The following is a 72,089-nucleotide window of genomic DNA, read 5'->3' as shown; positions in this document are numbered from 1 at the left end:
TACACGAGGGCTTTCTCTATTTGTGGAGAAGGAGGACTACTCTCTGGTGGCGGTGCATGGGCTTCTCATTGCAGATACTTCTCTTGTTGTGGAGCACAGGCTCTAGGCTCGTGGGCTTCAGTAGTTGCAGCACACAAGTTCAGTTGTTGGGACACACAGGCTTAGTTGTCCTGCGGCTCATAGAATCTTCCTGGACTAGAGTTTGAATGCCTGCACGTTGCATTGGCAGGTGGATTCTTTTTGTTTTAATCATTAATTTAATTGAAGAAAAATTACTTTACAATATTGTGATGGTTTTTTTGCCATGTATCAACAAGAATCAGCCACAGGTATACATGAGTCCCCCCATCCTGAACCTCCCTTCCACCTCCCTCTTCAATCTGGGTTGTCCCAGAGCACTGGTTTTGGGTGCCCTGCTTCATGCATGGAACTTGCACTGGTCATCTATTTTACTTACGGTAATGTACATGTTTCACTGCTATTCTCTAAAATCATCCTACCCTCACCTTCTCCCACCTACTTTAAAAGTCTATTCTTTATGTCTCTGTCTCTTTTACTGCCCTACTTGTAGGACTGTTGCTATTGTCATTCTCTATTCCATATATATGCATTAATATATACCATTTGTCTTTCTCTTTCTGACTTCACTCTGTCTAACAGGCTCCAGGTCCATCCACCTCATTAGAACTGATTCAAATGTATTCTTCTTTATAGCTGAGTAATATTCCATTGGGATTATTGGGATTATCCCAATACTCCATTGCGATCACAATAAACTGTGGAAAATTCTGAAAGAGATGGGAATACCAGACCACTTGACCTGCCTCTTGAGAAACCTATATGCAGGTCAGGAAGCAACAGTTAGAACTGGACCTGTAACAACAGACTGGTTCCAAATAGGAAAAGGAGTACGTCAAGGCTGTATATTGTCACACTGCTTATTTAATATATATGAAGGGTACATCATGTGAAATCCCAGGCTGGATGAAGCACAAGCTGGAATCAAGATTGTTGGGAGAAATTTCAATAACCTCAGATACGCTGATGACACAACCCTTATGGCAGAAAGCAAGAACTAAAAAGCTTCTTGATCAAAGTGAAAGAGGAGAGTGAAAAAGTTGGCTTAAAGCTCAACATTCAGAAAACTAAGATCATGGCATCTGGTCCCATCACTTCATGGGAAATAGATGGGGATACAGGAGAAACAGTGTCAGACTATGTTTTTAGGCTCCAAAATCACTGCAGATGGTGATTGCAGCCATGAAATTAAAAGACGTTTACTCCTTGGAAGGAAAGTTATGACCAACTAGACAGCATATAAAAAGCAGAGAAATTACTTTGCCAACAAAGGTCCATCTAGTCAAGGCTATGGTTTTTCCAGTGGTCAAGTATGGATGTGAGAGTTGGACTGTGAAGAAAGCTCATCACCGAAGAATTGATGCTTTTGAACTGTGGTGTTGGAGAAGACTCTTGAGAGTCCCTTAGACTACAAGGAGATCCAACCAGTCCATCCTAAAGGAAATCAGTCCTGGGTGTTCACTGGAAGGACTGATGCTAAAGCTGAAACTCCAATACTTTGGCCACCTCATGCGAGGAGTTGACTCACTGGAAAAGACTCTGATGCTGGGAGGGATTGGGGGCAGGAGGAGAAGGGGATGGCAGAGGATGAGATGGCTTGATGGCATCACCAACTCAATGGACACGAGTTTGAGTGAACTCCGGGAGTTGCTGATGGACAGGGAGGCCTGGCGTGCTGTGATTCATGGGGTCGCAAAGAGTCAGACACGACTGAGCGACTGAACTGAACTGAATATTCCGTTGTGTATAGGTACCATGACTTGCTTATCCATTCATCTTCTGAAGGACATCTACATTGCTTTCATGCCCTAGCTATTGTAAACAGTGCTGCGATGAATATTGGAGTACATGTGTCTCTTTCAATTCTGATTTCCTTGGTGTATGCCCAGCAGTGGGATTGCTGGGTTGTATGGCAGTTCTATTTCCAGTTTTTTAAGTAATCTCCACACTTTTTTCCATTGTGGCTGTACTAGTTTGCAATCCCACCAACAGTGTAAGAGGGTTCCCTTTTCTCCACACCCTCTCCAGCATTTATTGCTTGTCGACTCTTGGATAGCAGCCATTATGGCTGGCGTGAAATGGTACCTCACTGTGGTTTTGATTTGCATTTATCTGATTATGAGTGATGTTGAGCATCTTTTCATGTGTTTGTTAGCCATCTGTATGTCTTCTTTGGAGAAATGTCGGTTTAGTTCTTTAGCCCAAAGAACTAATGTGTTTGGGGTGGCCTTTCCATCTTCTGGCAGTTTGTGGAGTTCTCTTTATTGTGGAGTTTCCTCGCTGTGGATGGGTTTGGACGGGTGGCTTTTCAAGGTTCCCTGGTTATGGAAGCATGTGTCGGTGTTCTGGTGGGTGGAGCTGGATTTCTTCTCTCTGGAGTGCAAGGAAGTGTCCAGTAATGAGTTATGAGATGTCAATGGGTTTGGAGTGACTTTGGGCAGCTTGTATATTGAAGCTCAGGGCTATTTTCTTGTGTTGCTGGAGAATTTGTGTGGTATGTCTTGCTCTAGAACTTGTTGACCCTTGGGTGGTGCTTGGTTTCAGTGTAAGTATGGAGGTGTTTGATGAGCTCCTATCGATTAATGTTCCCTGGAGTCAGGAGTTCTCTGGTGTTCTCAGGATTTGGACTTAAGCCTCTGCCTCTGGTTTTAAGCCTTATTCTTGCAGTAGCCTCAAGACTTCTCCATCTGTCACTTCCAAGGTGGTTCCCTCTGTTTCAGCTTCTTCTATTTGCTGGTCTCTTCAGTGTCTAATTTCCACCCTGATACAAGGGGGTGGTGGTGGACACTTTTTAAGGCTCCCTTGTTCAGTTGTGGTGTGGGGAGGGACAAACGCTGCAAACAAATATCACTGGCGTCTGTGGGGAGTGCTCACAGTGTCTCAACCACATTGGGTTTGCCCCTGCTCATGGGCTTATAGTGTGTGTGCTTTCCCTGTCTATACTGCTTAGGTTCTAGGTTGCTCTGCCGGGAACTGTCTGAGGCGGGCCCTAGGTTACATGCACTTCCTAGGTCTAAGTCGCTCGGGTTCAGGTACTCAGGTACTCCACAAAGGTGCAGACTTGGTTGGGCCTGTGTTTTGTGCCCTTCCCCAGTCCAAGCAGCTCAGGTGACCAGGTGTTTGGTGAGTGCAGTCGCTGCAACTTATCGCCTCGCCGGTCTCTGCCGCTCAGTTTTCTGGGTGTACAACTGGCACACTTTCTCAGGCGGATGTTGACAGGCCAGAATCCCAAGAAATCTTGGTTAGCAAGGAAGCCTGCTTGCAGTTTGGTATTGGATGCCTCTTTGGGGCCACGATTGCCTCCTTCCGGCTCTGGCAGCCCTCCCCTGCCTGTCTCAGCGGGGGATGGTGGATGGGCTGTCCGCAGCCGGCTAGCCCTGCTCAGTCCCCAGCTCTGTGAGGGGGTCCGGCGGTGTCCCAGGTCAGGGCTTTTCACCTTTTCGCGGGGTAGTTATCCCACCGTCTGCTTTGCTATCTCAAGTTAGCTCCCTCAGATTGCCCTCGGGGCATTCAGGCCCAGTCCTTACTTTAAGCAATGCAGCCTGCGCCTCCCTGCCCAGCCCCACTTGTTAGTGGGGGATGCGGGCATCTGTGTTGCATCTCCGCTGGGAGTTGCCATTGGGCACGTAGTCTGTGGGTTTTAATTATTTATTTTCCTCCCAGTTATGTTGCCCTCTGAGGTTCCAAGGCTCACCACAGACTCGCCAGTGAGAATGTTTCCTGGTGTTTGGAAACTTCTCTCTTTTTTAAGCTTCCCTTCCCGGGATGGATCTCCTTCCCTACCTCTTTTGCCTCTCTTTTTATCTTTTATTTTATTTCCTACCTCCTTTCGAAGACAATGGGCTGCTTTTCTGGGTGCCTGATGTCCTCTGCTGGCATTCAGAAGTTTTGTGGAATTTACTCAGCGTTCAAATGTTCTTTTGAGGAATTTGTGGGGGAGAAAGTGGTTTCCCTGTCCTATTCCTCTGCCATCTTAGGACCACCTCCGGGTGTACAGCTCTCTGAGCACTGACACCCAGAGAGAATCCAGTGACCACCACCATGGACCCTGGCCATGTCTATCACCCTAAAAACGCCCAGGTGCTGCCCCTTTCTGGTTTCCCCTTCTATACCCCAATCCCTGTCTAAAGGATCTGTCCTTCTTTACTATACTTTTTCCTATGTAATTTTAAAATTACTACGTATTCTGAATATAAGACTTTTCTCAGAACTGTGATTCACAAACATCTTCCCCCTAAAAACAAATAGCTTCCCTTTTCATTACAGGAGACATGAGTGATGAAATCTACTTTTCCTCCCCACACTGAGAGCCCAGTGTTGTGTACCCAGCAAGTGCCCATGAGATTCTTCAGAAGTGAAAATGAATTCTGCTCTCTGTCTTTCTGCGCTCTCAGCTAGTCCCCAGAGCTATATTTCTGCAGAAATCCAAGAGTCTTCTGCAGACAGAGGCGCTTGAGAACAGGTGAATTTATTGGAGTCTGAACTTGTGATCTCATCAGAGAGCTTCAGAGCTCAACCTGTCTTGCGAGACTTGTTTCCCAGCTCCAAGGGAGAAGGTAAATCAGGCCAGGCTTTTCTTCTTGAAACTCAGAGGCCTGAATTTACTCACTGTGGGTATGTTTAGCAGGGGTGACATGGCATTTCAAGGCTGTTCATCCTTTACCAGATATCAGACCACATTCAATATATTTCATTCTGTCACCTTATTTAATCCACCTTCACAGAGCCATCATTTTGGAAGATTTCAACCCTAATTGATGAGGTTAGAAAGCAGAAGACAGGGAAGTAAGGGGGATTGCTCACAGTCATATAAGTTGTCAGAGGAAATGTGACCCACAAATCTTAGCATCATGCATTCAGAGACCATACTGTTTATTTCTTCAGTAAGGTTGCCATATGTACGTGCATGCTAACTCACTTCAGTCATGTCCAACTCTTTGTGACCATATGACTGTAGCCCACCAGGCTCCTCTGTCCATGGTACTCTCCAGGCAAGAATACTTGAGTGGGTGGCCATGCCCTCCTCCAGGGGATCTTCCTGATCCAGGAATCGAAACCATGCCTCCTGCAGCTCCAGCATTGCAGGAGGATTCTTTACTGCTGAGCCACTGGGGAAACCCCAAGTTGACATATGATATTATATTAGTTTCAAGGGCACAGCAAATTGATTCCATATTTTTAAGCATTATGAAATGACTTACTATGATAAGTTTGGTTACCATCTGTCACCATAGAGATTTATTACAAGATTATTGACTATTTTCCCTGTATGTATATTGCATTCCCATGATTTATTTTATAACTGGAAGTTTGTTTCTCCTAATCCCTTCCCCGTTTTACACATTTCCTTGCTCCTTCCTCCTCTGTTAAACACCAGTTTGTTCTGTGTCTCTGACTCTATTTCTGTTTTGTTTCCCGTGTTCTCTTAGTTTATTTCTGAGATTCCACATATAAATAAAACTGTGTGGCATTTGTCTTTCTCTGTGTGCCTAGCTTCACTTGTCATAATACCCTCTAGATCCATCCATGTTGTCGCCAATGACAAGATTACATTTTTTTAATTGCTGAGAATATTCATGTGTGTGTGTGTGTATCATTTCTTCCTTTTGATTCATCTATCGGTGGGCACTTAGGTTTCTTCCATATGTTGATTATTGTAAATAATGCTGCAGTGAACAGAGGAGCACATATATCTTTTGTGACTAGTGTTTCCTCTTCAGAAAAATACCAAGAAGTGTAATTACATGTTAGTCAGCAAAACAAGCAAAAACAAGTCCAGGAGCTGACTGTGGTTCAGATCATGAACTCCATATTGCCAAATTCAGACTTAAATTGAAGAAAGTAGGGAAAACCCCTTGACCATTCAGGTATGACCTAAATCCAATCCCTGACGATTATACAGTAAAAGTGACAAATAGATTCAAGGGGTTAGATCTGATAGACAGAGTGCCTGAAGAATTATGGTGAAGGTTCGTCACATTGTACAGGAGGCAGTGATCAAGACCATCCCCAAGAAAAAGAAATGCATAAAATCCAAAATGGTTGTCTGACAAAGCCTTACAAATACCCAAGTAAAAAAGAGAAGCTAAAGGCAAAGGAGAAAAGGAAAGATATACTCATTGAATGCAGAGTTCCAAAGAATAGCAAGGAGAGAGAGATAAGAAAACCTTCCTCAGTGATCAATGCAAAAAAAAAAAAAATAGAGGAAAACAATAGAGTGGGAAAGACTAGAGACCTCTTCAAGAAAATTAGAGATACCACAGGAATATTTCATGCAAAGATGAGCAGAATAAAGGACAGAAATGGTATGGACCTAACAGATGCAAGAGATATTAAGAGAGGTGGCAAGAATACACAGAAGAACTATACAAAAAAGATCTTCATGACCCAGATAACCATGATGGTGTGATCACTCACCTAGAGCCAGACATCCTGGAATGCAAAGTCAAGTGGACCTTAGGAAGCATCACTACAAACAAAGCTAGTGGAGGTGATGGAATTCCAGTTGAGCTATTTCAAATCCTAAAAGATGATGCTGTGAAAGTGCTACACTCAATATGTCAGCAAATCTGGAAAACTCAACAGTGGCCACAGGACTGGAAAAGGTCAGCTTTCTTTCCAATCCCTAAGAAAAGCAATACCAAAGAAAGTTCAAACTACTACACAATTGCACTTGTCTCACACGCTAGCAAAGTAATGTTCAAAATTCTCCAAGTCAGGCTTCAACAGTACATGAACTGTGAACTTCCAGATATTCAAGCTGGTTTTAGAAAAGGTAGAGGAACCAAAGATCAAATTGGCAACTCTGCTGGATCATTGAAAAAGCAAGAGTTCCAGAGGAACATCTACTTTTACTTTATTGATTATGCCAAAGCCTTTGACTGTGTGGATCACAACAAACTGTGGAAAATTCTTAAAGGGATTGGTGTACCAGACCACCTGACCTGCTTCCTGAGAAATCTGTATGCAGGTCAAGAATCAACAGTTAGAACTGGACATGGAACAACAGACTGGTTCCAAATAGGAAAAGGAGTACATCAAGGCTTTATATTGTCACACTGCTTATTTAATATATATGAAGGGTACATCATGTGAAATTCCAGGCTGGATGAAGCACAAGCTGGAATCAAGATTGTTGGGAGAAATTTCAATAACCTCAGATACGCTGATGACACAACCCTTATGGCAGAAAGCAAAGAAGAACTAAAAAGCTTCTTGATCAAAGTGAAAGAGGAGAGTGAAAAATTTGGCTTAAAACTCAACATCCAGAAAACTAAGATTATGGCATCTGGTCCCATCACTTAATGCCAAATAGATAGGGAAACAATGGAAACAGTGAGAGACTTTATTTTGGGGGGTTTTAAAATCACTGCAGATGGTGACTGCAGCCATGAAATTAAAATTCGTTTGCTCCTTGGAAGAAAAGCTTTTACCCACCTAGATACATTTTAAAAAGCAGAGACATGACTTTACCAACAAATGTCCTTCTGGTCAAAGCTTTGTTTTTTCCAGTAGTCATGTATGGATGTGAGAGTTGGACTATAAAGCAAGCCGAGCACCGAAAAATTGATTCTTTTGAACAGTGCTGTTGGATTAGGCTCTTAAGAGTCCCTTGGACTGCAAGGAGGTGAAACCAGTCCATCCTAAAGGAAATCAGTCTTGAATATTCATTGGAAGGACTGATGTTGAAGCTGAAACTCCAATATTTTGGCCACCTGATGCGAAGAACTGACTCATTGGAAAAGATCCTGATGCTAAGAAAGATTGAAGGCAGGAGGAAAAGGGGATGACAGTGGATGAGATGGCTGGATGGTATCATCAACACAGTCACCATGAGTTTGAGTAGGCTCCGGGAGTTGGTGATGGACAGGGAAGCCTGGCGTGCTGCAGCCAATAGGATTGCAAAGAGTCAGACACACCTGAGTGACTGATCTGATCTGATCGTAGTTCCAGTTTTCAGTTTTCGAGGCAACTCTCATTGTTTCCATCACGGCTGCACCATTGTACATTCCCACCCACACCACATCCCGGTTTCCTTTTCTCTACATTATCACCAACATTTGTTACTTGCTGTCTTTTTGATAATAGCTACTTGAGAGGTATGAGAGAGTCCTCATTGTGGTCTTGATTTTCTAATGCCTGATGATGAGATGTTGAACATCTTTTCACATGTCTATTGCCCATCTGTATCTCTTCTTTGGAGAAATGTCTATTCAGTGCTTTGCCCCAGTTTTAAATCAGGTTTTGGGTCTTTTTCATAATACATTCTATGAGTCCTTTAGCTATTTTTGGCATCTACCTCTTTTCAGATATACATTACTTGCTCATATCTTCTCCCACTCAGCAGGTTGCCTTTTGGTCTTGTTGACAGTTTCCCGTGCTGTGTAAAAGCTTTTCAGTTTGTTGAACTCCCATTTGTTTCTTTTTGCTTTTGTTGCTCCTGCCTGAGAAGACAAGTAAAAAAACTATTGCTGAGACCGATGTCAAAGAGCATACTGGCTAAGTTTTCTTCTAGGAGTCTTATGGTTTAAGGTCTAAAATTTTCACCTTTAATCTTTTGTTGTTGATTATTTTTGAATGCTGTGTAAGAAAGGGGTTGAGTGTTCCCATAACCGTTTATCGAAGAGACAGCATTTTCCCTAATGTATGTTCTTGGCTTCTTTATCATAGAGTAATAGGCCATATGAGCACAGGTTTATACCTGACAGAGCATCCCCAGCCGTACCCTCTATAAATGCTGGAGTTAAGTGAGAAGACCCGGTGAGTTCAGTGTTCATCCACAGCTGGTTGCACATACCAAGTCTGGATAAGATAGGTCATTGATGCTACCCACAATGCACTGGAGCAGGGATAGGCATCCCCACCTGGCACAAGTTTCCCAGGGTGGGGATGCCATGAGCTCACTCCAGCAGCCAACCCAGGTCGATCCCGCCAACCACAGTCCCTCCTTTAGCGAATCATGAAGGTTTTCACTGTATCTGTTACATCCCTGCCATGCCATGCCAGGCTGGCTATTGAGACACGGAGGTGAGGAGGAATTGAATGGCCGGTCACTACCCTTAAGAATTTAGTCTTTAAGCAGAGAGGAGATCTGACACACTTAGATGTGGTGGCGAGTGCATCATTGATCACATCTGAGGGTGCATTGCTAGGAGACTAGAGGAGTGAGAAGGATCAGGGTAGGGTGAAGTGGACATGGTGGTGGGGGGGAACAGGATACTCTGGTTGCTTGCTGTGCCAGCCCCAACTGCAGAATTACCCACATCCTGCATGAGGGCACCCAGATTATGGATGGGCGGGTGTAAATGAGGGTATCAGCAGTGCCACCCCTTCCCCACCTCAAAGTCTATATCCCCAACCTGCCTATTGTATATTGGTGATCTGGGGGTCACTTCCGAGACAGTGTACTCTCCCCAGTTGCAGAGTAGGAGCCAGAATTCCTGTGATGTGCAGATGTCCAGCATGTCAAATTCTAGGCCAGAGTTTGAGCCATAGGAACCAACAGGCCAGAGAATACTGGATGGGAGTTGGCTGAAATGCAGTGGCCAAATATAAAATCTGAATGTACCTGTAGCAAGCAATGATATTGAACCATATGCTTAAAGACTTCCCACAAAAGGAAGTCATGGGCCTCTTGGTTTCATTAGTGAAATCTATCACATGTTTTAAGAAGAAATAACACCCATCCTTCACAGATTCTTCCTGAATAGACAGCAGGGGGGAGGGAACATTTCCTAACTCATCCTATAAGAACAATACTACCCCATTACCAAAGTCGGACTTGACATCAACAGAAAGTTACAGTCCCATATCTATCATGAATAGTGATGCATATACCCTCAACACAGTATTAGCAAGCCAAATCAAGAAACATTTGTGAAGGGTTATGCAAGATTTATCCCAGGGTTGCAATATTAGAAAAACACTCAACTTCAGTTATGAGAAATAGTGTATTAATATAATGAAGGACAGAAACCACCTGTCATCTTGACAGATAAAGAAAAAGCATTCAATTCAAGACACAATTCAAGACCCGTTAGTGATAAATAAGTAACTAACTAAATCAATAAACACAGTCAACTAACTTGGGATAGAGCGATCATCGTCATTGTGCTGAAGAACATCCCCGAGAAACATCCAGCTCGCGTCACATCACATCTAGCAGTGTTTGAGTGAATGCTTTCCTCTTGAGATCCAGACCCAGGATAGGAGGTCTGCTTCAACCACCTCTATTCCACACTGACTGAAGAGTCTAGCCTGTGCACTGTGCAAAACAAGAAATGAAATTGTGGAGAAATGAGAAATGAAACCTATGTTCACACAGATACCTGTCTTTAAATGTCTTTCACAGCAGCACTGTTTTTAATCTCCAAATAGTGGAACAGCCTAAAAGTCTGTCAGCTGGGAAGTGGTAAACAAAGTATTCTGTACCCATATAGTGGAATAGCATAGATGGATGAAAAGTGATGAAATCCTGCTTTCTGCTGCCACATGGGTGAGCCTCCAAAGCATTATGCTAACGAAAGAACCCAACACAAAAGGTCACTTCCTGTAGGAGTTCCTGAGTATGAAATGCCCAGAAAGGGCAAAACGACAGAGACAGAAATTAGATGAGAGGATGCCTGGAACTGCAGGTCCTATTGGGGATTGACTGCTGATGGGTACACAGAACATTTCTGTGGTGCTGGCAGTGTTCCCCAACTGCACTGTTGTGGTGGTTGCACCACTGTGTGAAGTTACTAAAAGTTACTGCACTGGATGCATCGAATGGGTGTGATTTGTGGTATGTAATTATACCTCAGTAAAGCAGTTTAGGAAGGTAACACAGATGTGCAAGTGAGACATGTGGGAAAAGAAATGCCATTGCTTTTGTAACAACAAGGATTTCCCCTGCTTCTTCCACTTTCTGTGTCTGGCCTCCTCCACATGCTCTAGATGCTCCCTCCAGAAACAGTCGGTGTGAACATCAGGACAGAATCCCCAGTGAGCACACATGTCTAGTGTGTCTCTGTGTTCATGCACAGTTGCCCATTGTGTGACCACAAGTCAATGGCTCTGGGCACACTCCCAGAACCCACCTTGCATCTGAAATTCTACTTAGCTGTTTTTCGGCACACTCCCAGAACCCACCTTGCATCTGAAATTCTACTTAGCTGTTTTTCCATTCTTCTCAAATCACATGGGCCCAGGTTCCATTATCCTGGTAACAGACAGACCTCAGCCCTTAGTTCCAACCTCTAGTCACAGAAATACCTGTAACCAGGTGTGAGGCCCCCTGCCTGAGCTCAGCAACCCAGGAGGGATCCTCAGCAGAGCAGTAACCAAGACAACGGAACTCCATCCATCCTTCTTCTGCCGCCAGGACTGAGGTGCATTCCCTCCCCTCCGTCTGCCTGAGTGTCTGGTAAGGAAGGGCAGTTGGAGGCATAACCACACCACTGAGTCATTGAAATTGTTCTAAATATGGCTGTGAATAAATTCGTCAAAATTACCTCTCAGAAGGGAAGACACGTAATTATGTGTTTTTTTTTTAATTTCATAAGTAGCAAACATGGCTCTTCAGTTCAGGATTCTACTTAAAACCAGGATGGGTGAAGCATCATGAGATTGTGCTTCTCAACCTAAACTGTGCATCAAATCTCCCCTGGAGAGGCTTTAGAAGAGCTGATGTTGGCAGGACACCCCCAGAGAGTCTGAAGTAGTAGGTCTGGAATGTGGCCCTGGCGTGAGCATTATCTGAAAAAATTCTCTTATGAAAGCCGAGATCGCAGTTATGGAAACAACCCATTCTTTCAGGAGGAAATTGAAAATTTGCAAATTCTCTCTATCAGGAAAGCAGGCTTTCATCATGATCCGCTATGCTTGATGGCTGTTTTAGGCTGAGGAAAGGGACAAGTTACCCAAATTAATACTTGTTTGAAAACTGACCTTGTGCTTGCTCTGCTGCATGTTATGAATCCAAAGTTTCACAGTTAAAACCCTCCTGTTAATGAAACTCAGTACGTTTTTGTTCTTGTCAGGATCCCTTATGCCTAGTTAGTTGAATACATTTCTAAAATACTGTGGAGATAACTTCATGCAACAGATCAGAATAGTGCTTCAAAGATTAAAGATGACTGAGAATTGTAGCTGTTGATGTAGATATAGAAGGATCGGCTGTCAGCTTATCTGCTGTCTGTGCTCAGTTGCAGTTCTAGACTTTTTCCTGTGTTATCAAATTAACTCCCATGTTCAGATGAAGACCAAATAGGAACAGGAAGTCTATTGGGAAAAACACAGTTAAGCAATCCCTTGTTTGGTGCACACCCATGAAGACCCACCTTCCTAAACGTTCTCCTTTAGGGATCTTTTTTGAATATTCTTTGGCACAGTCCCCAATGATGGGCTTACACTGCTGTGTCCTGACTCAACCTCTCAGGGGTGGTTCTCTCGAAGATCCAAAAGAGGGTGATGGCCTGTGCTCAGGACACCTTCAGAATGTGTCTCCAGGAACAGGGCCTCTCAGAGGAAGTGATTCCCATCTGTGGCTACAGGAAGATCTCAGGTGAGCCTTTTCCAGAGCAACTCTGGGGAAGTCATGGCACGGTGAAGATCACACCCAGAAGCATAACTGAGATTGTGGTTTAAGGAATTGGGTGGATGGCAGTGCACATCTGTGAGACAGAGAATGTTGGCCTGGGGCTACTAGCTGGTCTGCAGGGCTTGTGGGACATCTGACTGCAGATACCCCATACGTGTCAGCCTGTGGGGGATCTGGGGCCCAGTTGAGACATCTTAGGTGGATTTGGTGATAGGAAAAGCCATCAGCACACAGGGGATACCAATGAAAAGAAGCCAGATGGGTAAAAGCTCTGGGGGGTGATGTGGTCACCCAAGGGTCATATACAAAATGGAAAAGCATTGGGAGAGGTTGGAAACCAGAGGAAAAGGAAATGAAGATTTAGAAGGTGTCAAAGTAAATGGACAGACAAGGAGACGTAGAAGTAATGGACTGAGAGGTAGGGGGAAAGCCAGGGTGGGCTTCTGTCACAGACTCTGACCAAGGAAAGTGGTTTTGAAAATGGAATGTGTCTTTGGCCAGTACAACAGTGGGTATCATGGTTAGGCCCATGGAACTCTTGGGAGATGTTAGCAAGGGGATGTTCTGTGTAGGCACATGAAGGAAGAATCAAGAGGTAACCAGGTAAGGATGCTCCTGGAGTCTACACGTTCAAGAAGCATGCCTTGAAAGGAATCAAAGACGCAGGGTATTGGAAGTAGAGGACAGTGTTCTTGCAAGGTATGCTATTTTCTGTTCCCTGAACCAAAAAGACCAGGATGCAAGTTCCAAAAATCCCTAAGAATCATCAGGACTGTTGTCTAGAAGACAGAGTGGAGAACTGGAATGATCCCCACAGGTGAGTCTTCAAGTTGAGGAATGGGGAGTCTGGTGCTTTCAAAGCAGCTGTGGAGTTTCAGGAAGACTTCCTTCTTCTCCCTCTGAGCCCCATTCTGCTTCGGTGACCCATGGTCATGGAAAGAGCTGGGGTGGTGGTGGTGAGGGGTAAGGGATGCTAAAATCACAGTCTCAATGTATGCATCTCAGATTCCACGGGCACTTTGGTGGATTTGTTCTCCCTGGATGATCTGATCTTCATGAGTATTCACCCTTCATACTGGTTAATAAGGGGAAAACCCCCACTGAATTTACTTCTAACCCGGAAAGTGTGGTTGCATACAACCAACTCAATGTCCACAGATACAAATGCTCAGTCCGTTCTGGTGAAAATGCTCTCTACTTCTTTCAGCCACGGGGCAGGGCTATGTATCACTTACAAGGTTCGCAGTAATTGTGGGAGGGGGAATCTATAACATGGCACACCTTTGTTCCTCAGAGCGGCCTCAGTGGTCCCTGAGGGAAAGATGACTCTCCTCTCCTGGCTCCAGCTGGTGATGCTGACCTGTACAGTCCACAGGTGGGGCTGGTGAAACTTGCCTTTTTGTCTCCCTCCTCTTGCTGTGGACCCGGTGCTTCCTGGATGACTGAGCCTCAGTGACCCTGCTGGCATCTGAAGATCCCTCTGAATCTGGGTCTCATCGTCCAGCCCATCCCTGGGAAGGGACGTCCACTCCTCAGCCTCAGCTGCAAGGTCCCCTAGCCCATTGCCTGCTTAGGCTTTGTCTGGATTCAGTCCCTTTCCACATTTCTTCCTCAGGTGATGCAGATCCCTCCCTTGGATTTCACCTGCACCAGAGCAGGAACCAAGGTCAGCTCCAGAAAACTAAACTCCTAAACTGCAGCTACCTATCAGCCCAAAGACATTGTTGGGTCATTGTACAGTGTGTGCCTGTGAGTCCCAAGTGTGAACGCAGTAGAATCCTCCTGTCTCTGGGGTTCCTCTTCATTTCTTGTCTCACTTCCCTTGCTAAATTTTTGTTAGTTTAATATGTGTCATGGTGTGTTCAGCCTTAGCGTATCCCGTATGGGCCTCTCTGGCCTTCTTGGACTTAGGTGGCTATTTCCTTACATGACTACTGATATCTTTTCATGTGTATATTTGTGATCCATACATCTTTGGTAAAATATTTATTCCAATCTTTGGCCCACTTTGTAATTAGTTTGTTTATTTTTATTCTTTCTTTTATAAACATTCTTTTTAAATTATTTATTTGATTATTTTTGGCTGTTCTAGGTCTTCCTTTCTGCACACTGACTTTCTCTAGTTACAGCAAACAAGGGCTACTCTTCATTGCGGTGCATCGGCTTCTCACTGTGGTGGCTTTTTTTTTTTGCAGATCAGGGGCTCTAAGGTGTGTGGACTCAGTAGTTTAAGTGCACAGGTTTAGTTGTCCCCCTGCAAGTGGAATCTTCCCATTCCAGGGATTGAAATTGTGTCCTCTGCATTCACAGGTGGATTCTTAAACACTGGATCACCAGGGAAGTCCTATTTTCTTATATTCTTGAGATTTGAGAGTTTCTCTATATTCTGGTTATAAGTAATTTATCAAATATTTGTTTTAAAAATATATTCTCCCTGTATGTGACTTGTCCTTCTTCTTTTCACCATATCTTTCTAAGAGCAATCTTGAATTCTAATGTATCAATTTTTCTTGTATGCATTGTGCTTGTAAGAAATCTTTGCTTAACTATATTACTTTTGGGACTGCCATGACAAATTATCACAAATTTGGTGGGTTAAAACAACAGAGAAGGAAATGGCAACCCACTCCAGTGTTCTTGCCTGGAGAATCCCAGGGACGGGGGATCCTGGTGGGCTTCCGTCATGGGGTCACACAGAGTCGGACACGACTGAAGTGACTTAGCAGCAGTAGTAGCAGCAAAACAACAGAAATTTGTTCTGTACACTTGCTGAAGACAGAAGTCCCAAATCAAGATGTCGGCAAAGTTGGTTGCTTTTGGATGCTCTAAGGGAGAATCTGTTCCATGCCTCTCTCCTAGCTTCTGCTGGCAAGACCTGCTGTTACTTGGATTACGGGTGCATCACTTCCATCTTCACCTTTGTCTTCACATGGGGATTTCCCCTCCACTTGTCTCTGTGTGTCCTCTTCTCTTCTTCTAAGAGCACCATTCTTTGGATTTAAGGCCCACCTTAATCTAGGATGACCTCATCTTAACATAACTAATTACATCTGCAAAGACTGTTTTAAATAACAGTGTCAAGAGTGATCCTTGTCTTGTTGCTGATCTGAGATGAATTGCTTTTAGTTTTTCAATATTGAGAATAATGCTTTCTGTAGCTTTATTGTATATGACCTTTACTATGTAGAAATCAGTAGTCAGTATTTGGTTCAGTTGGTCAGTTGTGTCTGACTCTTTGCAGCATGTCAGACTTCCTGTCCATAACCAACTCCCGGCACTTACTCAAATTCATGTCCATTGAGTCGGTGATGCCATCCAACTATCTCATCCTCTGTCATCCCCTTCTCCTGCCTTCAATCTATCCAAGCATCAAGATCTTTTCCAATGAGTCAGCTCTTCGCATCAGGTGGCCAAAGTATTGGAACTTCAGCTACAGCATCAGTCCATACAATGTATATTCAGGACTGATTTCCTTTAGGATAGACAGGATTCATCTCCTTGCAGCCCAAGGACCATCTAAGGTCTTCTCCAATACCACAGTTCATAAGCATGAATTCTTCAGCGGTTAGCTTTCTTTATACTCCATCTCTCACATCTATACACGACTACTAGAAAAGCCATAGCTTTTACTAGATGGACCTTTGTCAGTAAAGTAATGTCTCTACTTTTTAATATGCTGTCTAGATTGGTCATAGCTTTTCTTCCAAGGAGCAAGCATCTTTTAATTTCATGACTGCAATCACCATCTACAGTGATTTTGGAGCCAAGAAAATAAAGTCTGTCACTATTTCCACTGTTTATCCATCTATTTGCCATGAAGTGGTGGGACCAAATGCCATCTTAGTTTTCTGAATGTTGAAATTTAAGTCAAAATTTTTACTCTCTTCTTTCACTTTCATCAAGAGGCTCCTTAGTTCTTCTTCACTTTATGCCATATGGGTGGTATCATCTGTGTATCAGAGGTTATTGAAATTTCTCGCGGCAACCTTGATTCCAGCTTTTGTTTCATCCAGCCCAGCATTTTGCATGAGGTACTCTGCATAAAAGTTAAATAAGAAGGGTGCAAATATACAGGCTTGACTTACACCTTTCCCAATTTGGAAGCAGTCTGTTGTTCCATGTCCAGTTCTAAATGTTGCTTCTTGACCTGCATACAGATTTCTCAGGAGGCAGGAAAGGTAGTCTGGTATTCCATCACTTCAAGAATTTTCCAAAGTTTGTTGTGATCCACACAGTCCAAGGCCTTAGAGTAGTCAATGATGCAGAAGTAGATGTTTTTCTGGAACTCTCTTGCTTTTTTGATGATCCAGTGGATGTTGGCATTTTGATCTCTGGTTCCTCTGTCTTTTCTAAATCCAGCGTGAACATCTGCAAATTCACGATTCACGTACTGTTGAAGCCTGGCTTGGAGAATTTTCAGCATTCCTTCACTAGCATGTGAGATGAGTGTAACAGTGTGGTAGTTTGAACATTCTTTGGCAAGGCCTTTCTTTGGGATTGGAATGAAAATTGACCTTTTCCAGTCCTGTGGCCACTGCTGAGTTTTCCAAATTTGCTGGCATAATGAGTGCAGCATTTTAACAACATCATCTTTTAGGATTTCAAATAGCTCAGCTGGAATTCCATCACCTCCACTAGCTTTGTTCATAGTGATGCTTCCTCAGGCCCACTTGACTTCACATTCCAGGATGTCTGGCTCTAGGTGAGTGATCACATCATCATAGTTATCTAGGTCATGATGATCTTTTTTGTATAACTCTTCTGTGTATTCTTGCCACTTCTTGATATCTGGTCCTTCTGTTAGGTCCATACCATTTCTGTCCTTTATTGTGCTGATCTTTGCGTGAAATGTTCCCTTGGTATCTGTAGTTTTCTTGAAGAGATCTCTAGTCTTTCCCATTGCTTTGTTTCCTCTGTTTATTTTCATTGATATCTGAGGAAGGCTCTCTTATCTCTCCTTGCTATTCTGTGGAACTCTGCATTCAAACGGGTACATCTTTCCTTTTCTCCTTTGCCTTTAGCTTCTCTTCTTATGTTGAGATAGTTTCCCTCTATGCCCACTTTCTGGAGAGTTTTTATCATAAATGGGTGTTGAATTGTGTCAAAAACTTTTCTGTGTTTATTGAGGTGATCATATGGTTTTTATTCTTCTAATTTGTTAATATGGTGTATATTGATTGATTTTAGTATGTTGAAGAATCCTTGTATCCCTGGGATAAACCCCACCTAATCATGATGTATGATCCGTTTAATGTGTTGCCAGATTTTGTTTGCTCGTATATTGCTGATGATTTTTGGGTCCATGTTCCTCAGTGAGATTCATCTGTAATTCTCTTTTGAGTATGGTATCTTTGTCTGGTTTTGGTATCAGTGTGATGCCTCATGGAGAGTTCCTCCCTCTGCAATTTTTTGGAAGAATTTGCAAATGATAGCTGTTAGCTCTTCTCTAGATGTTAAATTCAACTTTGAAGCCATTTGGTTCTGAACATTTGTTTGTTAGAAGCTTTTAAATTATGGTTCTGGCTCAGATGGTAAAGAATCTGCCTGCAATGCAGGAGACCTGGGTTCGATCCGTAAATCGGGAAGATCACATGGAGACGGAAATGGTTACCCACTGCAGTATTCTTGCCTGGAGAATTCCAAGACTGAAGAGTTATCTCTTCCCATCAGGTGGCCAAGGCAGCTACGGTCCATAGGATCACAAAGAGTAGGACACAACTGTGTGTCTAACACTTTCACTTTCATTACTTGTGAAATTGGTCTGTTTATATTTTCAAATTCTTCTTGGTTCGGTCTTAGAAATTGTACCTTTCTAGGAATATGTCCATTTCTTCCAGGTTGCCCACTTTATTGGTATATACTTGCTTGTAGTATTCTTTAATGATCCCTTGTATTTCTGCAGTGTTGATTGAAATTTCCCCTTTTTCATTTCTAATTTTATTAATTTGAGTCCTCTTTCTTTTTTTTCTTGTACAGTCTTGCTAAGATTTATCCAATTTTTTTATCTTCTCAAATAACCAGCTTTTAATTTTATTGATCTTTGATATTGTTTACTTCATTTCTGTTTCACTTATTTCTGATCTGATTTTTATTATTTCTTTCTTTCTACCGACATTGGGTTTTCTTTGTTCTTCTTTCTCTAGGTGCTTTAGGTGTAAGGTTAGATTGTTTATTTGAGACTTTTCTTGTTTCTTGAAGTGAGATCGAATTGCTATAAACTTCCCTCTTAAAACTGCTTTTACTGCCTCCCATAGGTTTGAGGTCAGTGTGTTTTCATTGTCATTTCTATGTATTTAAAATTTTTCTATTTAATTTCTTCAGTGATCTGTTGGTTTTTTAGCAGTGCAATGTTTATCCTCAATGTGCTTGCATCTTTTTACAGTTTTTTTCCCTGTAATTAATTTCAAATCTCCTAATGTTGTGGTTGGAAAGGATGCCTGATAAAATTTCAATTTTCTTAAAATGTCTGAGGCATGATTTGTGTCCCAAGATATGGTCTGTCCTGGAGGATGTTCCATGTGCTCTTGAAAAGAAAGTGTACTCTGCTGCTTTCAGGTGAAATGTCTCTTAATCGATTCAGTCCATCTGGTCTATTGTGTCACTTAAAGATTGAGTTACTTTACTAATTTTCTGTGTGGATGATCTCTCCTTTGGTGTAAATGGAGCTTTAAAGTCATCCAGTATTATTTTATTGGAAACCTATCATGGTTGTTAGCATTTGCCTTATGTATTCAGGTCCTTCTGTTCTGGATGCATAAATATTTGTAATTGTTATATATCTTTCTTGGATTGATTCCTTGATCATAATGTACTGTCCTTCTTTCTCTCTTGTTGCTATTCCTCAGTCGCTCAGTCCCATCCAACATTTTGTGGCCCCATGGACTGCAGCATGCCAGGCTTCCTTGTCCTTCACTATCTCTCAGAGCTTGCTCAAGCTCCTGTCCATTGAATCAATGATGCATTCCAACCATCTCATCTTCTGTCATCCCCTTCTCCTCCTGCCTTCAATCTTTCCAAGCATCAGGTTGTTTTCCAATGAGTCATCTCTTTGCATCAGGTGGCCAAAGTATTGGAGTTTCAGCTTCAGCAACAGTCCTTCCAATGAATATTCAAGGTTGATTTCCTTTAGGATTGACTGGTTTGATCTCCTTGCAGTCCAAGGGACTCTCAACAGTATCCTCCAACACCACAGTTTGAAAGCATCAATTCGTTGGTGCTAAGCCTTCTTTATGGCCCAACTCTCACATTCATAAATGACTACTGGAGAAACCATTGTTTGCACTACACAGATGAGCTTTTCCTTGTCTGTAAAGTTTTAGATTTCTCCATCGAAGCTGAATGAGATCCTTGCCGGGGAGAGAAGTCTTGCTTGTAGGGTTTTCCCTTTCATCATTGTAAATATATCCTGCCACTCCCTTCTGGCCTGCAGAGTTTCTGCTGAAAAATCAGCTGATAGCTTTATGGAATTCCCTGGTATGTTATTTTTGCTTTTCCCTTGCTGCTTTCAATATTCTTTCTTTGTATTTGATTTTTCCTCATTTGATTAATATGGGTCTTAGTATGTTTCTCCTAGGGTTTACCCTTTATGGGACTCTGCACTTCTTGAACTTAGGTGGCTATTTCCTTTCCCATGTTGGGGAATTTTTTGATTGTAATCTTTGTGAACATTTTGTCAATCCCTTTTTTTTTCTCTTCTTCTTCTAGGGCTCCTGTAATTTGATTGTTAGTGTGGTTATTTTTGTCCCAGAATTATCTAAGACTGTCTTTAATTCTTTTCAGTCTTTTCTTTTACTCTATTCAGCAGGTATTTACACCATTCTGTCTTCCAACTCACTTATTCATTCTCTTGCCTCAGTTAGTTTGCTGTTGATTTTTTCTGGTGTATTCCTTCATTTCAGTTATTGTGTTTTCATCTCTGTTTGTTTGTTCTTTAGTTCTTCTAGATCTCTGTTAAGCGTTTCTTATATTTTCTCGATCCATGCCTCCATTCTATTTCCAATATTTTGAATCATCTTTGCTGTCCTTACTCTAAAGTGTTTTTCCTGTAGGTTGCCTATTTCCTCATTTATTTGGTCTCATAGTTATTTTAACATGATCCTTTGTCTGTAACATATTTTTTGTCATGTCATTTCTTTTGATGGATGGGACTGTGTTCCTATCATACGAGTTTTTTGGCCTGAGGCATCCAGGACTGGAGTTTGCAGACAGTTTGGTAGAGTCAGATCTAGGTGTTGAGATAGGGCCCTCCAGGAGACCTCACTTCAATTAATATTCTTTGGGGCCTGATTTTCTCTGTTAGTCCAGTAGTTTGGAATTCACGCTCCCACCTAGAAGCTCAGGCCTGATCTCTTGCCCATGAATCAAGATCCTGCAAGCCTCATGGCACAGCAAAAAATAAAGAAAAACAAGAAAGAGGAGCAGGACAATAACAAAAAAATAAAATAAATTTAGAAAACTAACAGATATACTTGAAAAAATAAGCATACAAATGAAATAATCACTGGAGGTAGAACAAAACCACAATAGCAAACTAGGGGAAAAAAAAGCCTTTGTGCTGTGGGGGTGGGACTTAGGTGGATGAAACTTAGCCAGGGCAGGATCAGGCAGGGGTGGGGCCTGGGGACCTCACAGTGCCTCCAGTGTCAGAGTGCAGAAGACCAGGCCCTGGGCCTCAGCAGGCTCCCAGAGGTGGAGTGGGGATGGGTCAAGGGGTACACCAGGTGCATTCCCCTGAACTCTGAAGGGTCCTTTCCATCCCAAACTGGTTCCGTGGAAGTAAGAGTGTCTCTTCAGGTCTGGGAAAACCTGTGTTGCGCTAGCTGTCCCTCAGGGAAACCGATTGCAGCCAGACTCCCGGTCCAGTCCCTGGTCAGGGAACTAAGTTCCTGCGAGCTGCGTGCACAGCCAAAAATGTCTTTCTAGGGGTGGTTCTAGAGTTTACAATATGCATTTTATAATTCTTACAATATGCCTTCAATTAATACTATACCCAGTTCATATTTAAGAACCTTAAAACTGTGTTTCCCTTTCCTTCCTGCTATCCTTTGTGCTAATATTTTCTTGTATTTTATTTTTGCATATGTAAAAAACACCACAGTACACTTAATATATTGATTAGACAATTATCATTTAAACAGATTAAATATTTTTAAAATGTATATTTATAAAAAATTTTACTATTTCCACTATTACTCAATTCTTTGTACAGACCCAGATTTTCTTCTAATATCATTTTCCTTCTCCCTTAAGAACTTCATTAAAAGACTTTGTACAGCAGATCTGTTAGCAATGAATATTCTTAGATTTTTAGTTTGATAATCATTGGTTTAAATATTTTTACTTCATCTTCACTTTTCAAACAGCATTTGCGCTGATTAGACAATTCTGGGTGGTGTAAATTCTAATGAGAATTTTGCCTTTCTTAATTTTGTTCCTGTGCATGATACGTGTCTTTTTGTTTCTCTTTCTGCCACTGCTGATGTCACATCAGAATCACTGCTGATGTTTGAGTCAATCTTTTCAGTAGTTGAGCTGGCCTTCAGTTGTTTTCTGGCTATAGACATTTTCGATGCAATACAATTTTTTACTGTATGCTAGACATGGAGAATTTTACCTTGTTGGGTTCTGGATTTTATGGTAATAATAATAGCAATAATAATAATTCCTTTCAGTAGTTTTGAGACTGATCTTGTGATGCATTTCACATGCTTATGAAAGGTTGTTGCTGAACCATGAAAAGACGCTGGGATTCTTGGCCTCTGAAGGAGAAGAATTCAAACCAGGGCCAGAGACGAGCCTTGATTGCTCAGAGCTTTTGTGTAATAAAGTTTTATTAAAGTATAAAGGAGATAGAGAAAGCTTCTGACATAGGCATCAGAAGGGGGCAGAAAGAGTACCCCCTTGCTAGTGTTAGCAATGGAGTTATATACTCTCTAATTAGTTATTACAGTGAATCAAAAGAATGTCTGTAGGTTGTAAAGACCTCATTAGACCTACTCCAATAATTTACAGTTTAAGATAATAGGCTTACCAGAAGGTTTTTTTCCAGAGACTGTCCTCAAGCAGGATACATTATTGTTATATAATCCTAAGGAATGTAGAGGGAAAAAAAGTTTGTCCTTTCTTCCTCCTTGAGAATTCCAGACCCCTCTCTTCTTGGGGACTTCTGGACTTCTTATCAATCTGCCTAGGAATTGACTGTCTCACTTAGAAGGAGATTTATCCTTTTCAAGTTTGCTTTCAATCATTGTTAGATTGAACAAAAGCAGTCACTAATCTAGGGCTAATTTGCCCCACTACTGAGGTAATATCTTGCTGAGTAATGTACAAATACCTGCATATTATGAGTGTTTTCTTCCCTCTGGCAGGTAAGAAGAACTATTTCCATCCCTCTGTGAGCTCTGGGATTGCTCCACCCACTCCTTTTCCGTGGTTCTTTTCTTGGCCTTAGGTACATTCTGAACACCTATGAGCTGATCAGAATGGAGCAGGGGACTCCCAGGGAACCCTGTGCAAATATCAATAGTGCTCGCTCCCGTTCTCTCTCTCTCTGCAGTCCTCCCTGCTCCATGAAGCTCCCCTTTTTCTTGTCCAGTGTTCCAGGAATTCTAGCTGTGTTGGCCCCCCTGAATGCTGTACTCTGTTTCCTCAGATCTGATAATGTGCTGGCCTCTGGCTGGGTTCCCTCTTCCTGCACTAATGCTTGGAAAGCTTCTTCAGGAAGTAAGCTAGGGAAAATTGTAGTTCTCACCTCATTTTCCCCCTTCTCTCAGGCATCAGCGTCCTGCATGTACTATGTATGAAAACTGTCACAAAATTTTAGTTACTTAAAGTGGGAGGATAAATGCAAACCTGTTAATTCCTCATGGGCAGAACCAATTCTTAAGTCAGTCTTGTTGTTTTTTTTAAATTAATTTATTTTTTAATTGGAAGATAATTGTCTTGTTTCATGTCAATGTATGGCAAAACCAACCAATATAATATTGTACAATAATTTGCCTCCAATAAAAAATAAATTATCAAAAAAAAAATAAAAAATAAAAAAATAAGAAACAGTTTATCTTTAATTGACCTCTTTACAATTTACATTTCTGTATATATTTTGTAATAGACATAATTTATTAGCACAATAGTAAACCTGTAACATAAATAAATAGTCTGTGCACCACAAGTAAAGATCTGCAACTCAACTTGGGGTGCACGGACTCTCTAGTTGTGCCACAGGCTCAGTGGTTGCAGCGAACCCGCATGCCCTGCACTGCAAGGTGAATTCTTAACCACAGGATGACCAGGGAAGACCCCTCAAGCCCATCTTAGTTAGTTATTGAATTTTGGGTTCAGAGGATCAGTTATCTTTCTCTATGACGTGTGTGTGTCCTGTGATGAAAATGTTGAGGGAAACTCCCAAGGAGTTTACATCAGTGCAAAGATGTAACAACTTTGATGCAGTCCTGAACATTGACACTATTTTTGATGTGGAGGAGGTTGTCATGAGAGTCTGGAGTCTGCACCAACCCCATCTTCTCTATTGTGTTCACACCAGAAGCAGATCAGCAGGGAACATTTACCATGGCCATGTGCTGCTCTTCCCTACCCTCACATGAGCTGGGTTCCCTTATGCACATTAACTGCCTGGCCCTGGGCCATGTAAGTTTGAGCACCCTGTTCCTGGACATCTTCCAGAGGCCCTCACATACAAATGCTCTGTGGTACAGGTATTGTTTTCATCATATGACCTTGATTTATATATTAATAGTTACTCAAATATTATCTGAGTACAGGGCTGGTGAAAGATTCCATTAGTATGTCAGTACATGGACTACACAGGTCATATCACTCCGCGTTCTCTGCTTCCAGGGCCTACAACTGGGATTAGTTATCGGAGCCTCCTTGTTCCATTCAAACACGTTTCTCTGTATTTAAACCACACACACACACACGGCTTCCCTGGTAGCTCAGCTGGTAAAGAATCTGCCTGCAATGTAGAAGACCCCAGTTCGATTCTTGGATTGGGAAGAACCCGAAGAAGTGATAGGTTATCCACTTCGGTATTCTTGAGTTTCCCTGGTGGCTCAGATGGTAAAGAATTCACCTGCAATGCAGGAGACCTGAATTTGATCCCAGGGTTGGGAAGATCCCCTGGAGGAGGGCATGGCAACCCACCCCAGCATTCTTGCCTGAATAATCCCCATGGACAGAGGAGCCTGGAGAGTTACAGTCCATGGGGTCGCAAAATGTCAGACACTACTGAGTGACTAAGCACAGCACAGCACACACACAGACACACACACACACACAGAGCAGGTCCCACGATGAGCATCTCCCTATTGATTCTCCTCCCCACAACTATTAACAGCATATCCTGAAGCAGTTCCATCTGATCAGTACACACTGGTCCCCTCATTGTGTTCCATGGCCAATGTGTGCTGCATGCTATACCATGAACCCCTCACCATTCGTTTACCATCCAAAGATCATTGACAATTAATGGGCATAAAGAGGTTTTGCACAATTATTTGCTACCACCATCCTTCTGCTGCTGCTGCTAAGTCACTTCAGCCGTGTCCAACTCTGTGTGACCCCATAGACGGGATTCTCCAGGCAAGAACACTGGAGTGGGTTGCCATTTCCTTCTCCAATGTGTGAAAGTGAAAAGTGAAAGTGAAGTAGCTCAGTCGTGTCCGACCCTTAGCGACCCCACGGACTGCAGCCTACCAGGCTCCTCCATCCATGGGATTTTCTAGGCAAGAGTACTGGAGTGGCTTGCCATTGCCTTCTCCGACCATCCTTCTACACACAGGTATATGAATGTGGGTGTGTTGATTATACATTTTTAAAGTGGAGCTGCTGAATCAAGACTCAGTCAGTCACCAATCACCCAATGAGCACCTACTCTGTGCCGGGCACTGGGGTGACTGCCAAAACTAGACAAAAAATGTCCTTCCCTCAGGGACAGGACAAGGATTTTGTCGGAGTTTTCACTTTGATACATGCTGGACAATGCTGTCCATCTGTGGTGCAAGAGAAGTCAAGCTTGCTTACTACCTCCTCACATCATTCTTGGGGCAGACAGAGGGGAATCCCCTCTCTCAGATGTCCAGGAGGCCGCTCCAGTCCCATTGTGCCCACACTCATCCCCTTCAGATTTGAATACACAGGCAGCAGTGATAGTTGTGGCGCTTGGGAGGCAAGGAATCCTAGACCACTCTGGGCAGCCCACGTGGAAAATGCAGGTTCAGACTCTCGCGGGTAAAAGAGACAGGGACCCCAGATCAGAGCAAGGCTCACACATTCAGGCACTGAGGCTGATGAGCAAGAGCTTGCAGTGGGGGACTGAGCACTGAAGGACCAGTGGAACCCAGTCTCCAGGAGTGTTTGCTGACCAGTCAACAGGCTGGAGACCCTTCCCCAGTCAGTGGCTGCTTTAGTGAGGTCACTCTAGGAGTCAGCTGGCATCTGTGGGCAGGGATCTCAGTTTCAGGTAATCATCCTTAGGCATTGCAGTGTCCTAACTGGTAGGCTGCAGTCCATGGGGTCACTAAGAGTCAGACACGACTGAGCGACTTCACTTTCACTTTTCTCTTTCATGCATTGGAGAAGGAAATGGCAACCCACTCCAGTGTTCTTGCCTGGAGAATCCCAGGGACGGGGGAGCCTGGTGGGCTGCCGTCTATGGGGTCGCACAGAGTCGGACACGACTGAAGCGAATTAGCAGCAGCAGCAAGCACTTCTAAGGCGCCATCTCCATTCTTCTTCACTGGGCCCCTTGAAGAAAACCCTGTCACATCTGTGGGACCTTGAGTCTAGCTCTTTCTCTCAGAGAACCTCTCCCTTTCCCACCAGCCCTGAGGGAAGTGCCCTGGACTCCTGGTCTGGGTCTGGATTTTCTCTGGATCCTGGAGATTTTCAGTTCCTCCCTCACCAGGACTTTATGACAGACACCTGTGTGTGGGCAGAAGAGAGGTGTCCTGAAGAATGCAGGGAGTAAATAGGGTCCTCAGGGGATCCTCTGAGGCAGTGGGGGTGGTGGGTGAGAGGGCACAATTGGAGTGAGGGTGTAAATGAGGCCCTGGGAGTTGGGCTGGGGGAGGGGTAAAGAAGTCCCTGAGGTGGGAGGGGAGGCCTCATGGGAGGGGAGGGGTGGGAATTTGGGGAGAGAGAGGAGTTGTGGCAGCTGTCACCAGGAGAGGGACTCTGGAAAATGACAGATGATTAGAGGGATGTAAGGGAGTGGTCATAGACATAGTGAGGGGAAAACCTCTCCTATCTCCAGAATTCAGTAGCCCAGAATGGATGCTGACATAGGGACGACCAGGTTCCCAGGGCTTCTTCTGTGGATCTGGGATTCACTCTGAAACTCCCGTGGGGCAGGATACAAAGTTACCATGACCAGAGGTGACCGGGGATGGGGGGAGGGTTAGGGCCTAAGTCAAGACCCAGACATGGGAAATCAGTTTCAGAACCCCTCAGCTTAAGGAACACCACATCCCTGGAATGAACCTGCCTTCCTCAGAATGACATGCTGGTGAATGCAGACTGCAGGGATTGCAAGACTGGCGGCCTCTCTCCCTTGGGGTTGACTTAACAGAGCCTCACAGTCTCTGCCCACACAGAAGCCCAGAGGGAAAGATTTGGGTCTCTGTGTCCCAGGGTGCAGCCTGTAGGCCCTGTGGGGAGGGTCATGAGGCCTCCGAGCTAAAGGGGAGCTGTTAACTTGAGTCAGTCAGTCAGTCAGTCGGTTCAGTTGCTCAGTCATGTCCAATTTTTTGTGACCCCATGAATTGCAGCACGCCAGGCCTCCCTGTCCATCACCAACTCCCAGAGTTCACTCAACCTCATGTCCATCAAGTCAGTGATGCCATCCAGCCATCTCATCCTCTGTCGTCCCCTTCAACTCCTGCCCCCAATCCAACCACCATCAGAGTCTTTTCAGGTGAGTCAACTCGTCTCATGAGGTGGCCAAAGTATTGGAGTTTCAGCTTCAGCATCAGTCCTTCCAATGAACACCCAGGACTGATCGCCTTTAGAATGGACTGGTTGGATCTCCTTGCAGTCCAAGGGACTCTCAAGAGTCTTCTCCAGCACCACAGTTCAAAAGCATCAATTCTTCGGCGATCAGCTTTCTTCATAGTCCAACTCTCACATCCATACACGACCACTGAAAAAACCATAGCCTTGACTAGATGGACCTTTGTCTCTGCTTTTAAATATGCTGTCTAGGTTGGTCATAACTTTCCTTCCAAGGAGTCAGCATCTTTTAATTTCATGGCTGCAATCACTCTCTGTAGTGATTTTGGAGCCCCACCCCCCAAAAAAGTCTGACACTGTTGCCACTGTTTCCCCATCTATTTTTGCCCTGCTTCATTCCGTGCTCCAAGACCAAATTTGCCTGTTTTTCCAGGTGTTTCTTGACTTCCTACTTTTGCATCCCAGTTCCCTATAATGAAAAGGACATCTTTTTTGGGTGTTAGTTCTAAAAGGTCTTGTAGGTCTTCATAGAGCTGTTCCAATTCTGCTTCTTCAGCGTTACTGGTTGGGGCATAGGCTTAGATTACTCTGATATTGAATGGTTTGCCTTGGAAACGAAGAGAAATCATTCTGTCATTTTAAAGATTGCATCCAAGTACTGCATTTTGGACTCTTTTGTTGACCATGATGACTACTCCATTTCTTCTAAGGGATTCCTGCCCACAGTAGTAGATATAATGGTCATCTGAGTTAAATTCACCCATTCCAGTCCATCTTAATTCACTGATTCCTAGAATGCCGATGTTCACTCATCATCTCCTGTTCGACCACTTCCAAGGATTGATGCTAAAGCTGAAACTGCAATACTTTGGCCACCTCATGCGACGAGTTGACTCACTGGAAAAGACTCTGATGCTGGGAAAGGTTGGGGGCAGGAGGAGAAGGGGACAACAGAGAATGAGATGACTGGATGGCATCACCGACTCTGTGGACATGAGTTTGAGTGAACTCTGGGAGTTGGTGATGGACAGGGAGGCCTGGCATGCTGTGATTCATGGGGTCGCAGAGAGTCGGACATAACTGAACGACTGCAATAAACTGAACTGAACTGAATTTGCCTTGATTCATGGACCTAACATTCCAGGTTCCTATGCAATATTGCCCTTTACAGCTTTGGACCTTGCTTCTATCCGCAGTCACATCCACAACTGGTTGTTGTTTTTGCTTTGGCTCTATCCCTTCATTCTTTCTGGAGTTATTTCTCCACTGATCTCCTGTAGCATATTGGGCACCTACCGACCTGGGGAGTTCCTCTTTCAGTATCCTATCATTTTGCTTTTTCATACTGTTCATGAGGTTCTCAAGGAAAGAATATTGAAGTGGTTTGCCATTACCTTCTCCAGTGGACCACATTCTGTCAGACCTCTCCACCATGACCCGCTCGTCTTGGGTGGCCCCACACGGCATGGCTTAGTTTCACTGAGTTAGACAAGGCTGTGGTCCGTGTGATCAGATCGACTAGTTTTCTGTGATTATAATTTCAGTGTGTCTGCCCTCTGATGTCCTCTCGCATCAGCTACTGTCTTACTTGGGTTTCTCTTACCTTGAACGTGGGGTATCTCTTCATGGCTGTTCCAGCAAAGCGCAGCCACTGCTCCTTACCTTGGACGAGGGGTATCTCTTCATGGCCACCCCTCCTGACCTTGAATGTGGAGTAGCTCCTGGTGGCCCTCCGTTACCTTGAGTAGTGTCTATTTAAAGAAAAATATACAGTGGAAGTGTTGTGAGTTTAAGTTGGATTCAGGGTCTTCTGGGGACTAAAGCCCAGGACACAGCTACTCTCTTAGCTCTTAGGAAACTGCTCTGAGGAGGTAGCAGAGAAGTCAATATGAGTTTGGCTAGGAAATATATGCAGTCAAGCTTGCATATTGGTAAAAATTACTGTGAAACACAGAGATCAGATACCACAAGTTAATGCTTTTCATGCTTTTCTGTGTTTTGGAAGATGAAAGAATCTGGGGTCACTGAACCTTTTCCTGAGGTATCCGTGTAACTAAATAAAGGCCAGCTTGTCCAAAGCATAGTGTGCCTCATCCTGTTTTTCACCCTGAATTCCTTCAGAATGCAGTGTCATTCAGCAACCAGAGGGTACACTGAACCCCATAGAAATGGCTATGAGCAATGCTGTTTGTCTTAGGGATCCTAATCCATCTGAGGCCACAGTGGGAATTTCTGAACTGGTTTGGGTCTGTGTCCTCAGGTGTGACGTATTTGAGCTGTTTGGGGTTGGAGTCCAGGATAAGCAGGTTCTTAACTCTTTGTGGATCTCTGTCCCAGGCATGGAGTCTATGAACTATCTGGGATTGGGGGCTCCTTGTCTAGTGGATTGGGCCTCTGAGCTGTTCATGTATCTACAAATGACTGTGTTCTTGAGAGGAAGGCTGGATGGACCCCACTTTCATGGGTCATAGAAGTAGACCTGTGATTTCACATTTGCTATGATTTCTACCATGCCTCCCTACAGAGATAAAAGCCTGGGGCCCAATCCTCAGGAAAAGTAAGTGATGTGCGGTTCCCAGGAGCTCATGGAATTAATCCTGATGAAAACAAAATTTGCTGATATGATTACCACCCTTGATAGGGGCCCTGTGGCCAAAACTGTGTTCACACACTCACTCACTTAATTTGCCCAACCTACAACAAGGAGGTTACCATTTACAGATGGGAGCCCAACCCAGAGCCCAATGCAGATGGAATGTCTCAGCACACCAGGAGGGGAGAAACTGGATGTAAGCTTGGGTTCATTGGAGGAGGCAGGGAAGACTCAGCAAAACCTGGCCAGGTAGTGGGGGAGGGGTGCGTTTGCACAGGGACACAAGGACCCTGTGACTGATGCACTGTCAGGATATGTCTCTGTGTCTCTCCATCACACACCCAGCTCATTACTGGATATATGGAATGTAACCTTCTCATTCCCTGGGAGGTTGTGCTGAAAGTCACAGAGGTGAGCCTCCAAGCAGGTGGGGAGAAACCTCACATTCACCAATTTGCATGAGGCTCCACCACAAATGCAGAAATCCCTGCCTGTCTTTCCCCCATTAAAGCAGTCATTGGCGTTGAGGTCAGCAGGAGGGCAGTCTGGACAGGACAGGTTGTGAGGGACCCTGTGTATAGCATGAGCCTCCCCATGAGTGGAACATGTCCTTGTCTTGATGGGCAGAGGCCCTTGATGTGTGTCAAAGGAGCATGACTCAGGCCACAGGCAACTGAGTCATTCCCTAGAGGCAGTCCCTGGGGAGGGGCCTCTTTTCTCCTGTAGAGACAGGTACGTCATCCAGTAGCAGGGCTGGGGGCCCATAGGTGGGTGCATAACTAAATGGGGACACTTTGCTTCCCAAAATAGTCTCTCTGCTCCTGTCTAATTCTCTAGCTTTGTCTTTCTCCCTGACAGCTCCGTGCCTGTTACATTGTTCCTCTTTGCCTTTGCAAGACTGAATGTGACCTCACTCACACCTTGAGGGTCTTTGTTCTGTCTCTTCTGAGGGTATCATCAATTGACTTGGATGTTCACTGGGAGCAGTAGACGGGATTCCCCTTGAGAGTGGGGAATTCGAGGAAAGGCACGTTCAGCTTCAGAGGGCCTGTGGTTTTCTTGGGGTAAACCAGGAGTTCCTCAACAATCATTGTGTGATCTGGGCCTCTGAAGGAAGCATGGGGGCTTCTCTTGTAAGAACCCTCCTGGGGCTCAAGTCAAAGTCCTCCTCATGGCCAGTAGGCCCTATGGGAACTGCCCCTCATTACCTCTCTCATCGGATCTCCTGGATCTCCCTCCATCATGCTGTGACAGTCACATTGGTCTCCTTATTGTTTTCACACACACAACGGTTTCCACTCCCCAGTTTTTCCACTGGCCATTATCTCTGTCTAGGGTACTTTTCTCCCAGATAGGCATGTCCTCTAGGCTTTTGCTCAAACGTCACAATCTTAGAAAGAATTTCCCTGACCACTCTTTCTCTATTTCTCTATGATCCCCTTTCTCTATTTCACTATCCTGATTTAATTTTAATCACGGCAGTTACAAACACCTGAAAAATTACGTAGAGTTTGGGGCTGTATGATCCCAACAGAATGTAAGTTCCATGAAGGCAAGGTTGATTTTCTCATTCCTAAGACTCATAGTTGTGCTTGACACATACTGTGGAGAGAATGAATGAATGACAGAACGAATAAATTTAAACTTGTTGAGAGAGGCACAGCTAGACAGGCTGAGGATTCTGCTAGGGAACATATTCAGGGATGACAAGACGCTGACAAAGCTGTGGTCTTTAGCTCACCTACATTGTATCCTTGGGTCCCCTTGGAGATGACCCCTTTCCTAACAGAATGGAAAGTCCTGTAGTCCTTTCACATATCACTTGCAATCAGTGACAGAGGTTATCCCCATACCAGGCCTTCAGATCCCATTCTCCAAAGCTTTATCTCTCCTGCTGAAGGAGGAAACAGACAGAACAGGCTCCATCTTGAAAGCAGGACTCCATCTTGGGCCAGACTGTGAACTTTGAGCTATATGTCCAGTACCTATGGAAACGACATATCATCTGGAAAACTAAACCCAGCCCCCCACCATGGAAGAGCTCCAGGGCTCGTACCGAGACTATCTGTCCCCTAAAAGAACACCCTAATTATCTGTGTAACCAAATAGAATCATAAATTCTATCATGCTTATTGGGGTATGACCACAGGCCTATTGATAATTGTTCAATGAACTACCTAGGCTTAAGGCATACAAATCACAGGTTTAAGGCATATGAATCAAGGGTTAACTTTGATTGTATCTTTCTTTTCCTTTGTTCAGACTAGTTTCAGAGAACTTGGGGAGGTGGGTTTGGGCACGTATACTTAGGGTATATAAGTTCAGTTCAGTTCACTTCAGTCACTCAGTCCTGTCCGACTCTCCGCGACCCCATGAATCACAGCACCCCAGGCCTCCCTGTCCATCACCAACTCCAGGAGTACACTCAAACTCATGTCCACAGAGTCGGTGATGCCGTCCAGCCATCTCATTCTCTGTCGTCCCCTTCTCCTCCAGCCCTCAACTTTTCCCAGCATCAGAGTCTTTTCCAGTGAGTCAACCTGTCGCATGAGGTGGCCAAAGTATTGCAGTTTCAGCTTTAGCATCAGTCTTTCCAATGAACACCCAGGATTGATCTCCTTTAGAATGGACTGGTTGGATCTCCTTGCAGTATAAGGGACTCTCAAGAGTCTTCTCCAACACCACAGTTCAAAAGCATCAATTCTTTGGCGATCAGCTTTCTTCACAGTCCAACTCTCACATCCATACATGACCACGGGAAAAACCATAGCCTTGACTAGACGGACCTTGGTTGGCAAAGTAATGTCTCTGCTTTTTAATATACTATCAAGGTTGGTCATAACTTTCCTCCCAAGGAGTAAGCGTCTTTTAATTTCATGGCTGCAATCAGCATCTGCAGTGATTTTGGAGCCCCCCCCAAAAATAAAGTCTGACACTGTTTCCACTGTTTTTCCATCTATTTCCCATGAAGTGATGGGACCAGATGCCATGATCTTCGTTTTCTGAATGTTGAGCTTCAAGCCAACCTTTTCACTCTCCTCTTTCACTTTCATCAAGAGGCTTTTGAGTTCCTCTTCACTTTCTGCCATAAGGGTGGTGTCATCTGCATATCTGAGGTTATTGATATTTCTCCCAGCAATCTTGATTCCAGCTTGTGCTTCTTCCAGGACAGTGTTCCTCATGATGTACTCTGCATATAAGTTAAATAAGCAAGGTGACAATATACAGCCTTGACATACTCCTTTTCCTATTTGCAACCAGTCTGTTGTTCCATGTACAGTTCTGACTGTTGCTTCCTGACCTGCATACAGGTTTCTCAAGAGGCAGGTCAGGTGGTCTGGGATTCCCATCTCTTTCAGCATTTTCCACAGTTTCTTGTGATCCACACAGTCAAAGGCTTTGGCATAGTCAATGAAGCAGAAATAGATATTTTTCTGGAACTCTCTTGCTTTCTCCATGATCCAGCGGATGTTGGCAATTTGATCTCTGGTGCCTCTGCCTTTTCTAAAACCTGCTTGAACATCTGGGAGTTCATGGTTCACATATTGCTGAAGCCTGGCTTGGAGAATTTTGAGCATGACTTTACTAGTGTGTGAGATGGGTGCAATTGTGCGGTAGTTTGAGCATTCTTAGGGTATATAAGATTTTCACAAAAACAGGTAGGGTCCTTGGCTAAGAGGAGACTCTGCCTTGGGCCCACTGGTGTAATAAACTGTACACCACTATCTGCATTGTACTTCTGAGTGAGTTTGTTTCCCAAAACACGTGGCTACAACACTGCCATTTGGGGGACTGTGGCTGGCTTTCCCGATGAAACCTGTTCTGTATTAAACAGCAAAGCACAAACAAGTAACAATGCTAATGCCCAGCACAGAGAAAATTCTTTGAATGCTTCCTGTTACAATAGTGGCCACCACAGAGGAGTAATCTTTAGTTTAGGAAGACTTTTTTCTGAGTCCAAGAGTGTGCCAGTCTGTGGGGTTTTCATCCTGACTTTGTCTTTCCACCCTTTGCATATCATCCTGGAATGGTAGGGGCATCTACGTGTGTTGTTCCCCAATCTCACCACCAAGGGGCGCTCAGATGAAACAGTTCTGTCCTGGGATGTACCACTGAAGTGTAGCGGTGGGCCCACCCACTCTGGAAGGTACCATTGGCAGAGTGTGTGTGACAACACAGGGGGTTTCCTGACGCGGCGTCAGGCATCTACCACAGTTCCCAGCGGAGGCACTCATGGCGCCACTGGGTCCAACCGCATTCGCTCCACTCCGTCTTCCAGCCACATTTGAATTCGAGTGGACACCGATATTAAGCTGCAACTTTCTTTGTCTCTTTTCCAATTCCACCCCTTCGTTTCTACATGGTCACATCCAAGGTGGGGATGGCTACAGAGCGAGAGATGGCCGGAATTAGCTCTTCCGGGGCGCGAGTACACGCGGAAGTCCAGCTACTCCCGCCCTCCTTCTTCTCTTGCTCAGGTCCCATTGGCTGCCTGTCTTAGACAGGCACTGAGGTCGCGGAGCTGGAACTCTGGGCGAGAGGCGTGTATATACCAGTGCGGCTGCGTTTGCTTGCATGGCTTTTCAAAGTGTGCAATTTTTCTCCGAGTTCTACTGCTTTTCCCTAAGGGGTTAAATAGCTGCCTTGGTTATTGGCGAGGTTCGGCAGTCAGTGGCTGTGCAGGGTGACGCTGTTTCAGTCTTACTTAGCTCTCACTGAGTCTGGATCATATGGCAACGTGCGGTAAGTCGCACAGATGCATGCAATTCATGACCAGGGAGAGGTCTCTAGGCTTGTTTCGTGTCTCTCCCTGGAGCGTACCTGTGTCAGGGAGCTTGGGGTTGTGTATGGCTACGTATGACATCACAGATACTGTTTTGGGTACGTTTGATCTCTCTGAGCCATTGGCCAGGATCGTGGGTGATGGGGTATTTGATCTGAATGGATTTTGTGAGCCACAGTCCAGAGCCTCTAGGATGTTTGTGCCTGTATGCCGGGGTGTGCATTTTTGGAGCTTTTGGGCATTTGAGTCCCTGGGTGTGAGATCTCTGTGTAGGCGTCTGTGCCCCAGAATGTGAGATCTCTGAGCTTTTGATTCTGGGTCCCAAGTTGGGATGTCTGAGCTGCTTTGAGGAGGGGTTTGTCTTAAGGTGTAAACTATCAGCTGCATGGGGTCTGTGCACAGGGTGCAAGTTTTCCATTTGTCTGGGGACTTTATCTTCAGGTTGTATGATGTTCTTGAGTTACTCAAAGTTCTGTCTTTCTGTTTAGGGGTTTCTGTATTAGGTTAGTAAGTGTCCGGAGTGGTTCTGAAGTCAGATTCCGTGATGTGAAGTATCTGTGCAATTCTCATTTGTTTCTGTCTTGAAGATCTTGGTCTGTTTGGAGGCTCTTTGTCGCAGTGTGTTTGGCCTCTGTCGTGTTTGTAGGTCTGAGACTCGAGTTGTGAGCTCTCTGTGCAGATACTCAGTGACCTGTTTTTGGTGTCTCTGGGTATGTAGAGCTTTTTGGAGTCGATGTGTTAGAAATAAAGCCTCTTGCGTTCTTGGCTGTGAGGGCTCTGTCCAAGAACTGAGGATTTGGAAACTGACAGATATGATTCCTAATACTGCAAGCTGACATGCTGTGTATTGTTGAGCGTGTCACTCGTCTCCTGGAATCTCAGTATGTATGATAATTAATACAGTGGAGCCAGTGTCCGTCTTGGAGGGTACCTGTGCATGTTAGCAATGTGTGTAAAGGGCCTGGCTCCCGACTGTCCGTCAGCAAATGTTTTCTGAGCACCTGCCATATACCAGAGCCCTAATTCGAGGAGTTTGTGACAGGACAAAATGAACTAAGTCTCTCATTTTATAGACCTGGTAGTCAATAAGTAAATCAAGGGTGGCACGCACTATGAAGAAAGATAATGCTAGATCAGGGGAAAGGGTGTGTGGAGGTATGATGTTATTATTTTATTCAAGATAATGAGGGAAAGTCTGAAAGATGGCAGTTAAGCAGAGATGTGGAGGAAGTGAGAGAGCAGGCCATGGGCTTACTTAAGGGAAGAGCATTCCAGGCAGAAGGAACAATAAATGCAACAGTCCTGGCAGGGAAATCTACTTGACGTACTTCTGAATGTCAAGGAGTCCTGTGATCCTCTGGGTTTGGCATGTTTCAATGGGTTTAGCACTCATTGAAAAGGGCCTGGTGCTGCTGTGTCTGTTTCTCCCACAATTTGTGGTCATCCGCATTTCACAGGGAGAAGGCAATGGCACCCCACTCCAGTACTCTTGCCTGGAAAATCCCATGGATGGAGGAGCCTGGTAGGCTGCAGTCCATGGGGTTGCTAAGAGTCGGACACGACTGAGCGACTTCACTTTCACGTCTCACTTTCATGCATTGGAGAAGGAAATGGCAACCCACTCCAGTACTCTTGCCTGGAGAATCCCAGGTATGGGGGAACCTAGTGGGCTGCCGTCTATGGGTTCGCACAGAGTAGGACACGACTGACGCGACTTTGCAGCAGCAGCAGCAGCATTTCACAGATGAAGTACTCAAGGCTCCAACGTGTGCCCTGCACCTTCTCTCCTAGCTATACCTGAAATTAGGAGTGAAACCTTCTGGTCCATGATGAGAGACAGAGAGCTTGCGTATACCAGCTGCAGGGATGCTAGCATCCATGCTGAATGTCAGTCAACCAGGGGATATCAGTAATAATGTGGGAATCGTGCCTCATAATATTGCTACTCTTGATGGACTTAAGAAGGCGAAAGCAACTGGGGCAAAGGAGGGAGGCAGGAATGGGAAGCTGGAGGACAATGAGAAAATAAAAACCAATGCCTTCATCACGTTCCTTGGATTTGGCCCATTTTACCTTGAGTAACTGATTGTATTAGAATATAGTCACCTTTTCTCTGTACCTACCCATTTTTCCCCTCCCTTTCTCTTTTCTGCCAGTGATACCACCTGGGCCTGGAGATTTCTGGAAATTTTTCAACTACAAGCTCGGTCTTTAAATAGATTATCTATTTCTTTTTGGCTGAACTTACTTAGTTGGTTCCTTTCACCAAAATTGCCAGGTGTAGTTATGTAGACTCATTCACAAAATCCTTTTAATTTCTGTGGGATCTGAATTCTATTTTACTCCCGATATTGGTAAGTGTTGTCTTTAGTTATCTTGCTTTTCTTGGTCTATAAGAGTAGAAGTTTATGAATTTGTATTGATCTTTTGAAAGAACCAGCTTTGGGTTTTGTTGATCATTTCTATTTTTTTCCCTCATATCTGTTCTGATCGCTATTTCCCTTGTTTTGTTGACAGTCTCACTACTAAAGGAGTTTAATAAAGTCCCTGAGAGTTTCCCAAGCATAGTGAAAACTGACAGATTCTAGGGCACTATTGTAGCTGCAGTAAGTGAGATTCACTGAGGATCGTGAAATCCTTATTTATTTATTTATTTTAGAATTTCTCAGTTCTGATTGACATGGACAACTTGTCTAGGCACTACCAGAGCAGAGGAATGGTCTTATTTTGCCTCCTGCCAGGTTCTGTCTCCACTGGAGGCATGTGTAGGTGACAGGGATTTGCTGCCTTCTCTGATGCACAAACCCGAGACCTCCAGTCTAGGAGACTCACTGACATGCTGTCTGCTGTACTGAGGAGGCTCTGAGACCATCGTTTCTACGAAACATCCTGATTCCAGTCTTGCCAAGCCTCTATCTGAAAGATTTCTGAAGAAATCAGATTTCGATTTAGTGTGCATTTCCATGATGCAAGATCAATTTGTGTTATGTGGTAGCTGTTATTCTACATATTTTGCCATAGCCGTTGGATCTTACCCTTGACTGAATAAATACAGAACACGCTGAGTTTTCCACAATGCCTCCAGACCGGTGGCTCCCTGACTGCTGGGCGACACTGAGCAAGTTACGCAGTCTCTGTGCCTCATTCCTCCATTAGCTACATAGAAGCACTACCTTGGAGGGAGTAAATTTAAGTACTTCATGGGGCACTGTAGACCACTGACCGTGTGAAATTGTCAGAATAGTATGTGCCATATGGTATGTTCCCAGTCAATTCTAGCTGTTGTCTTTACTGTAGTTAATATTATCGCTGTTCCATATTCCCCTAGATAGTGTTCCAGGGACACAGTGTCAAGACCACCTTTGACTCACTGCATGGACCTTGCAGTATCACTTCAGCCCTTCAGGGCCTCAAGAACAGAGTGTAGAGGCGGGGGGAAGGATTTTTTTTTTTAGTATAATGAGTATTCGCCTTTTCTTCTGACTATATTGTGAAGCCTAAATGCAACACTGAGGTTTCATCATGTGCTCATATGGAAAAGTTTAGTGCATACTCTTTATGAAATTACAAGTCCAATAACCCCTTCATATGATCTGCATAATGACAGGAAATAAGTGGTCACTGGACCGTTATAGAACATGAATATATAAAGTTTTAAAAACCTTAAAGAGGGAAATTTAAAGGCTGAGAACCCTCATCACATAGCTTTTTTTGGCATTCTTTTTATCAAGTGTAATTCTCCTGTATCAAATTCTGAAAATCTGAATTTGGTGAAGATATGAAAATGTTAATAGTCAGACTTTCATCAGTAATGCTTTATTTCTTGTGTAGTTTTCACATTGCCAGTTTTAGTGTGTTTTTTATTTCTTCCACTAATATTCATGATTTTTAATCCAAGGGTAATTGTATGGATATTTTCTGAGGTAAATAATGAGGAGATTGTCAGCCATGTTTTTGGATGGAGAGTCTGAGGATGGGGCATAGGTGAGAGAGAGCCGAGTTGGGCTGGGAGGGGAAAAGAGTGGGGGCAGGGACGGGGAGTGTGAATGCAAACAGAAACGGAAGTGAAGAGAGGCAGGAAGGTAAGGTCACCCTTCTGAACCATGTTAACTCTCCATATGTACATGTATAATAAAGTCTTTGAGTACTCATCACAACACTGTGAGGTAAGCATTTTTAATACTATCATCCCTTTTGGCATCTGAGGAAGCAGAAACATGTAGCGGTTAACAGGTGAATGAATTTGCCCAAAGTCACCTCCCTGGCAAGAGTTGAGTCAGATTGGTGCCCAGGCCAGAGAGGAACAGAGATGTGTTGTATCTGACTCCCAGTCTGGAGTACATTGCAGTGTCTACTCTGGATCAAAAGGCAGATCAACATGTCCATCCGCAGGAAACTTTACTGTGTATGGATTTGTGTATGGATTGAACACAGTGTCTCCTAAGTGCATGAAAGGCCAAGGGGTGTCATGTCAGCATGCACACATCACAGAGAACAGTTCCTGGTTCAAATAACAGATACTGTATCATGAAGACATTAACTCCCCTATCTCATACTTTTTAAAAATGAAGAGAACAGAACCTGGAAGGCAATAGACCGCATATTAAGTTTTTTTTTTTTTTTTCTCTCTCAAGTGTGACATTCTAGATAATTTGCAAATAACCTTTTTTTAGATTTGAAAAAAAATATTTTTCATTGATTATTATTTAAATATTGGTTTGATTTCTGTCACACATCAATCTGAATTAACTGTAGGTGTAAGTGTACATATGTCCCCTCCCTCTTGAATCCCTCCCACTTCCTGCTTATTCCCATCTCTCTAGATTATTATAGAGCCCCCATTTGAGTTCCCTGAGTCATACAGCAAATTCCCATTGGCTGTCTCTTTACATATGCTAATGTATATGTATCCATGCTACTCTCTCCATTTATCTCACCCACTCTTCTCCCCTACCCTTGTGCATAAGTCTGTTCTCTATGTCTGTGTCTCCATTGCTGCTCTGCGAACAGGTTTATCAGTACCATCCTTCTAGATTCCATATATATGCATAATACACAGTATTTGTTTTTCTCATTCTAACTTCACTCTGTATAATAGGCTCTGGGTTCATCCACCTCCTTAGAACTGACTCAGATGCATTCCTTTTTTTCTATGGCTGAATAGCATTCCATTGTATGTACGCACCACAGCTTCTTTATCCAATCCCCTGTTGATGGACATCTAGCTTGCTTCCATGTCTTGGCTACTGTAAATACTGCTGCAATAAACACGGGTACATGTTTCTTTCTCGGCTTTGGTTTTTGAAGAGTATATGCCTAATACTGGGATTGCTGTGTCATTTGGTGGTTTTATTCCTAGTTTTTTTTTTTTTTTTTTAAGGAATCACCATATTGTCTTTCACAGTGGCTGTATCAATTTACATTCCCACCAGTGGTATAGGAGGGTTCCTTTTTCTCCACACCCTCTCCACCACTTGTTGCTTATGGATTGTTTGATGATGCCCATTCTGTCTGGTGTGAGGTGATATCACATTGTAGTTTCGATTTGCATTTCTCTAATAATGAGCTTCTCTGATGCCTCAGAGAGTCTTCCTGCAGTGCGGGAGACCCAGGTTCAATCCCTGGGTCAGGAAGATCGCCTGGAGAAGGAAATGGCAACCCACTCCAGTATTCTTGCCTGGAAAATTCCATGTACAGAGGAACCTGACAGGCTATGGTTCACAAGGTTGCAAAGAGTTGGACACGACTGAGCGACGGACACTCTAATAATGAGTGATGGCGAGCATCTCTTCATGTGTTTATTAGCCATCTTTATGTCTTCTTTGGAGAAATATCTATTTGGGACTTTTGCCAGCTTTTTGACTGGGTTATTTGTTTCTCTGGTATTGACTTGTATGAGCTGTTTGTATGTTTTCGAAATTAATACTTTGTCAGTTGTTTCAGTTGTTATTATTTTTTCCCATTCTGAGGGTGGTCTTTTCACTTTGTTTATAGTTTCATTTGCTATGTAAAAACTTTTAAATTTAATTAGCGCCCGCCGATTTATTTTTGTTTTTATTTCCTTTATTCTAGGAGGTTTGTCGTAGAGGATCTTACTATGATTTATGTCATACAGTGTTCTGCCTATGTTTTCTTCCAACAGTTTTATAGTTTCTGGTCTTACATTTTGATCTTTAGTCCATTTTGAGTTTATCTTTGTGTATGGTGTTAGGAAGTGTTCTAATTTCATTCTTTTGCACTTAGATGTGTGGTTCTTCCAGCACCACTTATTGAAAGTGCTGTCTTGTTCCCATTGTATTTTCTTGCCTCCTAAGTCAAAGATAAGGTGCCCACATGTGTGTGGTTTTTTCTCTGGGCTTTCTCTCTTGTTCCATTGGCCTATACTTCTGTTTTTGTGCCTGTAACGTGCTGTCTTGATGACTGTAACTTTGTAGTATAACCTGAAATCAGGTAAGTTGATTCCTCCAGCTCTAGTCTTCTTTCTCAAGATTACTTTGGCTATTCAGGGTCTTTTGTGTTTCCATATGAACTGTGACATTTTTTGTTCTAGTTCTGTGAAAAACACCATTAGTAATTTGATAGGGATCACATTGAATTTGTAGATTGCATTTGGTAGTATAGTCATTTTCACAATATTGATTCTTCCTACCCAGGAACCTGGAATATCTCTCCATCTGTTTATGTCATCTTTGATTTCTTTAATCAAATTATAATTTTCTGTACACAGTTCTTTTGTCTCCTTAGGTAAGTTTATTCCTAGATGTTTTATTCTTTTTGTTGCAGTGGTGAATGGAATTGATTTCTTAATTTCTCTTTCTGATTTTCCATTGCTAGTATATAGGAATGCAAATGATTTCTATGTACTGATTTTGTATCCTGCAACTTTGCTAAATTCACTGATTAGCTCTAGTAATTTTCTGATAGTACCGTGGTTTTCTATGTACGGCATCACATCATCTGCCAACAGTGAGTGCTGTACTTCTTTTCTGATCTGGATCCTTTATTTCTTTTTCTTTTCTTCACTTTATTTATTCATTTATTTTGGAGGCTAATTAGTTTACAATATTGTATTGGTTTTGCCATACATTGACATGAATCCACCATGGGTGTACATGTGTTCCCCATCCTGAACCCCCCTCGCACCTGCCTCCCCTTCCCATCCCTCTGGGTCATCCCAGTGCACCAACCCCGAGCACCCTGTATCATGCATCAAACCTGGACTGGTGATCCATTTCACATATAGTAATATACATGTTTCAATGCCATTCTCCCAAATCATCCCACCCTCACCCTCTCCCACAGAGTCCAAAAGACTGTTCTATACATCTGTGTCTATTTTGCTGTCTCTCATACAGGGTTATTGTTACCATCTTTCTAAATTCCATACATATGTGTTAGTATACTGTATTGGTATTTTCTTTCTGGCTTACTTCACTCTGTATAATAGGCTCCAGTTTCATGCACCTCATTAGAACTGATTCAAACATATTCTTTTTAATGGCTGAGTAATACTCCATTGTGTATATGTACCACAACTTTCTTGTCCATTCGTCTGCTGATGGACATCTAGGTTGTTTCCAAGTCCTGGCTTAAATTATAAACAGTGCTATGATGAACATTGGGGTACACGTGTCTCTTTCAATTCTGGTTTCCTCGGTGTGTATGTCCAGCAGTGGGATTGCTGGGTCATATGGCAGTTCTATTTCCAGTTTTTTAAGGAATCTCCACACTGTTCTCCATAGTGGCTGTACTAGCTTGCATTCCCACCAACAGTGTAAGAGGGTTCCCTTTTCTCCACACCCTCTCCAGCATTTATTGCTTGTAGACTTTTGGATAGCAGCCATTCTGACTGGCATGAAATGGTACCTCATTGTGGTTTTGATTTGCATTTCTCTGATTATGAGTGATGCTGAGCATCTTTTCATGTGTTTGTTAGCCATCTGTATGTCTTCTTGGAGAAATGTCTGTTTAGTTCTTTGGCCCATTTTTTGATTGGGTCATTTATTTTCCTGCAATTGAGCTGTAGGAGTTGCTTGTATATTTTTGAGATTAATTCTTTGTCAGTTGCTTCATTTGCTATTATTTTCTCCCATTCTGAAGGCTGTCTTTTCACCTTGCTTATAGTTTCTTTCGTTGTGCAGAAGCTTGTAAGTTTAATTAGGTCCCATTTGTTTATTTTTGCTTTTATTTGCAATATTCTGGGAGGTGGGTCATAGAGGATCCTGCTGTGATTTATGTCAGAGAGTGTTTTGCCTATGTTTTCCTCTAGGAGTTTTATAGTTTCTGGCCTTACGTTCAGATCTTTAATCCATTTTGAGTTTATTTTTGTGTATGGTGTTAGAAAGTGTTCTAGTTTCATTTTTTTACAAGTTGTTGACCAGTTTTCCTAGCACCACTTGTTAATGAGATTGTCTTTTCTCCATCGTAGATTCTTGCCTCCTTTGTCGAAGATAAGGTGTCCATAGGTGCATGGATTTATTTCTGGGCTTTCTATTTTGTTCCATTGATCTATATTTCTGTCTTTGTGTCAGTACCATACTGTCTTGATGACTGTGGCTTTGTAGTAGAGCCTGAAGTCAGGCAGGTTGATTCCTCCAGTTCCATTCTTCTTTCTCAAGATTGCTTTGGCTATTCAAGATCTTTGTATTTCCATACAAATTGTGAAATTATTTGTTCTAGTTTTGTGAAAAATACTGTTGATAGCTTGATAGGGATTGCATTGAATCTTCTCTGATTGTTGTAGCTAGGACTTCCAAAACGAGACTGAATAATAGTGGTGAAAGTGGACACCCTTGTCTTGTTCCTGATCTTAGGGGGCACGCTTTCAGTTTTTCACCATTGAAAATAATATGTGCTGTGGGCTTATCATATGTGGCCTTTACTATGTTGAGGTAGGTTCCTTCTATGCCCATTTCTTGAAGAGTTTTAATCAGGGCCAACGACCCCACAGACTGCGGGGTCTACAGTTAATGATCTTAGAGCCGCACACCACTTGATTTACGCTGGGTGACTCTGCAAAGCCTCCAACCCCTCTTACGGATACAAACACACACAACAGCACAGCAGAAATTGTGAGCTTATCTTTTTCTCCTGAGATAATTGCAGATTTGTGGACTCACTACCCAGAGTTGTCACTGGCCATCCTTTGCTCATTCTTGTCCTGGACAGGGGCATCACAGAGATGAGTGGACCAGTCTCCCCTAGTCTCTGGACATCTCCTGCCTCCTCTACTCATTGTTAGACATCTCATGCTCTTTCGCCTTCATCTCCCGTGTCAGCAGGGTCCTGGGCCCATGCACACACAGCAAACACAGGTGACACAAGCACACACCTTACACATACATGTGCAAGGCACAGGGACACAAACGGAACAAATGTGTCAGTACCTTTAGAACCAGTGGTTCATACGAAATACAGTGATTTCATATTTCTTATAGGAAAATCTCCATTCTGATCTTCAAATGTGAAATATACAAAATTCTAACTTCCATGAAAGAGTGTTAAAACCTAGATTTTTATGTAAGAAATAAAAAGAATTCCATATTTCATGAAAAAACAGTGGTGCACATATTTTCATTTGTGAAATAGAGATAATTCCAATACCATATTTGTTCTCCATATCTGAAGAAAACCAAAGCTATGCTTTTCGTCTGTGAAATATAGAGATTTCCATATTTGATGTAAGGAAGTCACCACCCAGATTTTCATATATGAAGTATAGAAAATACCATATTTCATGTAGGAAACTCAGCATACAGATTTTCATAAAGTGAAATACAAAAACTTCAATATTTCATGACGTAAATTCAGCACTGACATTTTCATGTGTAAAATATAGAGAATTCCATTTTAACTGAGTAAAATTTCACCCTGATTTTCACATGTGAAATATACAGAATTCCATATTTTTAGGTAGCAATATTGGTGCACAAATTTTGATATTGAAAATATACACAATTCCGGATTGCACGTGGGTAAATTAGCACCCAGTTTTTCATGTGAGACATACATAATGTTCAGTACTTCCTAGAGGAAAGTTTGAGCAGAGATTTTCATATATGATATATAGAAGGTTTCATATTTTGTGATAAATGGGTGGCCAGGTTTCAAATGCGATTTATAGAGAATTCCACATTTCAAGTGGGAAAATTGGCAACTCTATTTTCATATATGAACTACAGAGTTCAGTATTGTATGAATATCTGAGATGAGATTTCCTTATATGAAACATGAAAAATTTCTTATGTCATGTATGAAAATCTGTTCAATGATTAATATATGTCAAAAGTAGAGATTTTATATTTCATGTAGGTCAAGTTTTTCCCAGTTTTGTATAATATGAAATATAGAGTTACATATTTATGTAATAAAATCTTAATTAAATTTTTGTATATGAAAAATAACGAATCCCATGTATCAGTATAGCAGAAAAACCTTTCCTCCAATTATCATCTGTAAAATATACAGAAGTCCATATTTCATTTAGGAAAAGTTCTAATGTGATGTCCACATGCAAAACACAAAATTCCACATTCACATTTGAGAATCTATGTCTACAAAAAAGTTTAGGGCATTTATTATTTAGTGTAGGAAAATGAATGTCTATATTTTCAAATGCTAAACACAGAGAATTCCATATACCATGTAGGAAAATGTTCAACCAGTATTTATAAATGCAATAGGAAAAATTCAACATGTCATTTGTGAAATATAGAGAAATACATATATTGTAGAACACACAGTACCCATATTTTCGTATGTGAAATATAAATTAGTCTATATTTGAAACTGAAAGTGAAGTCGCTCAGTCGTGTCTGACTCTTTGCGACCCCATAGACTGTAGCCTACCAGGCTCCTCTGTCCATGGGGTTTTCCAGGCAATAGTACTGGAGTGGATTGCCGTTTCCTTCTCCAGGGGATCTTCCCAACCCAGGGCTCGAACCCGGGTCTTCCGCATTGTAGACAGACGCTTTATTTGAATCAAGGAAATCTGTGCTCACATCTTTTATATGAAATGTAAAGAGTACCATACATCATGTAAGACAACGTCTATCTAGATTTTCATTTGTGAAATGTACACATTTTGTATTTCTGGAATGAATATTTGCTTCTGGAATTTCATATTTGAACTGTAGAGAATTGCATATCTCTTGTGAGAAAATTTAACTGAGAAATTCATTTATGAAAGTAGAATTCCATAATTCAGCAGGAAAATGTATGCTCAAATTTTCCTATGTGAGTGATACAGGATTCTCTATTCATGCAGGAAAATATGTGCACATATATCCATATGTGAAACGTTCAGTATTTCATATATCATAACCAAACATATGCAGCTAGATTTTCAAACATGAAATACAGATTTCATACTTCATGTAGAAAAATCTGCACCCATATTTTCATGTGTGAAATATAGACAGTTACATATTAACTGTAGGAAAGTCATCATTCAGGCTTTCTTATATGAAATATAGAGAATTCCATATTTTAAGCAGGAAAATCTGCACTAATACTTTAATACAAGAAATGTACAGAGTTTCATATTTCATGTAAAAAATCTACACCTAGATTTTCAAATGTGAAATATAAAGAATTCCATCTTTCATAAAGTTAACCTGTCCTCATATTTTGATAAGGGAAATACAGAGAATTCCATATTTCATGTGGGAAAATCTAGACCAAGATATTCCTTTGTGACATGTAGCAAATTGCACATATTATGGAGCAAAATCAGGGTCCACATGCATATAGGAAATAAGGGGATTATGTATTTCATAGAAGCATATCTAAAGTAAGATTTCCATATTTGAAACATAGAAAATTCCGTATTTCATGTAAAAAAATCTGAACTCAAATCTTCATATCTAAAATCTACACTGTTCATATGTCATGTAAAAAAATCTGTACCCTGGTTTTCATATGAGAAATGAACAAAAATCCATATTTCATCTCAAAAATTCCTCATCTTGTTTTTGCCTGGGAAATATAGAGAGTTCCATATATTTTCTAAACTATCTTGTCTGAGATTTCCACATAGGAAATGTGAAAAATTTCATATGTGATATGTGAATATCTATACACAGATTTCAATATGGGACATATAGAGATTTCGTATTTCATGTAGGAAAATCTGTTCCCAGATATCTATATGTGAAATTATAATTACATATTCCATGTCTAAAAAATCATAATTAAGATTTTCGTATAGAAATATGCAGAATCCCATATAGCAATATAGCAGAAAATCTGCACTTATCATCTGTAAGATATACATGATTTAATACTTCAATTAGGAAAATCTGCACTGAGATTTCCACACGTGAATCATACAGAATTACATATGTTCACAGTTGAAAATCTAGGCCCACAAAACCCATGCTAATATCTTAATATGACTTCTATAGAGAGAATTTAATATTTACGGTAAGGGAAAGAATGTCTATATTTTCCAAAGGTAAGCACAGAGAATCCCATATATCATGTGCAGAATGTGCACATAGATTGTAATAAGTGTAAAATAAAACATTTAATATTTAAGCAGGAAAACCTTTTTCCAGATTTTCATATAGCATATTGCGTGTCTCATGCAGGAAAACCTGTGTCTAGATTTTCAAATGGGAAATATAGAGAGTTACATATTTAATGTAGAAACATCAGCACCCATATTTTCATATGTGAAATATAGAGTATCCCAAAACAAGGAAGTCCATGTCCATATTTCTTTATGTGAAATATAAAATATACCAAATTTCACGTAGGAAAATCTGTACCTAGATGATCATTTATGAAATGTGCAAATTTTCTACTTCAGTAATGAAAATTTGCCTCAGTATTTCATATTTAAACTATGGAGAATTATATACTTCATGTCCGAAAATCTTAACTGAGATTTTCATTTATAAAATGCAAAATATTCCATGCTTTATTCATGAAAATATATGCTCAAATTTTCCTATGTGAAATATACAGCATTCCACGTTTATGTAGGAAAAAGAGTGCAGAGATATCCAGATGTGAAACATACAATAGTCCATCTATCATGACCAAAAATATACAGCTAGATTTCCAAACATAAATATAGATTTCAAATTTAATGTAGAAAAATCTACACCCATAATTCATATGTGATAATAGAGAAAACTGCACATTTCATGCAGGAAAATCATCATTCAGGTTTACATATGCATAAAGCAGGGCATTCAAAACCAGTGCTCTGAAACAACCCATAGCAATAGGGTGGGAAGGGAGGTGAGTGGGGCTTAAGGATGTGTGGGACACTTGTATACCTATGACTCATTAATGTTGATATATGGCAGTAACCATCACAATACTGTACAGTAATTATCCTCCAGTTAAAACAAATAAATTACTTTGAATTAAAAAAAAAAGAATAAGTAGAAGGAACTCTACTCAGTGCTCTGTGGTGATGTAAATGGGAAGGCAATCCAAAAATGAAGGGATCTATGTATGCCTATGATAGATTGACTTTGATGTACAACAGAAACTAATATAAGGTGGTAAAGCAACTCCATTCCAATAAAAATTGTTTTAAAAATATTACAATTCAACTATAGCTCCTGCAGTGAATTAATAAATGGTTCCCCCATTTGCAATATATATGTCCTAGGGGACATTATGCTTTTTAAGTATAATATTTCAGTTAGAAGAAGATAAAAACTGTATCATCACATGATATTGTTAATTAATTTACCTGAGTTGTAGAAACAGAGTAGAATGTGATTATCTGGGGCTAGTGGAAATAGACCATGATGGTCTAAGTTACCAACTTTCTGTCAAATGTTGAATAATCTCACCAAGGAAGATAACTGTAATAAGGGCAAGAAGGGCATGGAGCTGCCGTCCTTAGCTAAAGACTGTAGACGTTAGAAGACCAGGTCCACCAATAGTCAGCCTCTTAGCTGAGTGTAGTAAAAGATATATTTCAGCCTTCGCCCATGGCCCTCCAGGCACTCTGGCCTTGGTCTGTGTAGCAAGGTGTGGAGCCTGGGGACAGGCTAAAGGCCAAGTCTTGCAGAGGTCCAGAGACCTTACTAGAGCCACTCACTGGCCTGGCCCAGGGTTCAGAGCAACAGGAAACCTACCTGCAATCCCCACCTCCATGACTTAATGCTTGTGGCAATCTGATTGGGTCAGAGTCTACAGGACCAGCCAACACCACCCCCCTTCCCCCAATTAAGGTAGACTGTGATGACTGAGGGCAGCTGTGGACTGGGCACCTGGCTCCCTCATTTAAGGTGGCTGGGCAGGTTATGGGGACCTTGGTAAGAGGAGGGCTCAGAGACTTAGAGCTGCCTCTTCAGCTGTGACTGGGCATGGGTGGGAGGACCGAGACAGGGTGATGGAGGAATGCTCTCAGGATAATCAGCTTGCCCAGGACCCCCGTCCTCCTAACCAGGACCTTGGAATGTGAGAGTCAAGCTTGGAATCTTACCTTTCAGCATAGAGAATATTTATTTTGCTAGACGTTTACAAGAACACAGTTACCTCACCGTGACTTTTCTTCAAGAATAAAATATTTGACAGCAAGAAGTTTGTCACATCTAATCACATCCCTCCAACAAGTTTTGTTCAAGTGGACATCCTTGAAAGCTTTTGGGAAATTCAGGATTTTTTAAGGCATAAGCCACCCATCTACTTGCATGGCCCTGCAGAAAATGTTCTCTTCTTTAAACCCCAGTGTTCTGATATCGCTTGTCTAACCCATGGGTACAACAGTTCAGTTCAGTTGCTCAGTCATGTCTGACTCTGCGACCCCACAGACTGCAGCATGCCAGGCTTCCCTGTCCATCACCAACTCATGGAGTTTACCCAAACTCATGTCCATTGAGTCGGTGATGCCATCCAACCGTCTCATCCTCTGTAATCCCCTTCTCCTCCAGCTTTGAATCTTTCCCAGCATCAGGGTCTTTTCCAATGAGCCAGCTATTCACATCAGGTGGCCAAAATATTGGCATTTCAGTTACAACATCAGTCCGTCCAATGAAGACTCAGGACTGATCTCCTTTAGGATGGACTGGTTGGATCTCCTTGCACTCCAAGGGACTCTCGAGTCTTCTCCAACACCACAGTTCAAAAGCATCAATTCTTCAGTGCTCAGCTTTCTTTATAGTCCAACTGACATCCATGCATGACTACTGGAAAAACCATAGCCTTTAACAGACAAACCTTTGTTGGCAAAGCAATGTCTCTGCTTCTTAATATGCTGTCTAGGTTGGCCATAGATTTCCTTTCTAAGTATCTTTTGATTTCCTGGCTGAAGTCACCATCTGCAGTGATTTTGGAGCCCCCTAAAATAAAGTCTGCCACTGTTTCCACTGTTTCCCCATCTATTTGCCATGAAATGAAGGGAAGATGCCATGATCTTAGTTTTCTGAATGTTGAGCTTTAAGCAAGCTTTTTCCTCTACTCTTTCATTTTCATTAAGAGGCTCTTTAGTTCTTCTGCACATTCTGCCATATGGGTGGTGTCATCTGCATATCTGAGGTTATTGATGTTTCTCCAGCAGTCTTGATTCCAGCTTGTGATTCATCCAGCCCAGCATTTCTCATGATGTACTCTGCATATAAGTTACATAAACAGGGTAACAATATACAGTCTTGACGTACTCCTTTTCCTATTTGGAACCAGTCTGTTGTTCCACATCCAGTTCTAAATGTTGCTTCCTGACTTGCATACAGATTTCTCAGGAGGCAGGTCAGGTGTTCTGGGATTCCCATCTCTTTCAGAATTTTCCACAGTTTGTTGTGTTCCACACAGTCAAAGGCTTTGCATAGTCAGTAAAGCAGAAATAGATGTTTTTCTGGAACTCTTGTTTTTTCGATGATCCAGTGGATGTTGGTAATTTGATCTCTGGTTCCTCTGCCTTTTCTAAAACCAGCTTGAACATCTGGAATTTCACAGTTCAGGTATTGTTGAAGTCTGACTTGGAGAATTTTGAGCATTACTTTACTAGTGTGTGAGTTGAGTGCAATTGTATGGTAGTTTGAGCATTCTTCGGCATTGCCTTTCTTTGGGATTGAAATGAAAAGTGACATTTTCCAGTCCTGTGGCCACTGTTGAGTTTTCCAAATTTGCTGGCATATTGAGTGCACTGCTTTCACAGCATCATCTTTTAGGATTTGAAATAGATCAACTGGAATTCCATCACCTCCACTAGCTTTATTCGTTGTGATGCTTCCTATGGCCCACTTGACTTCACATTCCAGGATGTCTGGCTCTAGGTGTGATCATGCCATCATGATTATTTTGGTTGTGAAGATCGTTTTTGTACAGTTCTGTGTATTCTTGCCACCTCTTCTTAATATCTTCTGCTTCTGTTAGATCCATACCATTTCTTTCCTTTATTGAGCCCATCTTTGCATGAAATGTTCCCTTGGTATCTCTAATTTTCTTGAAGAGATCTCTAGTTTTTCCCATTCTATTGTTTTCCTCTATTTCTTTGCAGTGATCACTGAGGAAGGCTTTCTTATCTCTCCTTGCTATTCTTTGGAACTCTGCATTCAAATGGGTATATCTTTCATTTTCTCCTTTCATTTTCACTTCTCTTCTTTTCACAGATATTTATAAGGCCTCCTCAGACAGCCATTTTGCTTATTTGCATTATTTTTCTTGGGGATGGTCTTAATCCCTGTGTCCTGGACAATGTCACGAACCCCCATCCATAGTTCTTCAGGCACTCTGTCTATCCAGTCTAACCCCTTGAATCTGTTTGTCACTTTCACTGTTTAATCATAAGGGATTTTATTTAGGTCATGCCCATATGGTCTAGTGGTTTTCCCTACTTTCTTCAATTAAGTCTCAATTTGGCAATAAGGAGTTCATGATCTGAGCCACAGTCAACTCCTGGCCTTTTTTTTTTTGCTGACTCTATAGAGCTTTTCCATCTTTGGCTGCAAAGAATATAATCAGTCTGATTTCGGTGTTGACGATCTGGTGATGTCCATGTGTAGAGTCTTCTCTTGTGTTGTTGGAAGAGGGTGTTTGCTATGACCAGTGTGTTCTCTTGGCAAAACTCTATGAACCTCTGCCCTGCTTCATTCTCTACTACAAGGCCAAATTTGCCTGTTACTTCAGGTGTTTCTTGACTTCCTAGCTTTGCATTCCAGGCCCCTATAATGAAAAGAGCATCTTTTTTGGGTGTTAGTTCTAGAAGGTCTTGTAGGTCTTCATAGAACCATTCAACTTCAGCTTCTTAAGAATTACTGGTTGGGGCATAGACTTGGATTACTGTGATATTGAATGGTTTGCCTTGGAAACGAACAGAGATCATTCTGTCATTTTTGAGATTGCATCCAAGTACTGTATTTTGGACTCTTTTGTTGACTATAATGGCTACTCCATTTCTTCTAAGGGATTTTTGCCCACAGTAGTAGATATAATGGTCATCTGACCAAAATTAGTTCACTGATTCCTAAAATATTAATGTTCACCTTGCCATCTCCTGTTTGACCACTTCCAATTTGCCTTGATTCATGGACCTAACATTCCAGATTGCTATGCAATATTGCTCTTTATAGCATCGGACCTTACTTCCATCACCAGTCACATCCACAGCTGGGTGTTGTTTTTGCTTTGGCTTCGTCTCTTCATTCTTTCTGGAGTTATTTCTCCACTGATATCTCCAGTAGTATTTTGGGCACTTACCGACCTGGGGAGTTAATCTTTCAGTGTCTTACCTTTTTGCCTTTTCATACTGTTCATAGGGTTCTCATGGAAGAATACTGAAGTGGTTTGCCCATGGGTACATGGGTATTTGTTCATAGTAGCATCTTATCTCTCAATTGTTAATAGTAGCATCTTATCTTACAATTCTGTGGAGGGTAACAGACCATCTGAGTGCATGCCTCATTCCACAGGCACATTCAATCGTAAAATTATGTGAAGTTTATCCTTCTCTCTAGAAACAAATTAGAAAACAGTGATAGTTACCCCAATTACTATGTAAATTTAGGATAAAATAACTGTGATGAATGTTTTAATCAGGTCTTATTTGAAGATTGCTTCTTATTTTGAAAATTTTGTAATAAACTGTGCTTGCTAGGATAATTTCAGTCGGCTTGTCATTTCTGAAACTTTGCAAACCCATGGACTGAAGCATGCCAGACTTTCCTGTAATTCTTCATCTCCTGGAGCTTGCCCAAATTCACGTCCACTGAGTCAGTGATGCCGTTCAACCATCTCATCCTCTATCACCCCTTTCTTCTCCTGCCTTTGATCTTTCCCAGCATCAGTATCATTTCTAAGCAGTCGGTTCTTTGCATCAGGTGGCCAAAGTATTGGAACTTCAGCTTAAGCATCAGTCCTCCCAATGACTTTCAGAAATGATTTCCTTTAAAATGATTGGTTTTATCACCTTGCTGTCCAAGAAACTCTCAAGAGTCTTCTGCAACACCACAGTTCAAAAGCATCAATTCTTTGGCACTCAGCATTCCTTATGGTCCAACTCTCACATCCATCCATACATGACTACTGCAAAAACCGTAGCTGTGACTATACGGAAATTTGTCAGTAAATAATGGGTCTGCTTTTTAATATGCTGTTTAGGCGTGCCATAGGATTTCTTCAAAACAGCAAAACTCTTTTAATTTCATGGCCGCAGTCACCTTCTGCAGTGATTTTGGAGCCCAAGAAAATAAAGTCTGTCACTGTTTCCTTTGTATCCACATCTATTGCCAGGATGTGATGGGACCGAATGCTGTGATTTTAGTTTTTTGAATGTTAAGTTTTAAGTTAGCTTTTTTCAATCTCCTCTTTCACTTTCAACCAGAGGCTCTTTTATTCCTCTTTGCTTTCTGCCATTAGGTTGTTGTAATCTGTATATATGAGGTTATTGATATTTCTTCCTTCAATCTTGATTCCAGCTTGTGTGTCATACAGTCCTGCATATCCCATGATGTAATCTGCATGAAAGTTAAATAAGCAAGATGACGATATTCAGGGTGGACGTACTCCTTTTCCAATTAGAACCAGTCCATTGTTCCATGTTTGGTTGTAACTATTGCTTCTTAACCTTCACACAGATGTCTCAGGAGGCAGCTAATGTGGTCTGGTATTTCCATCTCTTTAAGAATTTGCCACAGTTTGTTGCAACCCACACAGTCAAAGGCTTTAGCATAGTCGACAGTTTGCTAGGAAACATATTTATAATATCTCTTTTCTCTTTGCAGTCTTTTAGTAGTTTGCTTATCATAGAAATAGAAATGTTTTCCCATCTATTCTGTCTTTGTGGAGAGAATGTCTGGATTGGTAAGAATTTTGTTTTCATCTGTGTTACTCCTAAACAACCCATTTTTTCTTAAGCAGCTTCTTTCTGGGTTCAGGCAAGCTGGTTAGTGGGGTGAACTTTGGGAGACAGATGAATATTTAGCAGTACCAAGTTGAGAGAAGAAATTCAATATTATGAATGAATTGTATCCCCTCAAAATTTGTATGCGGAAGACATAGCTCTCTGTACATTATATTTAGTAAAAATGTGAGTAGATTGTCTTTTCTTCTGACCCTATTTGGAAATAGGGCCTCTAAATAGATAGTTGGGTTAATACAACTGATTCTTTATAAGAAAAGGAGATCAGTCACAGACAATACAGACATTACTGTGTGAAGACAAAGCCAGAAAATTCTGGATTGACACAGTCCAGAACAGAACAAATCTCCTGACCCTTTGATTATTGATTTGATCCCCAGAAGCTTGAGAAAACATTTTTTAAGCTACCTGGTATGGTTCTCATTGATCTGGCAACCCTAGAAAACCAATACACCCACTTCCTCTTGAAAAGAGGCTTTCAGTTTCAAATGAGGCCTCCTTTTCTTATCTAGGTTCTCATGGAATGAAAACTGATTAATAAATCTCTAACACATAAACTGATGATCCTCACGGATACTTAACTCTCCCTGAGAGTTTTCACTGTTTCTTTAGAGATTCAACTGGGCTAGACCTTATTCCTATTTCACGGGTAAAGTTGGCTTAGGAAGTACTAGAATGAGCATCATTTACAGTAAGTGGTAGAAGAAAATAAGCCTATCATGAAGGCAACCCCGCCTCGTAAAATAGATACAGTCCTCTCCTTTCATCTGTTAGAGGCAAAGGAAAGTGACCAAGGCATTACTGCCTATTGCTTTAGTAATGTCAGAGTTGTGATGTCATGGCAACCATGCCTCCCTAAACCTCCCCTAAGCAAGGCACTAGGCTGTAGTAGCCATGGGGAAGCCTAGAGGATCACAAGCCCTCCCAAACCGTTGAAACCACTTGGGCTTTTCCCCCAGAGAATTTTCCAGGTGTGTTAGTGTTACCTTCTCCATGGCAGAATTTGTAGTCTGTGGCCACCACTCTTGTCACCAGTCCTCTGATTTCCTGAGAGCCCCAAGAGACCACCATTCCTACTTGAAAAGTCCATATCTGGAAAAAAAAAAAAAGGAATGCAATCCAGTCCAAACTGAAGGGCTCCAACCCATGGAGATGTACAGGGTCCTCAATCCCAACAAGGGCTGTATGAGCAGCAAAACCACAGTTCCAGGCAACCTCAGCGTTAACACCTGCAGTCAGCCAGGGCTATGTCACAAGTTCTGCACTTAAAGAGTGCAGACTTTAAATCCTCTACAAACTTGAGAAATTGTGCCAACAAGATCTCTCGACTTCCATCTTCAGTTCAGTTCAGTCGCTCAGTCTTGTCCGACTCTCCGCGACCCATGAATCACAGCACGCCAGGCCTCCCTGTCCATCACCAACTCCCGGAGTTCACTCAAACTCATGTCCACAGAGTCGGTGATGCCATCCAGCCATCTCATTCTCTGTCATCCCCTTCTCCTCCCGCCCCCAACATTTCCTAGCATCAGAGTATTTTCCAGTGAGTCAACTCGTCGCATGAGGTGGCCAAAGTATTGCAGTTTCAGCTTTAGCATCAGTCCTTCCAGTGAACACCCAGGCGTCTTAGCCAAGCCTAAAAGACAGAATCTGTAGTGCAGCACATCAGGCCAAATTCATGATCAACTGAGAATATTTGTATGTAAGAGTACCAGGTACAGGATATTGAGGAGAAGATGTGCATCAAGAGTGAAGTCACGTAAAAGTTTTTTGTGCCACTTTCAGAGGGAAACTATTCATCTTCCAGATGATCCAGTCAATAGGATTCAAATCACTAATAATATTCAACTGAGCCACAAGGCAGTACAGGGTCCCTCTGTGGAACTTAATAAAGAAGTTCCCATGCAAACCTGTCTGCAGCCTCTAATTTTCATTATTCAAATATTTTCATCAATCAGCAGACAGTTCAAAATATGGACAATGGGCAGGCACTCGTGGAAGACAATGAAGACTGCAAGAACAGACCACCTTTCCAGGGCAGTGAATGCAGAATGCTGCAGGTTGGTGATAAGATGGAGGAAAGATGGACCGGAGCATGAAGGGGAGATTTCAGAGCTAGGATCTGTCTTTTGGGGGTGATGGGAGCAGCTTCAGACCTGCCTGCAAGCCTTGGGGACATATTTCAGAATGTAATAAACAATGTGGTCTCTGACCTCAATGAACTTTGACAATCTTAGTGTCTCCACATACTAGAGTAGACCAACTGCAGTGCAACGGCTTAGCAATTCAGGAGACATTATTTGGGGGAAGGAGGGCAGTGACTTAAAGGAGACTTGCTCGGTCACACTTGTTCAAACAGTGTGAATAGTTAATAGAGCTGGAGCCTGGATTCACCTATATATAGACTGTTCTCTTAAGCATATTTCAATTTCGAGATCATAACGAGATAACCACGTATCTGGGATTTCATTTTCTTTCTCATTGACTACTTCTTTACTTATACAACTGGAAGATAGCACTAACTTGGAAGTTACATGTTTGTATTAGGACTTTCCTCTCATTTTTCCAACTGTACCAATTGTGCTCAATGACTTCCTACCACTAAAGATGGCCCAGTTTATAGTAATTCCTTCTGCCATACAGGAGTCTCTCAAAAAAAGAAAAGGCAGATAGAATGCAAAAGCACAGACAAACCAAGTTTCTGAGGACTGTTTAAAATAGAGGAAGGCCATTGGAAAGTAGGCCATGAGTTGTCTGATTGACATAGTAGTGTTGTTATAGACTTCGTGGCATCAGAAAGAGACAAGCAGCACTCCAAGATGCAGAACATCCGGGTTTATTCAGCACCGGTGTGGGCTCAGTGGAGTCACCTCCAAAGACTGAGTGCCCCGCCTTTGTTCTGGGTATCTTTTTTACACTGTAGATTTCCCACTCGAACAGCTCAGATCCCTTCCTTCCCCAGGTAGCCGTAGTTCCCGAGGAGAGGAGGTAACCGGCAAGCAAGCGATCAGATGCGGAAGTGGTGATTGATGAGCAGCAGCTGTTAACACAAGATAAAGGAAGGGAAAGCAAAAGGATGTTACTTTAATTGGGGGCTTTGATCTGTTTTCTATCTCATTCCCCCCTCTTGATGTTTAGGGTGCATCTGCAGCTGTCAGAGAACATCATCATCCAGAACTGGCTGGTAACCCTTTAAAAGCAACAGCTAGGTGGCTGTTCTCCGTTTGACAACTGTTTCTATGAATGAACCCTGTTACGTTTTTGATTGGGACGAGTATGAAGCAGGGAATAAGCAGACATCGGTGAGTATGACTACGACAATCCCAATCATTGTTTTAGCCAAAAACATTGTATGAACCAGAAAATGGGCAATCTTCCCGATATTTTTAGCTATGTCTGTCAGAACTTTTCCATTGTCATCTATTTGGATGTAATAGTCAGTTTAGTTGAATTTTCCCCAAGCTGCTCCTTCATCCACTGTTTGATATTGATAGATGACATTCCTCATCTGGGATTGTTGCTGTGACAGTTCCAACGCAGTTGCAATTTCATTAGTTATAATCTCAAGTACCACATGCAGTCGGATTATTCAGTTGAGCATGTAAATGGGGGTCCTGTATCCCCAACTCCGATCTTTGCCACAGTTTTGTTTTCGCCCTAGCTCGAGGAATCATTTTTCTCTGTGTCTCAGGTTGTCGCAAATTGGGAACACCAGCCTGTCCCCTGGTGTCGGGTAAGAGGAAGAAACCTGACTGAATTATTCCTATGGTGCAGGTTCATCCACATCTGGATGGGAGCCCTGAGTAGGCCCTTCTCCCACAATTCCAAAAAGTCCCTCTCGGGGCTGCCATAAGTCTGGGTTTGTGGAGTAACGATGCTTCCAATATGGGCTAATGCCTGGCATTACAAGAAAGGGATTAGTATCAGGTTGATTTCCTATACAATTTTGCTCTAGAATCCCAGAAGTGGAGTTGAAGGGAGTGCAAGTGTGATTTCCATTCCCTCCTTTTTGGGGAGCCCAATACCAGGTTGGGGCCCCTGGCCACCATGGAAGTTTCTTACAGGTAACATTGTAGACCTTCTGCATTTTGTTTCTCTGACCCAGGTATAATTTATCCATTCTCGGCTTAGGCATTCTTTGCCTACTGTTTCTGTGGACAGGGTCCAACTATGACTAGGACACCCTGCCCACCTGCTAATTGTTCGATTCCATCGATAGCAGAAATGCATCCGATCCAGTACACTTCCACGGCCATGTTTTAAATATCAGAGAACCTCCACAAACCCAGCAGCTAGTGACATTTAATTCCAGGACCACCTCCTCAGCTAGATGGATAAAAGGTTTATTACCAATAGTGGGCATTTCTAACTTGTCTTTGACGGAGACTCAAGGCTGGTTGTACAGTCCAGAGGACCCTGTCTTTGGACCTGATGCCAATGCGTCTGGCTTGGTTCCTTGGGCCTTTAACCGTTTGACCATCTCTTGGGCTGGTTCTTTCCTAGCCTGGTGTGCCGCCTACCCGCCCCACCTCTGGCCCCACATCTGACATCCCAAAATGAGTCTTTTGAGTCCAGTAGGCCATCTGTCTTGGGGTGCCATAGCACATTAGGCCATTCACAGTGCGGGCTCTAATTTCTCCCTCCCATTAATGCTACCCTTCCCTAGTGCATGGGAAAGCTGAACTATAATATGCGGTTGGTTTGTATGTGTAGTTAGTGAATCCTTGGGCCTATTTACCCTCATGGTAGAAAGACTCCATACATTCAGAACAATCATCCTGACTCTCAGATGAGGAGGGGATTTTACAACTCAACAGAACTGTAAGGCAAAAATATTCTGTTTTCATACTTAAGTTGATCACAGTTGGAGAAGACTCCAAAAAACAAGAACTATGAAGAAGTAGGCAAAGCAGAGAGACAGTTTTTGGATACAAGTCCACTCTGGGGGAGAGAGTAAAGCCCTATTCCAAATAAGATGAATAGGGGGAGTCCCAGACCAATTAATAACCAATACATCTGCCTTTTGTCAGTCCTATTGGTTCCTTAAGCTTTAGCCGTGCTTTTATTGACCAGCTTCCAGTGTGGCCAGAGTGGGGCTTTGGGGTGGTTGTTTCCTTCTCTGCAAGGTCAGGCACAGGGGTTCCTCCAGACTAAGGGTCGTTTCCCACTTCTCTTGGCTATCAGTCAGACTTGCAGGTTTGACTCTGGAGTAATGGATCCAAGCGTCTATTCCTGCCACCTTGAGATCAGTGTGGGTAGTTAAGTTTAAAGAATAGGGCCCTTTCCACATGGGTTTTAAAGGCTCAATTTGCAATCCTTTACCCATACTTGGTCCCCTAGTTGGTGAGGATGTACTGTTATGCCTAAGGAAATGGGTGTTCTATCAATTATCCATGTATATATTTGAGAGATTGTGTGTCCTAAACCTTGTAGCTGCCTATGTAAGTCCAAGTTCCCCTGTTCTCTGGTGTATCCCCTTAAGTTGACTAGCGGAGGTGGTCGTCCATATAGGATTTCAAATGGCGAAAACCCTATCCCTGCCCAGGGCAAACTCCTCAATTTTAAGAGGGCTGCAGGCAACATGCCTACCCAAGATAAGCTGGTCTCCTGGCATAGTTTTGCTAGGGTTTGTTTGAGGGTTCGATTCACATGTTCCACATTTCCTGAGCTCTGGGGATGGTAGGCAGTATGCAATTTCCACTGGGTTTTCAAAGGCTTTGCCACCTGTTGTTCTGTGTCAGCTACAAATGCCGGTCCATCGTCCAACGTTATGGTCAGAGACATTCCATATCTGGGGACATCTTTCAGGAGTGCAATGGTTACTTGTCTTGCTTTTTAAGTTCAGATAGGAAAGGCTTCCACCCAGCCTGAAAAGGTGCAGATAAAAACTACAAGGTATCTAAATCTTGATTTGGGGTGATTTCCGTTAAGTCTGCTTCCATATCCTCAAAGGGGTATAGTCCATAATGTTGTGTCCCTGCCGACCTACTAGACCCCTGGCGAGCATTATTTTCTAAACAGTTTACACGTCGCTGGGAGACAGAAAAACAGAATTTGGGGAGGTGAGCAATGAGATAGTATGGGCCTAGCAAAATCTCTTGGAGAAGGCAATGGCACCCCACTCCAGTACTCTTGCCTGGAAAATCCCATGGACGGAGGAGCCTGGTAGGCTGCAGTCCATGGGGGTCGCTAAGAGTCGGACACGACCGAGCGACTTCACTTTCACTTTTCACTTTCATGCATTGGAGAAGGAAATGGCAACCCACTCCAGTGTTCTTGCCTGGAGAATCCCAGGGACGGGGGAGCCTGGTGGGCTGCCGTCTCTGGGGTCACACGACTGACGCGACTTAGCAGCTTAGCAGCAGCAAAGTCTCTAAGGCAGTCTTTCCCATATGGGTCAATTCACGTTGCTAGTACACCAGCTTGTAGGCAAGTTGTTCTGGAACATAGACTCGTGGTCTTGTGTGAGCCACCGTCCCATCTTGGCCTTGGTTCCCCCTTCCATTTTTATCCATTTTTCCTCCTCAGGAAAGTACCTGGGGGCAGCTGGTATCTCTAGGGCTAGCAGGACTTTCAATTTGTCTGGCAGCTGCCCCCGGGAAGCCTCCTTGGTGGCTCTATCAGCATGACAGTTCTTTGCTGTGGACAGTTGCCGCTTCTGTTGTTTCCCATAATACTTCAAGAAATTTCAGGATTTTGACTTGGGTTTTGATCCCTTTCACTCCTGCTATAAGGAGTCCTCTTTCCATGTATAAGGCTCCGTGGACATGTAGAGTAGCAAAAGCATACTGCAAGTCTGTATAGGTATTGACTCGCTGCTCTCAGCTGAGTCCCAGGGCCCTGATTAATGCCCATAACTCCACTCTCTGTGCTGACCATCCTTGAAGAAGCGCCTCTCCTTCCTCCACTTCAGAGTCAGATACTACAGCATACCCAGCCATCTTCTTTCTGTTTTCCATGTAGCTGCTACCATCAGTCTATAGGGCCAGGTCTGGGTTGTGGAGTGACTTTTCAGTCAGGTCTGGTCTATTAGAAAATATGTCATCTAGTAATTCCAAGCAATCGTGTTCCAAGGGCCCTGCTTCTTTTGGTAGGAAGATACCTGGTTTTAGAGTTCGTACAACTTGCAGTTTTACCCCTGGATGTTCACATAGTAACCCTTGATACTAAGTCATTCGTGCATGTGTGAGCCAGTGGTGGCCTCTGCTATCCATCGGGGTTACAACTGAGTGTATGACCTTAACATTTAGGTTTTGCCCCAACATTAATTTGTCAGCCTCACTCACTAGCAAGTTAGTGGCTGCTATTGCTCAGAGGTAGGGTGGCCATCTATTTAGACAAGTGGCCACTGGCCTTTGCCAAGGCCTGAATTTTTGGGTCAACTCCCAAGGCCATTTTGTAGTTTTCATGACCACAGAGATTGAATGCTCTGGTTATATTGGGAAGCTCTAGGGCTGGGGAATCAGAGACTTTGGCCTTAATTGTTTGAAATGCCGCCTCTTGCCTCCCATTCAAGGGGAGCCTTTTCTTCTCCTTTCAGGGCCTCATATAGGGGTCTGGCCAGGTCTGAAAATCCAGGGATCCATATCCTGCAGAATCCTGCTGCTCCCAGGAGCTCGTGAACCTTCTGGAGAATGATAGGGGCAGCGTTGGTGTAAGCTGCTTGTTTCCTTTCAGTTCCCAGCATTTGCTGGCCCCAGATGATGTTAAACCTTAGATATTTGACTTGTCTTTTACATATTTGTGCATTTTTCTTTGACACCCGGTACCCAGTTTCCATTAACAAGGAGACGAGGGCCTTTGTTCATTTTAGGCATCGAGCCTGTGTTGAACTCAATGACCTATTTCAGCAGGACACAGTCTAACTCCTGTCCAGGAAATTTCATGAAGGCAGTGGCCAAAGCTCCACTGAAGAGAGTAGGGGAGTTCTGGAAACCCTGAGGAGGCCTCGTCCAAGAGAGCTGTTCCTTGTTTCCCATGTGTGGGTTTTCCCATTCAGGGGCAAATAGTGGTTGGCTGACAGGTGCAAGCTGGAGGCAGAAGAAGGCATCTTTCAAGTGCGAGCAAGGAAACCATTCAGCTGTGGAAGGGATCAGTCCTAGTAGGGTGTACAGTTTAGGCACTGTGGGGAGCAGAGTAATTGTTGCCTCGTTTATAGCTCTTTAAGCTCTGAACTGGATGGTAGTTATGTGTCCCTGGCTTCTTCACGGTTAGTAGTGGGGTGTTCCAGGGTCACTGGCATTTCATCAGAAGTCCGTGTTGGAGTAGTCTATCTAAATGAGCCTGGATTCCCAGCTGGGCCTACCGGGGAATTGGATACTATTGTAGTTTTACAAGCTGAGCTCCTGGTTTCAGATCAATCAGGATGGGAGCAAGGGGTTTTTCCAAACCCGGAACATTTTCCTTGGTCCAACCTGGTGGGTACTCAGTCTCTAATTCAGGAGGAATTGTCCCTTCTCCTGGAAGGGAGAAGTACAGGGGCCATTCTTCTTCTCACATTACAGCAAGAGTCATAATCAAGGAGAAGGGTGGGCCTGCTAGCTTTAGGTGAGGTTACCCATCAGCAGAAAAGGAAATCTGGGCCCCCATCTTAGCAAGCAGGTCTCTTCCCATCAAAGGAATAGAGCAGTTGGGCAGGTACAGGAATTCATGCTCTACTTCATGGCCCCTCAGTCAGCATTGTCAAGGACTGCAAAACGGCCTGCCGGTCTGGGTGACTGTGCCCCGATGATGGTAGATTCTTTTCCCGATAAAGGGACTATCTCCTGGTTGAACACAGAATGCTCAGCGCCAGTGTCCACCATAAAGTCCATTGGATGGCCCCCTACTTGAATTCTGACCATGGACTCTCAGGGACCCAGTTGGAGAGAGTCAAGTCCCCTCTAGTTGGCTTCTGCTTGAGCTAGCCCGATCAGATTAGTACTGAATGGCTTGGGTTAATACCGGTTTGGTGGGCCTGCTGCTTTGGTTTTCTTCTCAGGGCGACTGGGGCACTCATTTTTCCAGTGTCCCTTTTCCTTGCAATAGGCACACTGATCGTGGCTGAGGGGAATTTTCCTTTTCAGATCTGGGCCCCTTGCCTTGCGGTGTGGTCCCAGTGGGGGTGCACGCTTTGACAGGGCAGCTGCCAATAGTGTGACTTTTTGCTTCATCCACTTTTTGCTGTTTGGTTGTGATTGACAAAGACTTTGTTGGCAGAGCAGTTCTGTGGCATTTTTACCTTCAAACCTTCTAACTTCTGTAATTTTTTTTTTTTCAGGCATCCGATTGGGCCTGTCCCTCAAAGGCTGAATTTATCATCCGTTGATTTTCAGTGGTTTCAGGATCAAAAAGGGTGAAAACCCAGAAGGCCTTACACAGCCTTTCGTAGAAATCGTCCAGGCTATCATCTGGTTCATGTAGCACCTCAGTGGTCTTAGCCATGTTAGCAGGCTTCTTAGCCCTGTCTTTTACCCCCTGTAGGAGAGAGGGCCTGTTGATACCTCTCCAACTGGTTTCTTCCCCTCTCAGTATTGGAGTAACAGCAAGTCTCTTTCTCTGGGAAGTTCTCCAGGCCCAGTTTTCCACACCTAATTGGCTGCCTGGAGCATTGGTCTGGAGCCATTTTCTAGCCTTTGTCATGACTCATCGGTGTTCCTCTGTATTGAATAGGGTGAGGAGATGCTGCAGGCAGTCTCACCAGGTGGGGCGGTGGGTCTGGAAGATGGATTCTTGTCAGGGAATGTTTAACATGAGGATTCCTCCGTACTGTTTCTCATAAGTCCTTTGTTTCTTTTTAAGTGGAACAGCACACTGTTCCCAGGAACTAGGGTCATTGTGTGAGACAGGCTTGGGTCTCCTTTAGTAAACATCCTCTTACAACAAAACTGCTTAGTCTCGATCCTCTTTCTTGAGATATGAATTGTCCCCTGACCTTGTGACCATTATTAACCCCTGGTTCCCTTGGTAACAGTTACTGTACGTTTGGTTTTCTGATCTTTATCCTTGTTGAAAGAAATTTCTTGTACCACAGCCTTTATATAGTCACAGAGAAATCATTAAAGTACCTTTGCTCCATCAGAGCTTGGGTCCCCGTGTCTTTCTTTCTTTCTTTCTCTCTCTCTCTCTCCTCAGCTGATTCCTTAGAGCGTGCCTGGGCTTCTAAGACTCGAGAAGGCGCCCTGTGCCTTCACTCCCCCTCAAGAGGGCGCCCAGTGCCTTCGTGGGAGATGCAAGTCTTGTGCTAAGGACTTTATTGGTTTGCTGCATAAACTAGAGAATATCAGTCTCTTTCTCTCTTTCACTTTCTTATCATCGTCTCTGGACCACCAGGTCCCGGTCCATTAAAGGACCCCAACAGATTCTTAGAGACCAATCACCACTTGGGGCTTTTCAGAGTATGAGGGGGTGTGCTGTTTCCAGTTAAGGAGATCAGTCATGAAAAAGGCTGGTAGGAAAAATGGGTCAACAGAGCAGAAACTGTGAGCTTGTTTATGTCTCTTGATGTAATTGTAGATTTATGGAACCACTGTCCAGAGATATCACTGGACATCCTTTCCTCGTTCCTATCTTGGACAAGAGGGCCACAGAGATACATTGACCAGTCTCCCCCAGCCTGTGGATGCCTCATGCCCCTTCTTCTTGTTCCTCCAAATCTCATATTCTGTCTCCTTCATCTCTGTGTCTGATGTGGGCCAGACACATGCATACACACAGAAACGCAAACACAGGTGACACAAGCATACCTGTGTAAACACACACGAGGAAGGCACAGTGACACAAACAGGGAACACAGTTGTTTCAGTAGCTGAAGATGCCTGTGTCCAGCAATATGGGAGATGGTGTCAGTAGGCACCATGTCCTGCCCTTTTGAGATCCCTGTCCATTTCTTCCCCCAGCTGTTCAGTATTATCACCACCTACCTTAAGTTGTTTCCAGCTTTACCTGTGTGGTGGTGGTGAGAGGCCAATCAGTGGATGTGTAATTCACAGAAGACACCAAAGTCAGCACAAAAATGCCAAAGGACAGTGGAGAGAAACCCATTCCAACTGGTGGTGCTTTCCAGGAGGAAGGTCGGGACTTAAGGGACCAGGGGAATCTCAAACTCAGTGAGCAGCAGGAGGTCTGGGGGTGGCTCAACCTGGGGAAAGATGATTCTGACAAAGGTGCTTGATTCACCCTGCCTCTATCAGAATCACCTAGGACTCTCTCATCTTGTAATCGCAGCTTCTTCAAGTGAGATTTGGACACACGAATTCCCCAAGCCTCCAGTCTCAGCCTGTCACTTGCTACCAGTATGACCTGAATCCAGACTCCACATCCAGGCTGCATGAGCCTGAGCATCCCCATTTGGGAAAGGAGAGTGCCACAGCCTCTATGTGGCTGTCCCTTCAGGGCCCACCTTTGATCCCCTCACAACCTGTGTTTCTGTCAGTAACCTCTCATGGCAGGATCTACCTCCCTGGGAAGTACTGCAGGAGGTTGAACCACAGGTATTTGCTGATTATCTGCTGGAAACACGAACAAGGTCAGCATGGGGCTACCAGGACCCGAACCCATCATGAACAGCAAAAAACTCCAACACAAATTGCTAATTCTGCAAAGGCTCAGAGCAACCCCATCTCAGCAATCCTGTGTGATCCTGGGCTGTTGTGATCCAACAACCAGTTGAGGAATTTAAAGCTGCTGGTTTCCAGCCTGCGACTTGGAGCTCCCCATTTATAAACCCAGAACCAGAGGACTGGAGTGAAATGACAGGGCATATATCCTGGAGGAAGCAGGGGAGGCAGGGAAGGATTGCACAGGAGGAGTATCCACTCCCTTCCCCACCCACCCACATCACCCTGGAAGGCAAGTTGTACCAGTGATGTCAAGGTAGTACTCCTTAACAATGACTGTGTTCCTGAAGTAAGGTTTGCTCCGAAAAGAAACTTAGCAGCGTGCAGTGAGACCAGGGATGCCTCAGTTCCTGCACCTGCCAGGACCAGGAGGAGGGGAAATGTGCAAGTTTCTAGGGTCCGTAGCTTGCCTGTGGGGCAGGCATCAACAGCTTCTGCCTCTCCACTCCAAGTACTAACACCACATAAGATGACCCCCCACTTCCCTGCCCAGCTCCCCTACCCACCTGTCCTCATTCTCCCTCACTGACCTTCAAATAGATCATGTAGCTAAGCAAGACTTCAACTTGTTCACTGATCATGATGGATATTTGGCGGCTGTTCACCATCTGCTGCAGGTCAAGGAGCCAGTTGTGCCATATGCTGGGTCAGGTAGAGCCACAAGCAATAGGGCTAGTCTGGGAAGGAACAAGTGAGAGGGTAAGAGCGTCTTTCACGGCTCAGCAACAACCTTTCACAGGAAAGCTAGAGGCCTGCAAACAGAGGAAATAGGCTGCAAGTGTCAGACATTTTTCATCTCTCTCTTAACTGGCAGGAGGAAACAAACTACAAGTGTCAGGGTTTCTTTTCCCCCCTTCTGTACAGAAAACTAAAAGGAAGTTTATTTTAAATTTCTGTGTTGCTATGAGGACACCTGGTTCAACCTGAACTTAACTTTTCTCAAACCTTGAGCTAACCTATGTGTTTTTCTTATGGAAATGTTTTTCTTACGCTATGTTAATGAACTGTGTATTTACCCTAGATTCTGTCTTTCTTCATGTTTGTTCCACCTAAGGCTCAGAAGGGAGAATGCCTCAACAAACCAGTATGTTTTACTCGTACAATTTTTCTCCTAATCTGTGTTAATAATACTATATATTTGTTTGGAAACCTGCTTTTCTTCAAGATTCATGTCAATCGTTTTATGGCCCAGGATGACTCACCTTGTGCCAATGTTATCTCAAGATGTATGTTGTGGGTGAGGTGCTCTGTGTGTTGAGACATTTCCTTTGTCTAATTAACAGCCTGCCATTCGGTATATAACTTCCTGCTAAAGACTAGCAGGGGGGCACTCTTCTGCCCCCTTCTGATGTCTATGTCAGAATCTTTCTCTATCTCTTTCATACTTTAATAAAACTTGATTACACAAAAGCTCTGAGTGATCAAGCCTTGTCACTGGCCCCGGATTGAATTCCTCTCCTCCCCAGTCCAAGAATCCCAGCGTCTTTCACGGCTCAGCAACAACCTTTCGCAGGGACACTGGAACAGACATCTGCAAGCACTCTGGGCACTCATGCTTGCCTGCCCACCCCACCGATGTCCCCAGCCAGTGCCATAACATCAGACATGCTCATGGCTCTCGGTCCCCTGTGGTCTTCGGCGTCTGAAGTTGTCTGCGTTCGCCAAGGGAGGGTCTGTTTCTGACCACTTCTGATCTCTTGACTGGCTGGTGTGTGCTAAGTAGTGGCATGTCACTGCTTAGAACATTAGGAACTGCAGTCCCTTTGGCACACCTTGTCTGTGGGCAAGTGTGTGTGTTGTATATAGGTATGTGTGTTTGTCTTTCTCTGTGTGTGTGTGTGTTTAACAAGAAAGCCATGGGTCTCTGACCTGTTCCCTGTCTTCACAAGGGTGTGTCTGGAGTCATCTGGCACTCACAACGTACCAGACAGCAGCCCCTTCCATCTCCACCTTGGGTGTGGAAAACCTCCTGCTTCTGCACTGCACTAATGGGAACAATTATAGGAGCTCTGACTGACCAGGATGTGTTGTGGGACTCGTGCTGTCTCTGTTACTTCCTGGGATTATCCACAAATACAATAATAACTCTCTGGGAATGCCACTCTGGCCTAATGTTTCTGGTCACTTCTGGTATAGAATCCCCACCCCTGGGTACTGCTCCTCTTCAGATGCAGGCCAAAAGGAGTCACCCAAAGTCATGGCTCAGACACCTACAGGTGTTTGGCCATGCCCGAATTCTGCTCCTGCTGTACCTTTGGACCTCCACACCCCCAGCACCCACTTCCCTCGGCCACCCCTCACCTTGCCTGTGCCCTTGTCCCCAACTCTATTCCTGCTCCTGTTCCTTTTCCTCCTGAACTGCTGACTCTGAGGAACAGCAGTCATGATAGGGCTTGGACCCAGAAGGCTGCAATGCCTTGGAAGATGACCTGTGTCTGAGCCAGGTGACCCTTCCTCTGATGGTTGTTCCACCTGATATGAATGTAGGCCCTGTGGTCTTTCACATTCCTAGAGCTTAACTCACTGCCTGAAGGGCCGTCAGTGACTCAGCCCCTCCAGCGTGGGCTGGTAGATCACTCGGGGCTCCTGGCCTTGCAAGTTCCTGCCTCTTCTCCTCCGGCTTCTCCTCTGGCTCCTACGAGGACAACTGCTCCTGCTCCACATCTGCCACCACCTCCACACCCTCCGTGCTTTTTCCACCAGCAGCCTGACCTCTTGCCCAATCTCCACCACCTCTCCCTCTTCCAGGGCCTCACCTTCCTTTCTTTGCCTCCACACTGAAGAGAGCCGCCTCCTTGTTTGGTGCGCCACCTGGTGCCTACAAGGTCCCTTACACCCCCACCGTGAGGGCAGGACCCAGGGCCTCCGGCCCCTGAAAACTTGGCCTCACAGCTAAGAAGATCCAGAGTCCCAGGGTGCTCCCACCATCCTCTGGCAGTGTCTCACTCGACATGGCCCTGGCCTAAGCTGGTGCAGCTGTGAAGGGGTTGGACATGACAGCACAGCAGGTGGCCTGTACAGCCGATGCAAATGCTACCGTGACCCAGGGGCCATAGCTGCCTCCTTCTGGGGGTGCCCTGAGACTTAAGAATGCGGTGGGGGATCACCTGGAGCAAAGTGCACAGGCGGTCCAGATTTCCCAGGCTAACACGCCCCCTAGGCTGCTGGAGCTGTGAACAACTCCCAGGCTGCTGGGCCCAATCTCAGCCATTGGCAGAGAGGGTAGTGGGCGTCACTCTCCACACAGGTCCCTAGCACAAAGGGAGTCACCTCAGTCCCACCCCCCGCCCCCTTCCCCCGGCTTCCCGGGGCTCCAGCAAGCCACGTGATACCTCTGCTTCGCTGACTGCCCACCTCCAGGCACACTGCCTGTCTTCCATCTGGCAAAACCCAGGTGCAAGCTGTCATTGCCTTGGCCTCCAGAAATTCAAACAGTGAATTCCCACTTCCATATCCAAAAAAGACACTCCTGTGTCCCACAGGACCTTTAACCTCTGGGTGCTCTCCCAAAGTGTCCAATGAAAGTCAGGGGGGCAATGTGGCTGGATAGTTTCCTCCATTGAGCAGAGAGCCCAGTGCGGTCTGGATGATAGGAGAGTGGGTGCAAAACCAGTTTGATACTGTTGAGCTCCTTTGCTCAGGGGCACCAGAGCCACAGGGTACAGATCTCTCTGTGTCTCTGTCTCTGCTTCTGGCATGCACAGTTTCTCTGTCCATCTTTGTGTGTAAAAGGGGCTTGTGTCTGTATGTCTCTGTCTCTCTGGTGCTGTTGCCCTCTGCCACTCTCTGGACACCAGCACTCATAAAAGACACTTAACCTAGGCATAAAGCCAAAGCTCTCCTCCTGTGTGAGTTGCACCCACGGGAGATCTGACTTTGTCAGTTCACACAGCTAGGGAATGCTTTCTCAAACTAGAGGCAAACACAGGCGATCTCTGCTGAACCACAGAAGGAGACAGGTGTCCCTCCCTCCCTCACATGGTGGACATGAACACTGCACAGAACTACGGTGGCTTGGCCACAGTTTGGACAGGGGGAGAAATGGGGCATGCTCTAGCTGGCATGAGGAAACTCCCTGAAACGTGCTTGAATGCCAGTCAGTGAAATGCTAAGGACAGCTCTCCATTAAGGGCCATTACTCAATGGTGCCAGAGGCATTGAAGTCTGCCCATTTAGTGTATACAGGCCCTTTCAAAGTGATGCTGTTCTCGTTCAGCCTCCAGGTTGAGAACACACCACAGCCTACCCTGTCTCCCCAGGCCTGTGGGGTTGGGAGCAGCGATGGATCAACTGAAGCCATCCTTTGCATAGTCCTGATATCCAAGCGTTCTGTGAAGAGTATAAAGAGTGATGTTTTAAACTGGCAAACTCTGCAGGTAGCAGCTGCTTATACTGCAGTCCCATCAGTCATGCAAAGCTTACATAAAAAGCAAGGTGTGCTCTTGCCCCTGGTCATTTTGGGGAAAGAATGCTGCTACACTTGAGAAGGACAGAAAGATCTTTGTAGCTGGGTGTCCAAGGGGCTGTAGCCCCGCCCCCTCTTCTGTGCCTGGGAATCCACCCCATTCTGTTTCTTGGCTCCTTTCCATTGTCACTGACTTCCCACTGGTGCTTTCTACCTGCCTATCCTTTCAGCAAGGGATCCAGGGTGCAGCAGCACACTCGGAAAAAGGAAGGAATTCACGTCAGGACATCTTTAAATGAGCAATGTGGTGTCTTCCTCATGACTGCTGTTCACTAATGCCTGGAGCCTAAATACAGCAGGCTCTGAACTTTAACCTGTCTCTCACTGTCCCAGGATCCCTGCATGCAAACATCCTGCCAACCTTGCTTCATCCCTGTTCCCTCCCTCACAGGCAGACACTGGCAGTGGGGCACTCACACATACCCCACACCTGCGTTTTCCTCACCTTTCTGCACTTCCAGGTGTCCGGACAGATTCCACACTCACACCCCGTCTCTCCTGGGGAGATGTGATGCCTGGGGGTTCATTCTGAGGGCCTAGCTTACCATGTCATTTGTCTCACATGGTGCCAATATGTAACACACTTGGAGAGGGAGTGTGCTAGCTGACAGGCTGATCCTAGGCAGCACTAGCCCAGGACATTCCCAGATCTCCTTCTCACATGTGTGGAACAATCTGCAGTGAAGCCGGCTCTCATTCCCATCCTCCTCCTTCCAGTCTCTTCCTTTTTCCACAGGACCCTGGCCTCTTCAAAATCGGAGGCCCTGCCCTAGCCTCGTCCAACATTTCCACAGGGTAGCCAACGCACCACAGACTGAGGGGCCCATAGACAGTGGTTTTAAATCCCCACGTCACTTGATTTATTTCCTCTGGGTGACTCCTCAACCACCCCCCACCACCACTGCTTACTGATACAAACACACAGCACAGCAGAAATTGTGAGCTTGTTTATGCCTCTTGATGTAACTGCAAATTTGCAGAGTCACTGTCCAGAGTTGTCACCTGTCATCCTCTCCTCACTGATGCCCCCTGGACAGGGGCATCACAGAGATGCATGGACCAGTCTCCCCTAGTCTGTGAACGCCTCGTGCCTCTTCTGGTTGCCCCACATCTCAAGTTCTGTCACCTTCATCTCTGTGTCTGCAGTGGGCAGGACCCATGCACACACCCACACCCAGCCCGCCCACCACACACACAAACAACACAAGCACACACGTGTAAGGGACAGGGACACAAATGCAAACAGGGAACACGTGGCAGTACATGAAGAACCACTGGTTCATACAAAATATAGAGATTTCCATATTTCTTATAGGAAAATCTCCATTCTGATCTTCAAATGTGAACTATTCCAAAGTTCAACTTCCATGAAGGAGCATTAGTGCCTAGATTTTGATATAGGAAATATAGGGAATTCCATATTTCTGGCAGAAAATCATTGTCTTGATATATGTATGAGAAATGCAAAGAATTTCATTTTTCATGAAGAAACAGTGGTGCCGATATTTTCACTTGTGAAATAGGGGCAATATCAATACCATATTGGATCTCCGTATCTTAAGAAAAGCAATGCCTAGATTTTCATGTAGAGTATCCCATATTTAATGTAAGAAAATCACCACCCAGTTTTTCATATAAGAAGCACAGAGAATTCCACATTTCATGTAAAAAACTCTGCATACAAATTTTAATAAAGTGAAATACA

At 43.7% G+C, this 72,089-nt stretch overlaps 1 long non-coding RNA gene across 2 annotated transcripts; it reads left to right on the top strand.

Moving 5' to 3' along the window:
- Positions 1-34,741: 34,741 nt before the first annotated feature.
- LOC129534967 (uncharacterized) lies at positions 34,742-64,381 on the top strand. Of its 2 annotated transcripts, none has more exons than XR_008681522.2 (4): positions 34,742-34,961; positions 56,284-56,382; positions 57,461-57,624; positions 63,582-64,381. It is a non-coding gene; the product is annotated as an uncharacterized LOC129534967 (long non-coding RNA). The 2 variants fall into 2 exon arrangements; XR_008681523.2 differs by having other exon boundaries at positions 56,281-56,382.
- Positions 64,382-72,089: the final 7,708 nt, after the last annotated feature.

Source organism: Moschus berezovskii, chromosome X (assembly GCF_049115385.1).
Source record: "Moschus berezovskii isolate FMDL1 chromosome X, NW_MosBer_1.0, whole genome shotgun sequence".
NCBI classification, from domain to species: domain Eukaryota; kingdom Metazoa; phylum Chordata; class Mammalia; order Artiodactyla; family Moschidae; genus Moschus; species Moschus berezovskii.
This window is presented reverse-complemented; position numbering and strand designations above follow the sequence as displayed.